The sequence below is a fragment of the Peromyscus eremicus genome, chromosome 5 (genome assembly GCF_949786415.1).
Source record: "Peromyscus eremicus chromosome 5, PerEre_H2_v1, whole genome shotgun sequence".
Classification (NCBI taxonomy): Eukaryota; Metazoa; Chordata; class Mammalia; order Rodentia; family Cricetidae; genus Peromyscus; species Peromyscus eremicus.
The window spans coordinates 135,576,973-135,647,096 of record NC_081420.1 but is presented as its reverse complement, the minus strand read 5'-3'; the positions used below and the strand labels follow the sequence as shown (position 1 = coordinate 135,647,096).

General features: G+C 51.4%; 2 protein-coding genes across 4 annotated transcripts in view; both read right to left on the bottom strand.

Annotated features, from left to right (window-relative positions):
- The window catches only part of Herpud1 (homocysteine inducible ER protein with ubiquitin like domain 1), a 12,620-nt gene extending 5,586 nt beyond the window's left edge, over positions 1-7,034 (bottom strand). Inside the window, exons 1-5 of one of the 2 annotated variants that reach the window (XM_059264570.1) lie at positions 6,454-7,034; positions 3,537-3,614; positions 3,375-3,449; positions 1,958-2,088; positions 314-436 (exon numbers count right to left, since the gene is read on the bottom strand). In XM_059264570.1, the coding sequence (XP_059120553.1) occupies positions 314-436; positions 1,958-2,088; positions 3,375-3,449; positions 3,537-3,614; positions 6,454-6,612 (566 nt within the window). In that variant the 5' untranslated portion in view covers positions 6,613-7,034. The remainder of the gene's footprint in view (positions 1-313; positions 437-1,957; positions 2,089-3,374; positions 3,450-3,536; positions 3,615-6,453) is intronic. The other variant, XM_059264571.1, reaches the window with a different exon arrangement.
- A 17,567-nt stretch (positions 7,035-24,601) lies between these two features.
- On the bottom strand, positions 24,602-60,848 carry Slc12a3 (solute carrier family 12 member 3). 2 transcript variants are annotated; one of them, XM_059262698.1, is made up of 25 exons: positions 60,573-60,848; positions 59,560-59,706; positions 58,214-58,289; positions 56,307-56,402; positions 55,955-56,094; positions 55,497-55,607; positions 54,522-54,633; positions 54,186-54,316; positions 49,636-49,720; positions 48,699-48,853; positions 48,360-48,467; positions 47,917-48,040; positions 45,998-46,099; positions 44,971-45,126; positions 44,292-44,391; positions 43,317-43,428; positions 42,791-42,931; positions 40,943-41,049; positions 39,700-39,782; positions 37,806-37,907; positions 36,392-36,503; positions 33,089-33,175; positions 32,316-32,451; positions 31,146-31,213; positions 24,602-24,902 (listed from the first exon to the last, which is right to left on the bottom strand). In XM_059262698.1, the coding sequence occupies exons 1-25, from the start codon at positions 60,846-60,848 to the stop codon at positions 24,761-24,763; spliced, it is 3,009 nt and encodes a 1,002-aa protein (XP_059118681.1). In that variant the 3' UTR covers positions 24,602-24,760. The 2 variants fall into 2 exon arrangements, with proteins under 2 accessions (XP_059118681.1, XP_059118682.1); XM_059262699.1 differs by having other exon boundaries at positions 59,560-59,703.
- Positions 60,849-70,124: the final 9,276 nt, after the last annotated feature.

Genomic DNA, 70,124 nt, shown 5'->3' with positions numbered 1-70,124 from the left:
CCAATATAAGTCTCTGTGTTTACTTGGTCGGGTCTGAGTGGCTGTGGGACTGGCAGGTGAGAGAGATTTGTCCTGACTGTGGGCCAGGCAGGAAAACTCTAGCTACAAAATGTCTTCAGAATGTCTGAGAAGAGCTTATCTGGAACTAATTCTGCATCAATACACAAACCCAGGAAGCTGTTGGTTCCACTCTACTACACCAAGAACCACAAAGAACAGAAAAACACAGCCCTCTCTCCCTTCTGCACTTAGAGCACAGTTGGGATTTCTCCATTCCCAGGAGCCATGGCCCACCCAGCACAGTGGGACTTACTATTGCATATAGTACTGTCTTGCATAGATCTGCTGGAACCAGGAGAGCTGCAGCCACCCATAGGTTGTATAGCCAGAGAAGCCAGGCCCGAGGCCTTGGAATGCCTGCTGGACAGCTTCAGGCCTGTATGCAGATTCAAACAAAAGCATATTTTGAGTGGGTTGGGGATGAAGAGCTTAATACTAAGATATAATCAGCAATTAAAGTCAAAGAGACCGGACAGGCTTCACCATGTCAACTGTATGATGCACCCTGTCCCTGGAGCACAGTAGCTTGATGACAGCTTCCCACTGTGGCTCATCAGATCCCATGGGAACAAGAGTCCTGTCGGCCCAGGTTCTCCTCGTCTCAGTAGGGAGATGCTACATGCTTTCTGCACAGCTGTGCAGACAGGCTGATGCTTTTCCTCACAAGTCTCACCCAGGATTAAATCCACTGATCATGTTTTAGAGGGGAGTACCCAAGCTACATCCCCAAGCCCTTCCTGAAAGAAACCTCTCGTCCTCCCGGACCCCAGGTCAGGATCTATCTACACTGTGGCATCAAGCAAGTGCAGGTAACACCCTCCCTGCGTGCTTACTGGTCACCTGGTATCCCATGCAGCTTGATGGCTACCCAACAACCTTGTAGAGGGGTTCCACCCGAATTACAGAAAGCTCATGTGCAGCTCAGAAAATTAGGGACTCGCACAAGCTCCTGAGCTAAAGGATCAGACCTGCACTTTCAGACACAGTTTGGGCCGTGCCAGACTCGCTTCCTCGGGCAGGCAACAGCCTTCCCTTGGCCAAAGCAAGCGCATGAGAGGCTTAGGGCTGTGCACCACTTCTACAACTAAGACAGGACAGAAAAGGTCATGAGAGGGAAAGAAGCCCCACACTCCTGTTACACTCCTTGTAGGGTACGAGTCAAGAAACCTCATAAAAAACTGATAAAATAAAAATTGCGTAGAGATAAATGTTTCTGTCCCAAACCAGAACGTCTAGAAGAATAAACCGTCTTGCTTAGAGCCAGAATGTTCCTGACCTGGTGTTTAGCCTATTAGTAGTCCCCTCTTACCCTAAATCTAACAATGTATCTCAAAAAAACGTATTTATCCAGGAAAGTAAATTCTCCAAGAGAAAAAAATAAAACAACGTGTGTATTTTCATTTAATTTTTTTTTTTGAGACAGGATTTCTCTGTGTAGTTTTGGAGCCTGTCCTGGATCTCACTCTGTAGACCAGGCTGGCCTCGAACTCACAGAGATCTGCTTGCCTCTGCCTCCCGAGTGCTGGGATTTAAGGTGTGAGCCACCACCGCCCTGCTTCATTTAATTTTTAAACTTTGCTTCCCCTTTATCTTTTAATCTTGGCACAAATTCTGTCCTTTGAGGGGTGTAACTTAAGAAGCCACAGAACAGGGCTGCGGGCAGGCGGCAGCCACCGGGAAGCATACCCATCTAGGGGCTAAAAGGCCTGCACTTTCATATCATGCAGCTACTTTTAAAGATATATCCCGAGAGACTAACATTAAGAAGCATAAACCCATGAGGTCTTTAACATGAAGCCATTATGTAATCCTGGAGCTCTGACTGTACCTATGTAAACACACCTTCTCCTTAAACTGACACAAATGAAGCACACTTGTGGTCCTCATGAACACTCACCTTGAGATGTTCTCCCATCCGGAGGGAGAAAGGTTCCGAAGAACTTCCCGTTGCCTTAAACCATCGCTCGAGGAATCCCCAGGATGCTGTGCCTGATTAGTGTTAGCCAGCTGCTCTGTGGATTCAGCACCCTAAGTTAAGTAACACAAATGTCAGGACGAAGGGCGGGCGGGCGGGCCTGATGCAACGGTCTGCAATCAAGCCAAAAGAACTGTCTTGCTACAGGTGGCTTATATGCTTATCCTCACCCCTCAGCTTGACAACACTCAGTACAATGTTATTTAAAAAAGAAATCTACATTTGTTCATTGCAACACTTTTGAACATACAGATACTAGGGCTGAGGAATGTAGCTCAGTGGTAGAGTTCTTGCCTTGCGCACATGAGGCCCTGGGTTCAAGCCTGAGCAAAAACTCTCTATGTAGATACCAGCATCTAATGTCTAGACACACACACACACAAACACACACACACACACACACACACACACACACACACACACACACACACACGAATAAAAACTAAAAAAGATTATCCACGGTTTTGTTTCCCCAAGAATAATCACTGTAGTCTCATCTTTCAAATGCCACTATCGTTAGTGAGAGAGCTTCCTGCCGATGTTAAAATGTATAGTGCTAAACCATAAAGTCTAGAAATTAAATGTGACCAACAAGATGACACACACAACTAGGCAGCAATGTAAAGGGAAGAGGATTTCCTATGTGATATTCAGATGTTGCAGGAAATCCAAATTTAAGTCCATTGCCACACTAGAATATTTTGGTGTCCACTTAAGCAAACATTGTGGAATGGAAAAGCAGATGAGTTTAACTGTCAGATGAAAGTCTTTAGAGATCATATAATGAAGACTACGGCCTTTTTCTACCCAAATAACCATGGCAGAAATTTCTACAGGAAATATATTTACTTCTTTACTCTTTATAAAAAGGAATGTTTCCAGTCTGGCAGTGGGGTGCCTGCCTTTAATCCCAGTATTTAGGAGGCAAAGGCAGGTAGATCACTGTGAGTTCCAGGACAGCCTGGTCGACAGAGTAAGTTCCAGGTCAGCCAGGGCTACACAGAGAAACCCTGTCTCAAAAAACAAAAGCAAACAAAAATGTTCCTTAGAGAAATGTATTCGTTTCTGTAAACACCACTTTCAGGGGCCATTCTGGTGCTGCATTCTGGACAGACAGTGACCTCGAGTCAGGGGCGTGACTTGGCCTTTGCACACGGCAGGCATTCTGCAGTCTGCTACCACTACACCACCCTTCGCCACACTGAGAACACAGCCTCTATGTCCTGGTATGATGGGGCGGGGAACACTATAAAATCTCTCCTAAGTTTCACTCAGCTTCCTTTCTCCTTCTTTTGAGTATCTGAGACACAAATAGGTTTATCGTAAGAGGGCAACATACCTTTGTGCTGGCTTCTGGCATTTTTGAGGGGTTCTTCACACTGCACACGAGGTGCAGAACGTGTCGCTTTTCCTGCTGAGTATAATAAGAGATACCTCAGGACCCAGATTCAACCTGCGAGCGTCTGACAACACCCCAAAGATTCTAAGTGCCACAAAGTACCTTTGGAAGCAAGTCTCGGAGACACTGGTGATCCAGCAGCATCTTCCCAGAATATATTAACCTCTGGTCCTCCGGGCGCTGACCAAAAACAGAAGGAAAAGCACAGATGAGCACAGATCCCAAGTGTTTTCCCCAGCACCGCCCAAGACTTTCAAGTTCTCACATGCAAAACTTTTATTTAAAAAGTGAATGACTTTAATCTTAAATATATATGCAAATGATCCCCTAGTCTATAAGAACTGGGGTCACACACCTTACTTCTTACTCAGAAGGAAACTGCTTCCTGCTACTAAAAACACAAACTGTATTTAGGGTCTCAGCAGCAACAAACTTTAAAACCTGGTTTGGCCCCAGAGAAAACTCTTGGTCAGTCTTTGCCCATAGCACCTGAGGTCACCTGCTGCTAGGATCAAGATTCCAACCCATGTTATCCTCCATACCAGTAATTTTAAACACAGACTCCACACACTTTCATAGAATTCTCATTTCTAAAATCTATTTTTAAATTTCTCTTAAGCCATTTTTTTGTTTGTTTGTTTTTTGAGACAGGGTTTCTCTACGTAGTTTTGGTGCCTGTCCTGGATCTCGCTCTGTAGACCAGGCTGGCCTTGAACTCACAGAGGCTCTGCCTCCCAAGTGGGGAGATTTAAAGGTGTGCACCACCACCACCTGGCTTAAATCATATTTTTAAAAGTATGTACTTAAAAGAAATGGACTCCAGGATAGCACCCCACAGGTTACCAGCTGCCTACCAGAATAACCCATTAAGCAAAACTTGGCATGGAACTGCTCTTTCCAAACAACCTGAGACAGAAGACACCAAACAGCCCAGCTCTAGAATCCCAGCATGAGGGTAGCTTAGGCAGTAGTTCAAGGCCAGACTGGGATATGAATGAGCTGCAGACCAGCTTCTGCTAGAGAGATCCTATCTCCAAATACTGCCCCCCAAAAGACCAGAAAAACTGCACCCAACTAGGCCTGGTGGCATATGCCTACAAGCCCAGTACTTGAGAGCTAGAGGCAGAAAGCTCAAGATGAGGCCAGCCTCGGATACATAACAAGCTCAGGCTAGCCTGGGCTAAGAAGTCCGGCCTCAAAACCAAACGAAAACAAAACCTGCATCTACTTATCCACATCCATAAGGACTTTTTGACCCTATACCTGAAACAAACACCATATTGGATGTTGTATTCACTGTTGTTCTGTCTGGCTTTGCTGGTAAATGCTATCTATATCAATTTGCAAAATACTATTCTAAATGTGAAGTCAACCACCAGCAAATGCTGGGAAAAAACAAAAACAAACAAACAAAAGAACACAGTTGCCTGTGGATTTAAATTGCTTTTCTCCTTTAAAGGCTCAAACTGGCACTCTGTCCTCAGGGCCAATTTGAAAATTAAATGTTAGGAAAATAACTATTATAAAGGCAGGGTTCTCACGCAATGGCAGGTACTACTACAGAAAAATATGAGCATGCTTTCTTCCTTAATTTCTGAGAGAAGCTCTCACTATGTGTAGCCCAGGAGGACACGACCCTCCTGTGTTGGTCTTTCCAGTACTGGGTTACCGAAGTGCACCACTGCACCCATTCCCGGTCATTTTTAAGGCACAGGTTTGTATACCCAGGAGACCTGTATTTACCATCTTAGGTCTTCAAATCCAAGAGGCCCAATGTTCCTTGCCTGAGGAAAACAGGCCTCAAAGCACAGCCTTCTTCAAATGATGCAACCAGAGATCACAGGAGCATCATTCGTGTGCCTAACTGCCAACAAGGACAACTGGTTTCGTGGGAACGGCCATGGAGATATTACAGACCGCCCAGACGTTCCAGAGGGCACTGGATTGGAAGCTTACACCCAAAGAAAGAAAGTTCCTAACGACTCAAAAGGGAAAAGTCTGGTCTACATTCCCGACAATGCGGAACAAAAACAGACCGAAACCCACGCGCCGCGGCCGGTAGGAGCTCTCAGGCAAATGCTCGCTGTCCCCATCTGTAGCCACCCGATTGCCCTCTCCCGTTTGATCCAGAACTGCACTCGTGGACACTTACATAACCTCAGAGTACAAAGTAAACACAGGAAGGTCCAGCACAGCCTCCGTCACGTGGCAGGGACCCGGAGGGGTGGGCGGGGCTAAGGGAACTGTTGACAGATGTGTCAACTAAAAAAGAAAGACTCCTAACTGACCCACGGAAGTCGTCCAACCAGACTCGGGGCGACTCCAGCTGCGGCTTCCTTTCTCAATCACCCTTTGCTAAAAAGTTAAGGGGGCTCCTCCCCGGGCTAAGTAATGCCGCTGGAGCGCTGAGCGACAGACAGGGAGGGGCAGCCAACGGGAGGTGGCCGGAGAAGAACCACGTCTAGCTTCTGGGCGTAGGACCTTCAGAAGTTAGTGACTGGGCACGCACCCCCGCCCTCCAGCCACTGGCCCAAGCTGGCATATTCACTCTTCCGTCCTCGCTGCACTCAGAAGTCTCGTTCGGCAGCATCCACATTTCTTATTTCTACCCACTGGATGCAAGCCGAATTGGGACCACCTAATCACCTAGTTGGTTTGTTTTTTTGGGGGGGGGGTCCCACTAAGGTTTAGATGGGGAAATGACTTATCCAAGGTCAAATTACTGTTTCCCTGGCTTGGCGGAGGCTGTATGCCACCTGGGAGGACGAGGAAGGAGTATAGGGACGTGGGGCTGATGTGTGACAGCCTTGGGAGTAAGAAGAAACAGGGAAGCAAAGTGACAAGGAGCTAGCAGGAGGCAGGCACGGAGGGGTGGAGGCCCAGAAGAGATGACAGACGCTGGGGCAAGCAGAGCGGCACCGGGGACAGTCGGGCAGTTAGGGGACCCGTGCCTTGCGATGCCTGACAGTTGAGTGCAGGCAGCCCTGCCGGGTGTGGCACCCCGGGATCCCCCACTCACCGGGCGCTCGGGGTAGACTCGGCTCAGGTGGGCCTTAAGGTGGCTCACACTCCAACTGCGGTCGCCGCTCAGCTCCAAGTCGCGGTGGCGCTGGTTGGGGCTCTTCACCAGCAGCGTGACCTGCTCGGGCTGCGGCTCTGGCTGCGGCTCGGGCTCCATGTCTGCGGCGTTGGCGGCTCGGCTGCGCTCAAGGATGCCGAGCGGGCGGCGGCGCGGCCGTCTGAGACTCCACAACGACACTTGGCGTCTTTGGGACGCGCGCCCCCCGTCTCGGGTACCTTTTATGGGCGCCCCGCGCCAGGGCGCCACAGACTGCGCTCTCTGTGGCTGCCGCCCATTGGCTGAGACGGAGGTCAGTGCCCAACGTGGCCCAATCAGCGCCCGGGGCAGGGCGGCGATGGGGCGGGCTGAGCGCGAGGGTGCGGGCTGATGCAACCCGCCGCCGTTGCGTCATCCCGAGTCTCGGCTGCGGCGCGGGAGCCCGGCTTCGGCGGCCATGTCGGGGTGCGCTCCGGGGCGCTGGTCCTGTTCAGGGGCGCTAGCGCGGGGTGCCTGCGGTGCCTGAGCCCGGGTGGCCCGCCTGACTCCCACCTTAGCCGGCTCTGCAAATTGTTTCCTCACAAAGCGGCCCTCCTCCCTTTCTGACCCCGGGCGCTGGGCACGCGTCCTCTTGCATTTCCCCCGGTAGCTGCGCAGCCTGGTATCCAGGGACGCCTTTCCTCCGGACTAGCCTGGCTGAGCTGGCGGCTCCTTAGAGGCCAAGAGAAAGCAGACCCGTGCCGCCCTGAGCTGAGAGGAGGATTTGCCTGCACCTTTGGGCTTTTAACATTGCACCAAGTGTGGAACTTGAACTTGCCCCTTAATTACGAACGGCACCAAGTGTGGGGCTTCTGCCTAATGATTGACAAGCACTCTAGGAGACACTGGAAAGCGGCATCATTTATAGACTAAACATCTGCTGTTTTAAATTGGGGTTGAGACGAGGACAGCAGTGATCTCAGATTCCTGAAACCTGACCAGGCGCCTCTAGTGTTATCAGCGCTCCACTGTTCCCTCCAAACTTGAAAAACAGAACTGGCATGCCCTGACCCCATCTTTGTTCCAATCCTGTTGGGACACCTGGGCTTTCAGCCTTGTCGGGAGCTTGCAGAGTTCAGGAGGGTAACAGCAGGAGGAACCTATTTAGGGATGGTGATGTGAGTTTGCAACATAACCAGAAGGAAGTGCCGTAAACTGGGGGCTCAAGAAACTGAAATTTCTTTCGCAGCTGGACAGGCTGGAAGTCTGAGACCAGAGTGTAGGGCAGTATTGCTTCTTTTGGGGAGAGAATCTGGAACGTCTGCAGGTTTGCCAGCTGTCCTTGGCACTTCTTGGCTTCCGGGTGTATTGTTCCAACTTCGACCTTTCTATTCACATGGCATTCACACGTGTGTGGATGTATCTGTATCATCTTCATGCATATATCTGTCCAATTTCCCCCCTTTTATAAGGATACCAGTCATATTGTTGTGGAAAATGACCTCATCTTAACAATTATCTTCCACAAAGACTGTAGTCCTACATGTCATCACATTCCTGGGACTGAGACCACAGGATCTACCTGGAGGATGCACTGTATCTCACCACAGCGAGGCATCTGCCAGGGATCCACCAGGAACATGCCACAGAACACTAGACGCTTTCCTTCTCCATTTTTGTGTTAAGAAGGATCATTGAGGCCAGTGTGGTGGTGCAACATTAATCCCAGCACTCAGGAGGCTGAGGCACACAGATCTCTGCTAGTTCGAGGGCAGCCTGGTCTACAGAGTGAGATCCAGTACAGCCAGGCTGCACAACACAGTGAAACCCTGTCTTGAAAAAGAAGAAGGAGAAGGAGGAGCAGGAGGAGAAAAGAAGAAAGAAAGAAAGAAAGAAAGAAAGAAAGAAAGAAAGAAAGAAAGAAAGAAAGAAAGAGAAGGAAGGAAGGAAGGAAGGAAGGAAGGAAGGAAGGAAGGAAGGAAGGAAGGAAGGAAGAAAGATCACTGAGGCCAGTGGTGGTGCAATGTTAATCCCCCACCACCCAGCTTGAAGAAGTGATCTTAATCTCTGCCCCATCTCTCCGGGCTCACCTTCTTAGAGTTCTTCATAAGCATTATATTTTTATTCTGCACTAAGCCCACAAATTATGGAGCTTTTCCTACCTCTTCTGGATGGGAAAATATAACTGATTATGAGGTAGCAGGCTTGCTAGCTAGAAACTACCAGTGGGATAAGAGCAAATAAGACAAGCCTTGGGGAGACAGAGAGCCAGGCAAGAGATAAAGGGCCTCATTGGCAAAGGAAGGCTCTTGTCTTCAGGGACAAACCTCAGGGTCCATTTCCAATCCATACTACACAAGGAAAGGGTGGGCTTGGGATGCCGTTTCATGGTAGTAACATGCTTGCCTAACATGCATGAGGTTCTTGGTTTGATCCTCAGTAGTGTGTGTTTGGGGGGAGGGGAGATATCCGTGTTGTTGACTTCACATCCTCACTCTAAGGAGAAAAACACATCCAGTTTCTTTCTGTCTTGAATTATCTCCCTCTGAAGGAGCCCCACTGAAGGACACTGGTGATTCTGCTTACAGTGTGTTTAGAAAAACACTGAGTTTAGCTCAATAAATTGCCAAGGATAGAAAGATAAACACAATGTGACCCTGCTCTTCCTGGCCTTCCATATCTAAGGGGCAGCAGCCGTGGGACAGTGGTAACAGAAACACAAAAGAGAATGCAAAAGCCTCATACTTTTTGTTTTGGATGCAGGGACTTGCCATGTAGCTCAGGATGGTTTTGTGATCCTTGAGCCTTGGCTTCTTAGGGTTTACAAGTATATGCCACCATTATTATCAGTGTGTGTGTGTGTGTGTGTGTGTGTGTGTGTGTGTGTGTGTGTGTATGCGTGCTCTCTCTCTCGAGAGTGAACTCATGTGTGTGAACGTGGACATGTGCATGTCATGGCACTTCTGTGGAGGCCAGAGGCCAACCTTGGATGGTGGTCCTCAACTTCCATCTCCTTTGAGACAGTGCCTCTTGGTTTTTTGTTGTTGTTGTTGTTTGTTTTGTTTTGTTTTGTTTTTTGTCTGATGCATATGCCAGGCTTGCTGGCGGGAGAGCTTCTAGAGATTCTTCTGTCTCCACTTTCCCACCTCCACAGGAGCACTGGGGTCACAGAGACTAAGCTACAGCATCTGGCTCTGTGTACACTCTAAGCATTCACACTCAGGTCCCTGTGTTTGAGGGACAAATGCTGCCCCCACTGATCATCTCCAGCCCCCAGCTCATTTTTGGAGGGGGTATGATTCCACTGAGATGAGGGCAGGAGAGAGAAGGACGCATGTATCTGAATGGAAATAACGATGATAACATTAATGATTAACAACAGGACCAGTGAACTTTGTATATAGAATTTGTGTATGTGTGTGTGTGTGGGGGGGGTGGCTCTGTGGTTAAACAAATGAGCCAAACTGCCTGTCTTCAACCCCAGCTTTTGACACCTCTTAAGTGAATGACCTTAAAGTTACCTAACCTCTCTGTACCTAGTTTTTCTTAGCTATATTCATTTTAATTGTTAAAATATAATGCATTAATATTTTATGGCATTATTGTGAGGCTCGAGCAGGTTGACATTATTAAAGCTCTCTAGCCAGACATTTAGTGAATGCTCAATAAATAATAGCCATCAACGCTTGGAGACCAGCAGCGACTCCAGCCCACAGGCTCTGAAACCAAAGTCACCCAATGGACTCCTCTTCAAAGCCAAGTGCCAGGATCTGAAAGTTTGTCTCCTCCAAACTCACCTTGAAACTTAATTGCCATTGGAGAATATTGAGAGGCGGGGCCTTTAAGAGCTGGTTATGCTGTGATGTGAAGAACTGGCCAACGCGATGATCACAGGAGTAGGATCTCGTGGTGGGCTCCCACCGTCCCATGCCCATGCTCCCACCGTCCCATGCCCATGCTCCCACCGTCCCATGCCCATGCTCCCACCGTCCCATGCCCATGCTCCCACCGTCCCATGCCCATGCTCCCACCGTCCCATGCCCATGCTCCCACCGTCCCATGCCCATGCTCCCACCGTCCCATGCCCATGCTCCCACCATTGTTCTCTCTCCTCTTATATCACATGACTCTAGCCAGATACCATCATGCTGTGGGATGGTCTTTCTGTATGCTGTGAATATGTGTTGCTCTCATTCGTAACACAAATTGCTAAACAGTCTTATTAAGAAAAAACCTGGAGCCAAATAATGGGGTGAATGCTGAAAGATCAGAGAAACAGAACAAGCCACAACCAACCTCACCTCGCCAACTCCTCAGCCTCCAGAGCTTGAGTTCCTGTTTCCTCACACCTTATATACCTTTCTGTGTCCTGCCATATTATATCCTGGGATTAAAGGCATGTGTCCTTCCCAAGCAAAGACATGGTATCTCAAGTGCTGGGATTCAAGGTGTGTGCCACCACTGCCTGACTTCTACGTCTAATTTAGTGGCTAGCTCTGTCCTCTGATCCCCAGATAAGTTTATTTGTTAAAGCACAAATAAAATATCACCACACTCATTGGTTGATAAATAAAGCTGTTTGGCCAATGGCGAGGCAGAATAAGATTAGGCAATACATTCAAACTGAAGAGAGAGATGAAGAAGGGTAGAGTCAGAGTGGACACCAGCCCGCCACCCAAGGAGCAACATGCCAGCAGATTGGTAACACCGTGGCCATGTGACAATACACAGATTAATAGAAATGGGTTAATTCAAGATGAAAGACCTAGCTAGAAAAAAGCCTGAGCTATGGACCAAACAGTTTGTAATTAATATAAGCCTCTGTGTGTTTGCTTGGGACCCAACAGCTTCTGGACCCGGCAGGACAGGAAAACTTCCGGCTACGCTGTCACCTTGATATTGGACTTGCTAGCTCTGAGAACTGTGAGCCAAGAAACTTCTGTTCATTATAAATTGATCTAACTGTGATGCATTTGTTATAGTGGCAGCTTAAAATGGACAACGACATGGAGATCCTGCAAGGGATGTGGAGCAAACGAGTCCTCATCTGCAGCTAGTAAAAGTACAAAATAGTACAGATCTGTGGAATTTGGCCTAGCAATTTTCTTATAAAGACACACACACACACACACACACACACACACACACACACACACTCACCCCTCAGACCTAGCCATTATAGTAGCAGGAACTGACCCAGGGGGAAGAAAAACTTCATGTCTGTGCTGAAACTTGCCCAAGAATGTTTTGACAGTTTGTTTTACAGCACTGGGAATAGTTCCAAGAAGCCACATAAATTATAATATTTTTATAAGTGTGATATTATTCAGTAACAAAAAGGAATGGATGACAGTCAACATCAGCAACATGAACAAATCTTGAAACCATGTTGAGTGAGTGAATCAGACACAATGAATCCGGTCAGCCCTTAGATTTTATGAATTTTGCATTCATGGATCCAATCAACTTCGGCAAAAACCTTTCTATGCCTTTTTGCATGCTACGTTGTTTTGTATGCTACACCAGTGTAATAAAATAGTTAAATCTAGTGAGCCAGAAATCCATGAAAATTCCAAGAGGCTAAAGACTGACAGAAGATTGTATTTCATGCCGCGTATGTTATAGGGAAACTTTTGTACAGGCGTCAAATTCAGTTCTCTTGAATATTCACTGGTTCATGAAAAGTGATTTGAGAAACCTCTGAAAGATGTGACTACAAAAATGAGCAGCCTTCCTGGGATCTGGGGACTTGTACTTGAAGACACCCCAGTCAGCGGAGTGTCATGCTGAGCGTTCCGAAGACAGGGCTGTTTCAAGCCTGCAGGTACATAGGAAGCCTCCAGCAGGAGCTGCCAAAGTACCCTTTCCGTGGCGAGACACTTTGACGCCGGGGCAACCACAGATGGCCCAAGCACCGGCCAGACCGGACTGGTCTGTCTTAGTGTGGGGACAGCAGGTCACTGGACAGAGGGACCAGGAGTGACCAGCAAAAAACATCTCTTTAAAAAGTTGTGTCTGGAGCCAAGCATAGTAGTACACGCCTGTAATCCCAGCATTTGAGAAGCCGAAGGAAGAAGATCACACATCCAAGGCCAATTTGGCTACAAAATATACCTTGTTTCCAAAATAAAAACAAAACCAAAATATCTTGTGTCTGTACTGAACTGTATGGAACTTTTTTGTCATCATTCCCTGAACAATTGCTGTGACCTCACATTGTTAACTATTCTAGAGATGGCTGCCGCTCAGGAGGATGTGCGCAGGTCCTGTGCAGGTGTTTGTCTGTTTGTGTGAAGGACTTGAACATCTACACATGTCAGTACAGAGGACCCTGGAACAAATTCCCCACGGGTACCGATGGATAACATAGGGGCCCCATGTATGCTACCTCATTCCATTCAGAAGAAACACTAGGTGACAGGAAATGGTAGCTGCTTGGGGAGGGAATGGGACATCAGAGATGGACTTGGGTGGGGCACAGTATGGTTCCAGTTGTCCTGGTGTGCAAAGACTCACTGTGGGTCTCTCTGCCCAGTTTCTGACTCAGTAATTCCACATTGGTAGCTGGAGATTGACCATGGCAGAGTGTGAGTACAAGTAAGGTAGGTCAACCAGCACTGAAGATCGCTGTGGTCAGATCGTCGTGGTATTTCTCCAAGAAGCCTGTGCTGGGATTCTGCCAGCATACTACAGGGCACCAGGGACACGTCTAGGGGAGAACATACATTCTGCCTTGATCAGAATTCGGCGTACACTGGCATATAGGTCTGTCAAAACTGATCAAATTGGGGCTGGGGGGTGTGGCTCAGTGGTAGAGCAAACAAATAAAAAAATACCAATCAAATTGTGTGTGTAAGATTTGTGTATTTTAATTGAAAGCTAGCCCCATGGCCACGGAGGGCTGCTGTGCCTCAGAGCAGGAGGCCACAGGGAGCCTCCTCGGCCTGCACCTGGCGACTGGACATTGAAAGAAATGCTTCCACATCTCTAAGGTTTACCAGGAACACTGACTTGAAGAGGATCAGTGGATTTTGCACCAAGCCCCCGGAAAGTCCCAAAGCTCCTACCCACTCTTAGACACAGAGTGCCATTGCACACACCCGTGGACTTCAAGAAAATGCTGTCATGGTCAAGGTGCCTCAAGAAGGAGGAAGAAATCCTGGAGACAATCTCTTCCGAGATGCTTGATGCTGCAAAATCCAGGGTCTGGATGAAGGCCAGCAATTTAAGGGTTGTCCTGGCAGTGGCGGAAGGGGGGGGGGGGGGCAAGAAGGCTACGAAAACACGTGCGTCTTTAACAAGCCTGAACCTAGAAAGGAAAGCCTGCCTGAGACAGGAGGCAGCCATAAAGGCCAAAACGGAAGTATTTGTGCTGGATTTGGAAAGCCTGAGAGTAAGGTTGTAAGACAAGCCTGCGTTAGAAAGGATGTGATATGAGATCCCTTCGGAGACATCCGCTTTGCACAGACTTATCCCACTTCCCTGTTGCGGCTGCAGAGGAACAAATACATTTTCTTTAAACAAATTGTGGATTTTACTTCATTTATACGCAACTTCAATTTAAAAAGTGTGCATACTTTACCAAGGACAGATGAGTGAGGTATAGTGGCACACTGAACACAGGATGATCTTAAGTCTAGGTCAGCCTGGGCTACAAAATGTGACCCTGTGCACTGCCCCCGCTAAAGGGCAAGTGTTTGTGAAGCATCTCAGACCTGCCAGGTAGGGCCTGATATGCTCAACTGCATAGACATTCAAAGGCCCTACTGGTCAATTGAGACGAGCACAGGGTTTGTTTTTAGATACTAATAATAACAGTCATGTTAACATCAGTGAGATTAGGAATGGAAAGACGTCTTGGGACCAGCTCAGCAAAGATTTTAGTCTTTCTAGGAAGGTGAGCAGTGGGGAGTTTGGGGGGCAGACTTGAGGTTTGAATGCCCCTACTTGTCAATGTAAGACGATATACAGATCTACAATAAGGTGGATTAACACCATGGGGCAGGCGGGGGCGGGGGGGGGAGGTCAGGGGGGGGAAGTCGGGGAGGTTGGGGAGGGGTGGCTGCAAAGCTGAGGCAGGAGGAACAAGGGCTTGACCGTTGAAGTCATTTGCATAGAGATCGCAAAGGTAAGAGCTGCCATGCACAAGGCTCCACAGCACAGCCTCAGGGACCACGCATGACCTCACCATGCACTCTCCCAAAACTGCCTCAGAGAGTATGGTACTACCATTTCCACCCTGCAGCTAGGCACACCGAAGCACCGAGAACGCCAGAAGCTCTTTTAAACTTGGTATGTAACTAGGTCTGAGGTGTGATTGACGGTCGTGGCAAGCAGATTTGCCTAGGTACCCCATGCTGCTCTCACAACACAGAACATTCCGATCACATCAAACTCCCGCTGTCCCTTCCCAGCCAGCCTCCCGGTTCCTGCCACTCCTCCCCTCAGCCATTATTACTGGTTTCTGGCTACTCCAGTTGGTCATGTACAAATGAAATCATACTGTCTGTATTCCTTTGCGCCCCTCAGAGACGGCAGTTCAAGTGGAGCAAGGAAAGAAAGGCAGCGAGCTGAGGAGAAATCTATTTTTTTTTTTTTTTATGGTATCTGTGCAAATGAAAGGTCTGTGTGACCTGTTAGAATTCGACCGTGGGGCTCTGCGATGATGATGCTCTCTCTGTTCTGAGACCTAGTTCTGGTTTATATTCTAAATATACATGGAAAGCACTAAGGAACCTAGGGCTGTCTCACTCACAGTCAGGTCGGAGACTGAGAAGAGAGCTTCACAAACCAGAGCTGGAAGAAAATGGCTGAGCATGCGCGTGTTGTATTTCAAACCATCTGGTGTCACAGGCCTGGTTCAACTTCTGCATTTCATTTTTGGAACTCTTATTTTTATTTGGTTTCTAGAAATCCCCTAAACAATCCAAACACCAAGAACTTTGCCTTTTATGGTCATTTCTGAGGTCAGCAGAGCCATATGCAAAAGCCATCTTCATAGCCCAGAAAGAGGGTGTCGAGTTCCCTGCTCTCGAAATCTGTCTTTCTGCAGCCCGCCTGCCCACGCTCAGCCAGAGAGGCTTTCTTGTCTTACCAGAAGCTGCCCTGGAGTCAGATCCACTTCCCCCCTCCCGCCAACAACTGTGGCCAGTGCTAAGCAACTGTTCCTCTTGAGAGAGAGGAAGGGTGGCTTGGTGGTTAAGGGCACTTGCTGCTTTATCATGAGAACCAGAGTTCAGACCCCAGGACCCACATGAGGCAGCTCACAAATGCCTGTTCCTCTAGCTCCAAAGATCTGACTCCTCTGAACTCCTACACACACACACACACACACACACACACACACACACACACACACACACACCAATAATAATAACAACAATAATAAAGTCTTTTTTTAAGGGGAAATCTCAACCTCAGAGGACTTGTGATACCCATGTTCCTGTCATTTCACATCAGTACTGCTCATCTCTTAAAAGTGATTGTTTTACACCTTTTATAAACTAAAGAAAACTTTCATTAAATTGGCTTTTGGAAACCATTAAGTATATGGGGGAGCCCCCCAGCTAAGGGCCTGACTGTTAATGCACTTTAAACCTCACCCTAGGAGCTGAGGGTGTAACTCAGGAGTAGTGATTGCCTTAGGATGTGCAAGGCTCTGGGGTTGGAACTCCAGCACTGAAAAAAATTAAATAAGCCAGCATAGCCTGTTTGGAGAGGCCCGGACCCCAGCGAGAGAGCTTGCCTCAAAAAGGAAGATGTGCAGCTCCTGAGGAATGATTCTGAAGTTGACCTCTGGCTTATATGCACACACAAATACCTACACATAAATGAGTACACACATGCTAAGCCCCACCCAAAGACCCTCCACCCTTACATTGTTTTAAAAGGTACCCAGTATTCCCTTTAAGTCAAGCATAACATTACCATCTGACCTAACAATTTCACTTTTAGGTTTACATCCAAAAAAGAAAAAGAAAAACAAAAAACAAAACAAAATAAAAAACCTGAAAACGGTTTAAGAAAAAAGAAATTTGCTTTTGAATATTCATTACAGCATGATTTCCAATAGCTCTCAAAGTGGTTGTTTCCACAAATTTGTTTATTCGTGTATTTCTCAACCTATGAATGGGTAAAACGTGATCGGTTCACACATGACAACACTAACCAGCCATCATCAGGAGTAAAGTGAATGTATGCTGTGATGTGGGTGACCCTGGGAACAGTGGAGTAAGAAAGAGGCAAGACACAAAAAGGCACATGTTGTGTCTATTTATATGAAATATTCAGAATAGGCAAATCCACAGAGACAGAACAATTAGTGGTTTCCAGGGAGTGGTTTGGGAATGAGTGCCTCACCCATCCAGAACTTCTTTTTAAGGGTGATGAAACCCTTGAGTCCACTGGGATGTAGTGGAAACGGGGAATTTTTCTTTTTCTTTTTTACCACAGTGGAAAAATAAAACAAAACTCCTCAGACTGTTCTGTTGGGTGTGAGTTCCCAACCTAAGACAAATAAAATAATAGCTTCCACATAGCCAATGTTTATGGATTCCCCCTGCAGGAGACTCGACCGTGGGGGGGGGGGGGTGTAGTGGAAGTCTGCCTGATCAGACTGTCTGTCCCTCAGAGTAGCCGCTGGCCCAGCTCAGGCTGCAGGAATGTCCAGGTCCAGGTTTATGGTTCTCCCTGGCTGCCTAAGTTTGGCTCTGGGACACGTAAGAATCATGTGGGCACGGCCTTCCAGCCAGTACTCAGGGAAGGGTCACAGCTGAACACCAACCCCAGGTGACCACAGAAGTTCACGCTATCACAACCTCCCATCCATCCCTTGTCTAAATATTCGATTGCCGTCCTCATTTTACTTTAAAGAGATAGGAACAAAAGCTGTTTGCAATACCGTGAGTCTTTTCCAGTGCCGTCTTTTCTGTACCCCAAATAGAAGTTTGCACATTGGTTTCCTTCCCCCTGACCCACCTCTACCCCAGTGAGATCCCATTTCCAGCTGGGGCTGGAGCCCAGTGACAGGACACACGCTTAGCATGTGTGGTGTGTGCACAAACAAGGCGGAGACCCTACCTTCCTGAAATCAGTTTCACACTAGACCCAGCATTTCAGCAAAGACTAGAGAGCACAGATGTGGCTTAAACACCATCCTCGTTAAAATGGCACGACGCTTCAGAACGCTCCCTGGGTCTACTTCTGCTTGCTCGACTCTCGCTCTTAACTCCCGGCTGCAGTCATCCTGGCCCACGAAAAGGCCTCTGCCTGATTCTCCATCTTTTACTACTGGTCTGGTCAGGGCAGGTTTGTTACTTCTCAGGCCCATGCTAGCTACTCGGTCCTTAGGATTTAACCCTGGGTCTGATTCTTTGTGAATAGGCTCGGCTCCCCTCTCTCTATACCTTGCTGTTATGGTTTGGGTAGTAAATGTCCCTCAAAGGCCATGTACAAAAAACTTGGTCATGGCCTATTGTGCTCTTATGGGTGGTGCATCCTTCAGGAGGTGGGACCTAGAGAGAGGAAGCAGGGTCACTGGAGGTGTGACCCTCTAGTCCGTCTTCTCAGCTTCCCAGCTCCGCTGTACCACACTCTTGCCGTGTTTCTAGTTCACCGTAGGCCCAGAAGCAGTGGAGCCACGTGGTCATGGACTGGGACCTCTGAAACCATGAGTCAAGTTCATTTATAAGTTCGTGGTCTCAGGTGTTTGGTCACAGAGATGAAAAGCTGGATAGTACATTTGAGCTATTATGCCAAATCTTCCCATCTTAAGCAACCATGCTTTCCTTCAAGAAAAGACCCTTGAGCGTTCCCCAGTAAAGGAGGCTCCACACACCCACACACACTCACGCCTCTCGGCTGGTGCCGTGTATCTTTCCCTGAAGGTTTACTGTTCTGCAGGCATGCTCTATTAACCTCCAGGACTCTTTTCCAGGCACCCACTTACGCATTTGCTCCCACAATGTACTGCTCTGTGGAACTTCATTCAGTTGACATCTATTCCGACCCCTACAAGTGTAATGCACTCATTGTTCACTCATTCATTCATTCATTCATTCATTCATTCACTGTACAAATGTTTATTGAAAGTCTACCTGTGTGGAGAAATGAAAGTGTGGAAAGAAAAGAAAAACAGAAGACATGGAACAACTTTACATTCATGTAAATCAGCAATGGAGAGATTAAAGAAACTGAGGTACAAAAACTCAAAGGAATTTCTCCCTTCCCGGGGAAGTATCTGGGTTGCTGTTGTCTTAGGGAGTATATTAGTTAGGATAATGGTAGGCTCTGCTGCAGTAACGAATGGACCACCAAGTGTCTGTGGTCTGCACAACATTTATTTCTATTTTCCAAATATTTGTATGTGGGTCAGGCAGCTTTTCGGGCCCCTTTATGCTCCACAATCAAAGCTGCTCTTATCTTTTAAGTACAACTTAATCAGCAGCTTCCTGCTCACTGGAAAAGGTGAGAGCTTAGGGAGCTGTGCCCTGCACTTTCCATACTGCACCGTGGTGTGCCTTTTCTCAAAGTCCATTAACGGAGTAGGCCACATGGCTCCGCCCAACGGCAAGGGGGCTGGGCAGTCTGGGGGTATACAGTCATTAAACCACAGGTCTCTGTTCCAGAGTGGAGGCGAGTAGAAGAGGCCAGAGGGTATTGAAGTCAGAGGGGAGAGAGAGTCAAGATACCAGGGAGCAACAGAGGAGATAAGAGGCTGAATGCAGGAAGAGGAGGGGAACGGTGAGCCAAAAACGGTGACTTTGGGAAAGGCAGAGGTGGTGCGTGTGTCGTTCAAAGTCACACACCAGCCAGGTCAGTCTTGAGAGACCTACCCTGGTAGGGTTCCTGAATGCCACATAAGGAGGTAAATGTGAAGACCACAGGGACATGCTTCCAGCCACAGAACTGGCATGGAAGACAGGCATTTCCATTCCTCAGTCCCTTCCCGGCCTGCCACCTGGCCAAACCATTCTCTGTAGGGCACCACAGGAGCCCAGAGGAGCAGCACTGTCTGGCCTCAGCTGGCGGCTGTGGGGTGGGCCTCCCTCCTCATCTCCTTCTTTGGAGCCTCCTGAAGCACCTGGCTCCCTCGCTCCACCAGTGTGCTCTTTGGGTTTTTAATTTTTCAAATTTCTTAACCATTTTAAGTATGTGTAACTGCCTGAATGTATGTATGTGTGTCATGTGCATGCCTTGTGTGTCAAATCTCCTGAAACTGGAGTTACAGGGAGTTGTGAGCCACCATGTGGGTGCTGGAAACCCAACTAGGCTCCTATGGAAGAGCGGTGAGTGCTCTTGACCACTGAGGCAGCTCTCCCAACAGCTACTGTCCCTTCCTCCTGCCTGCTGAGTGGAGCCCTTCCCAAGGTCTGGCCTCTGCTCTCGGTTCCCCGTGTTCTCTCTTAATCTCATTTAAGATGTGGCTTATACGCCTGGCTGTGCTTTCCGAATCCTGATCATGAGTGTGTCTCTCAGGTCTGTTTCTGCTCACTGTTTCCAAGAGGTTCCAGCCAATGATGAAATTCCCCCTGGGTCATAGTTCTGGCAGATTGGTTTGTGCTCACACATAAAATACCTGGGGTGGCTTATCTTGACCATCGATTTGACGTAATTCAGAATCACCTAAGACAAAGCTCTGGGCAGGTCCGTCTGGGAGGGTGTCTCCAGACACGTTTCACTGAAGCAGGAAGACCCACTTGGAACGTGCTCCCTTCCATGCTAGGCTGGGCTCCCAGACTGACTGAGAAGAATAAAGCAAGCCTGTCATTTATCTCTGCTTCCTGACCAGCTGCCTCAGGCTCCTGCTCACACACCTCCCTGGCCCAGATGGACTATCCACTCAGCCAGCATACACGTTTCCTTCCTCAGTCTCTCTATCAGCATTTTGTCATGTCGCCAAGAAAAGCATCCAATACAACAGCACAGCCAAATCTGTTCAGTCTCCTTCTACATTAAGCTGTCCCTGCCCAGTGTTCCCACTGTCCTTCATCCTTAGCTGCCCCGTGTTCCCACGGTCCTTCATCCTCAGCGTCTGGGGCCCTGTCTCTGTTCACGCCTGCATCCAGGCAATCCCTACTTCCATTTCTTCCCACCGTTGTCTGTGTCTTCCTCTTCTCTCTTCCATCTGCCTTGCTTAGAAGTTAACTCACCTCAGGATTCCACTCAGTTTCCCCGGGGTTCTCCTGGATTTTCTTCCCACCCTCACCATCTATCTGAAGCTTGGATCTGCCCCTCACCTTCAGTAGAGAGCTCCTCTGGGTTATCTGGAAGCTCACCCTCCCCAACCTGGAGAAGTTTAAGACAGGGGCTTTTCCATGTCACGGGCTGGTCTTGAACTCACAATCCTGCCTCAGCCTCTGTTGGTATTACAGGCATGCACCGACATGCCCAGTGTCAGCGTTATACCTGGGGCCTGTACATGCTGGCCTTCCCATTCTTACTCTCCCACGCGTACGGTTCTCATACTCTGGGAAAACTGGTTAATTCTGGTTCTCCCAGCATATCTAGAGCTGTTCTTTCGCTGGCCCTTGCTCAAGCTTTTTCTCCGGCTAGCATGCTCCTCCCAACCCAGCTCTCACTTCTCCTTCTGTTGAATCCCACCCATCTTTTCAGACTCTTTTTTGGGGGGTAGGGGGGCGGGTATTGAGACAAGGTCTCCTATAGTCCCTGGGCCTTAAAGTCTTGGCAATTCTCCTGCCTCAGCCTCCCAAGAGCTGGGCTTACAGCATGGGCCAACACACCGGGCTCTCCAAGTCTCTTCTCAATATCATATTGTTCCTTGCTTGGCTTTGTTACCAAAACGCCCCAGTATCTTTTGCTACCGGAACATTTTCTTTGCAACTCTTAGTCAGAAGCACTTGCTTTTTTTTTTTTAAACCGTGCGACACTGCCTTTACCCAGAGGACTTCCCTTTGGAGGCCGCCCAGCCAGGGGCTCTCCTCTGTGTTTTCAGAAAGTGAATTGCTGTGGTGTGTTTCAGGAAGCAGGTCCTTCCTTGGCATTTGTGTCTTCAGTCACAAGATTAAACATCCCACAAGTCGGGTTATTAGCAGTCCGGCCAGGGTCTGGGCTTCCATGTTCGGTGAACATTCCTGAAGCATTGTTTGCTGACTGCCTGAGCTGGGGGAGGTCAATCTGGCTGCTTTGCATCTGCATTAGGGGCTTCCCCAGGCAGATGGTTCTTCTGGAACATTCCATCAGGTCTCATTTCTGTGAAACCCACCTCAGCCTGGCCACAGTGGGGTGGTCAGGCAGATGCTTGGAAAGGAATTCAGTTCTGAGTGGGACTCCCTATGGGCTGATGAGGCGAAGCCTTGGACCGGGGAAGTGGCAGGACCACAGAGTGGAAAGTGAACTGTACTTACTTCAAAGCCACAAGAAATCTGTCTGGGAGCTGAAGGAAGGCACCACCACTCCGGAGGCTAAAATGCTGAGGGGGAGGGGGGGATTGAGAACTACTTAGTGGAGCAGTGACCTGCGGGATGGGGGAGGGGGAGTGAAAGCTTCTGCATCCTGAGGCTAGAGCTGGTGTCGCCCTGTGTTTTTCCTCCCCGTGGCAGCATCAAAACAAGAGCATCTTTAACAAAAGCCTTGATCAGGAGCAGCAGCTCCTGGCTCTAAAATGTAGTAACGGGCTCGTGGGATGGCTCCGTGATTAGGAGAATGCACTGCTCTTCCAGAAGACCCGCGTTTGGTTCCCAACAAACATATCAGGCAGCTAGTTTACAAGCGTCTGTAACTCCAGTTCCAGGGGACTCTTCACCTCTAGCCTCTGACGACACCTGCACTCCTTTGTACATACCCACACAGGGACACACATACACACACATAGTTAAAAACAAAAATTAAAATCTTTTTTTTTTTTTTTAAGTGTGAAGCATTTTGTTACCCAAAGGCAGAAAGAATAATGCAATGGACACTGGACTCCCTCTCCTGCCGCTGCCTCACAGGGGACTGAGACACTCTGGAGACCTGACCCAAAGCTCCACAGCAAGGAAGCAGGAAGAAGTGGGCGTGTGGGGGGGAGGTGGGGACTAAGGGATGTCCACCCGTCCCCACCTGCCCGTCCCCACCTGCGCGTCCCTGCTCTAGAAACTCTTTGGTAAACTGTTAGGTGAACTGTCTGGGGACACTACTGCGGCCCAATTCTTCCGCTTTGTAAACAGAGACCCGGAGAGATTAGGACGGCACATCTGACGTCACACAGTGGAGAGTATCAGAAACTCAGATCCAAGTTCTCAGGTGGCCGCCTCATGGGTCTTTGTACTCAGCCTCCTTTTCAGTGGAGGAGAGCTCCCACATGCTGGACAGCGTCCGCCCGGAGGCTGAGGCCTGTGTGCTCCCCGTGCACTGACTGCAGGTGGGGGTGGGAGAGGAGGCAGGTGAAAACAAACAGGGGTAAATATTCCTACGCCAACCGACCCTCTGACCTCACCAAACAACTCGACGACTTCTGCCTCTGCCTGCCAAGAGAGCAAAGGCCACGGTGTTTTGATTTGGTGTCTCAACACCTGTCCCTGTGCCCTGCGCTCAGTGTGTGCTCACGTTTGTCCCACACTTCCACCTCAGCAGCCACCATTTTCTCAGGGACCGAACCTGCAGCTGCTCCACACCTGCCCAGCTCCCGCCACTGCCCTACCTCACCTCGACGCACCTGGCCTTCTGCCAACCTGGGTCACCTGGGCAGGTGGACCCCTCAGCTCTGGGCCGGGTAGGATCTGTTCCTTCCTTTCTTCCTTGACCCATCTTGCCATCTCCGTTTACCCTCTGCTTCCCCTTTTAAACCACTAGGGCCCTTGAATCTTGGCCTTCTTGTCTGTCTTCTGGGCACTCCTGTCACTCAGGCAGGGACAGAAGCAGCATCCAGGCTGAGTCAGGGTTTCTGTCGCTGTGATAAACACCATGACCAAAAGCAACTTGGGGAGAAAAAGGTTTATTTCATCTTACAGCTTACAGTTCATCGTGAAGTGAAGTCAGGGCGGGAACTCAAGGCAGGAGCTGAAGCAGAGGCCAAGGAGGAGCACTTCTTGCTGGCTCTTTCCCCATGGCTTGCTCAGCCTGCTTCCTTATACAACCCAGGTCCACCTGCCCAGGGGTGATAATGCAACATGGAGAGCTAGGCCCTCCCACATCAGTCACTACAGGCCAGTCAGAGGGAGGCATTTCCTCAATTACAATTTCTTCTTAAATGGCCCTAGCTTGTGTCAAGTTGACAAACAAAACAAAACCTCAAACAAAAAAATTATCCAGCACAGGCCCTATGCACAACCTGCAGAAATGAAAACCATTTTTCAAATCATCGATCACTGCCCATGAGTGGGTTGGGAAATCATCTAGTAGATTACAACCAACCTTCAAAAGAAGCAGAAAAGAGACTGGGTGGGGCAGCGTAGTTGGTAGAGTACTTGCCTGGTAGCCATAAAGCTGTAGGTTTGAACCCTAGCACCACATAAAACTCCAGGCATGTGCCTGGAATCCCAGCACTCTGGAGTAGAGGCAGGAGAATCAGAAGTTCGAAGCTGTTCTTGGTTACAGAGCAAGTTCAAGTCCAACCTGGACTACATGAGACTCTGTCAGAAGGAAGGAAAGAAGGAGAGAGGGAGGGAGGGAGGGGGAGAGAGAGAGAGAGAGAGAGAGAGAGAGAGAGAGAGAGAGAGAGAGAATGAATGAATGAATCTGGAGGGTGCCCCCTAGAGTGAGTACTGCTTTGCAATTTGATGCTTCCGGTCAGTTGTTCCGGAGTCCCCAGAAAAACCATGGACTGTGTAATCAGAGAACCTTAGCGACCCTGGGCTAAATAACCAGTGAGAACACCTAGGTGCCATCACTGAAAAGCAACAGGAGTGAGGGCTGAAGAAACGTGCATTACTGCGCAGACTCAGAGGACCCTGTGGTCCTTGGAGCTCCGCACAGGTCCCCAGGGCGGGCTCCTGCTCTCCTCCTGGGGGAAGGAGATGGGTTTGGGCATGGTTGCCCAGATGGTCTGGAGAGACTGCTAAGATGTATACCCCGTGCTGGGACTCAATTTGCATACAAATCAAAGACTGCAGTTTACTACTTGGTCATCAAGAAAAAGCTTTTTAAAAAGAGATAGAATCTTCCAGAGACTTCCATGCAACTTCAAGGCCCAGAAGGTGTATCTGTCGGAGTTCAGCCAGTTTGGAAACACACCATCTTCTGCAGGGGACCAGCAGATGTGATGAATCAGTCTGAATCAGGACTCGGAGCTGGAGAGGGTGAGTTCTGACTCCACCCCCACACCCTCGGCTCTGGGCAGGAACACTGGGTATCACTGGCAATAAAAGGTGAGCACATTCTCCTGGTTGCCTCGTATAAGGATGACGGGAGGTCTGAGGTCCTGGGACAGGGTCTCCAGCCAGGCCATGTACAGCGAACTGGGGCACTTCCCCTTCCTTCCGATGGGCAAGGTGCTGTAGGAGGAAGAGTAGTGGCAGAGGAATTACCCAGGGCTTCTCCCACACAGCCCAGCCCAGGCCTTGTTCTCTGAACAGTCCATCAGCTTCTTGCTTGTTCATGGTTCCTTCCCACTCACTTTTTTTTCCCTTTTTTTTTTTTTTTTTTTTGGTTTTTCCAGACAGGGTTTCTCTGTGTAGCTTTTTTTGGAGCCTGTCCTGGAACTCACTTTGTAGACAGGCTGGCCTCGAACTCACAGAGATTTACCTGCCTCTGCCTCTTGAGTGCTGGGATTAAAGGCGTGCACCACCACCACCTGGCCTCCTTCCCGGCACTTTAAGACCTCGCTGCTGTCCTTCACAGAGTTCCTCGGAATACCTTGAGCCACAAAGTATTTCTAAGCAGACCCATGGCCCGCACATACTCTGTGATCCAGTCCCCTCTAACCCTTCCAACCTCACTTAGCCCTACTCACTACTGAAGAGCCACGGTGATAAATGCCAAGCCTGCTCCTGCCTCAGGACCTTTGCAGTTGATGCTCTTGACACTTGGGAAATGACCATGCCCAGCTCTGGGCGGCTCCTTTGAATCATCCAGGTTTTTGCTCCTCTAATTGACCACACCTTCCCATCCAATCCCCATCTGACTGTTTTCACAGCTCTTCCCAATCTTAAAGGCATCTTTTATTGCATTTCTTTGTCATCTATGTCCCCCATTAGAATGTGTCCCAATATATCCACCTGCAGGTTGGGTTTACCTGGCCTCTCCCTTCTGGGCCTAGAATACACTCTGCGAGAGGCAGGTTCAGAAGATGTTTGCTGAGTGGGAGAGGCCACCCCACGAGGTCACTAGCACTATGCCAGGCTTGCCTTTCCAGCGCCACAGTATGACATGCTTGTGTGATGGAGCTGCATGCCCTGGTCCTGCCCCCTGGCCAAGGGAGGGTGTCAGGGCAGACTCCAGCATGGCCTCTCGGGGGCCCCATTGTCCCAATTGCACAACACCATGTAAATAACAAGACGTCCTAGAATGCTGTTCAGTCATGTTTGGCTGTTTAGATCAGAAAGTGACTTTTCTACCATCTTAACGATTCTAACGATGCACTGGGACCGTGTACGAGTGAGTGCCTCGGGTTCAGCTTCTGGGAAATACAGCCTCCCACAGAACCAGCTGTGGTGCGTGAAGTCGGGATACCAGTGCTTACATGGGACTTGGAGATCTATCAGTCCTCCCCAGGCACTGTTTCGTCTGAGCTTTAGCCTAGCCCAGCGGTGGACAGTGCCCCAGTGGTAGGGCAGGCCAGCCGGAGCAGCCAGCCAGGCAGATTGGAACTGCGGTTCAGAGTTCGGAATCTGACCCCACAGAAGCTGCCTTGCCGTGTCCTCAGCCACGTGGCCTTGGCAAAGGGCCCAACTGGCTCTGAGCCTCAGGGTTCTCTAAAGTGAGAGATTCTACCCTCGTGGGCTGTCTGTGGGTACACACAGGGTGCAGGTGCTAGAGACCCAGCCAGGTCTCTAGACCTTTCTGCCAGCTGCGTCTGCTTGCTCCAACCTCACACGCCCACTGAGAGCCTGTGACCACTAACTAAAACGCAGGGTCATAACACCAGTGGGACAGCGAGTGCCCTGTGTTTAAAAAGTGAGGACCCCAGGAGCAGGAAAGGTGCGTGGGAACAAGGACGTCTATGTCACTAAGCAGCTGTCATCCTCATTAGAAAGCGTTCGGTGACAGTCCGTGGAAAGGGCACAGAAGAGGAGAAAGGCCAAGTTTAGACTTCACAGGCACTCCTGAGGCCGAGGACATTACCATCCACGAAATGCTACATTATCTTTGGGAACCCAATTCACCAACTTTAAAGGCCACAGGGCACAGGTGCCTGCCATTTCAGAGCCCGGAAACACTCAGGATTCCTACAGTATGCCTGGGCATCAAGTTCCCTCCCTCAGTGGAGCCTGTGGCTCTGTCCCAGGGACGGCAGCTTTAGCTCACTCAAGCACCAGCCAATGACATGCTTGCTCTTGCCAACAGGATGTGCTCTCCTTATCTTTAGAACAAAACCAGGAACAAAACAACTTCTGTTCGAAATTGCAAGGCAATGTTAGGTCAATGTTAGAGACAGAAGTTAAGGCCCTGAACAGAGCCAGTGGTGACAGGCTGAGCGCCCGTCCGCTCCCCACCTGGAAGGTCCTGAGCAGAGGACTCAGTTCCTATGGCAGTGTTCTTGTGTCAAGGAACAGTTAGTGATGATTCTTGGAAGCAGCAAGACCCATACCTACAGTATCCTCACACATCCACTGGTAGTGAGTACTCCTTAGTACTCTTTGTCATTGAGGAGGGAACCCCTACAAGGAAAGGGGGTATCTGGTCTCCACAGGAACAGAGGCTGTGGGGCTATGCAGGTGTAGCTGTGCTCACACATGGGTGGAGGTGTTGGGGTGCTTCATCAGATAACCCACTGATGAGTAGACAGACAGCCAAGTTCTGCCTGCAACCAACACTAGACTAGATGTCCATTGAACCTGGTCCCAGAGAGGATTGCTGCCTGTTTGTTGTCCTTAGAATATCTGGTGAGGGGGGTCCTGAACCACTTCCCAGCCCCCTTCTGGGAGAGACTGTACAATTTGCATTTCTAGGGTTCCCAGGTCTAAAGAGGCTGACCTCAACTACACCTTGAGGAATCTGGGCTGGTCTCCAGCTTGGAGAGTTGCGACACACACACACACACACACACACACACACACACACACACACACACAGCTGCTCTGTCTGACCCATGGAGTTGGTCCAAGAGCTGGGGCCCTGTTGACAGCTGCAGCTGCTGGCTAGGGTGGGGTTTGTACAGGTGTCGTCTCCAGGGTGACTGGATACACCATCGTTGCTTTCCTTGGCTAATCCTGCCGAGACTGGCTGGTGGGCGTTTGACTTCTGTAGTTTTGGGGTAGAAGGGAAAGGCAGGGAGAGGTGCCACTCAGGTAAACTTTCTCATCACGGGGCCCCCAAGAGATAGGTTCATTTTAATAGCAAATAAATGTGGGGTCACAGCACCATGGGAGGGAACCTTGAAGACTGCTTCAGTGGTCATTAGGGAAACCAAGGCTAGGGAGACATGGGCGTCCTTACCAAGGTTACACAGTGAGCTAACAGCCGGTCATAATTGCAAGCCTGCTTCTTAAAAGCCCTGGGGAAGCAGCTTCTGCCATCCTTGTACTCTGGAGAGTTCACACCTCAGGTCCTCACCTGGTTAGAGGTCTTGGAGCATCGGGGATAAAGCCACCTCCACCGCCTTGTACTCTGACTTGGGCCACACCCTGGGCCCAACATTGCCTTAGGAACATTCTCTGAGAGGTGTTGGTGATAAAGCAATCCTGTCCTCAGCGATTTCTCAGTAGGAGAACATGATCTCCTGTAGGCCCTGGAAAGTGCTCAGACACAATGGGGGTCACCTGACCGGAAGTGCTGTCACATAGGGCCCTACACTAGGAGGGTCCACACCTGGTCGACACTGGGTGTTACAGTCTGGACTCCTTTTCAATGCTGTGAGCCACATAGGAGGGCATTTCAAGGCAGAGCTCAGCTTGGTAACTTCCTGTGTAGGGCCCCACTCATTGGCTGGCTGAGGGCTGACTACAGGGAGCCAGCCCTTGAGGAAAAGCATGTGTGGGCTCTGGTGTCCTCTGGGGTGACCCAGGGAAGGACTGGCAGTTGCTTCAGCTCAGAGCTCTGTGCTTTGGTGCTAATCCGTCTGAGATCTTGCCACTCTACACAGGACACCACGAATCACTAAGGATTCTACATGCCTGTCTGTCCTTGGATAGATATGCAGTGATTCGCAGGAACGAAGTCAGTAAGCCATTTGCTGTGGTCTGAATAGGCATGACCAGCTAAAATTCACCCCGTTGAAATACTTCCCTCTGCACTTAGAGGACGATGGGCAAGAGGTTGAAGAGCTGGGGGTTTAGGGAGGTGATCAGGCTGAGAGGTTAGTGCTCTCTTTACAACACGGCTCTAGAGAGTCCCGTCATGTGAGGACAAGGGGTCTCACAGTGACTTGTGAGTCTATGACCAGAAGGCTGGCTTTACCAGATACTAAATTTGCTAATACTTTCATATTAGACCTCCATCCTTCAGAACTACAAGAAATGAGCTCCTGTTGCTTACAGGCGACCCGGTGTGTGGTATTTTGTTACGGTTCCGAGTGAATGAAAGACATGATTCCTGAACCTTGGTTGAGTTGAGTGCCTGGAACTACAGTTTGAGTACTGTCCAAGAAAACACACCCCTTGTCCCCACAGTCTAGCCTGGGACATACTCTAACCTTTAGCTGCTGCCCATACTCTGTGGTAGAGTTATAGCACCACTGCCTTTCACGCCGAGGAACTGGCTGGTGCCATTTGACCCCTTCGGGCCTGCAGACAAGGCTGAAGGGCCAGACCCTCGGGAATCAGGGTTCTGATGGCGTGCGTAATCACTGTCCCACAGTGTTTTTGCCCTCAGCCTTCACCTGTCACTCTTCTGTTTATCTGCTAGAAGGCTGGGGCATTTTTGGTCTTTGCCCGTTTGCCGTGTTGATCTTCTCAAAGAGGCACTTACACTGCCTTCAGGGAACAAGGCTGGTGTCTGAAGTAGAGACTCCATTTCCTCATGTCACCCTCAAGGGGCTCCTGGGTGGCAGTGTCTTCTTGTGGATCCAATGTCAGATATGGCCTATGGAGTCTAGGGGGCAACCAGGTTGGGAATGGACCATTCTCGAGTCTCATGCATTCTAAACCCAATAGAGTGCTAAGTCTGAGGCCTCTCTGCAGGAGGTAAACATTCTTTGCCACACCCTTACTGCTTGCCCTGGTTAGTCTCTGGTCAACTTGACACAAGGTAGAGTCAGTTTTTTGAGATGAGCACAATTGAGAAAATGTCCTCAGCAGACTGTCCTGTGGGCAGGCAGGGCATTTTCTTGATTAATAATTGAAGTGGGAGGGCCTACGCCATGTGGGCAGTGCCATCCCTGGGCTGGTAGTCATGGGTGCTATAAGAAAGCAGAGTGAGTAAGCCAGGAAGAGCAAGCCAGTAAGCAGCACCCCTCCACGGTCTCTGCATCAGCTCCTGCCTCTAGGTTCCTGCTTTTGAGTTCCTGCCCTGACTTCCCTGGATGACAGACTTACAAGCTGTGGGTTGAAATAAAGGTTTTCCTTTCCGACTTGCTTTGGTCATGGTTTCTCACAGCAATAGAAACCCTACTGTAGCGCTTGTATCAGCAGATACGGGCTTGCTCTCCAGAGCAGAGAACTCTTGGCAAGTCTGCCAGGATGTTTAGACTCATGCACACTGAAGAGGACACTGTTGAAAGCTCATGCCCCCCTGTCATCTGTGCATGACAGTGACCATCTCATTATCAAGTAAAACTGACCCTGGCCTTCCTCCTCAACACACCTCAGGGTTTTAAGAATAAGACCCCATATCAGAACATGCCTTGAAAAGAAGGCCACCTCTTGACAAGTCCATGGTTGCTGACTGCCAGGGAGGCAGAGGTAGAGGGATCCCTGCTGTGAGTCCCATCTGGGGTTTCAATGCAAGCGCCATATGTTAGGCTGGGGGCTTTATGTTCTCATGTGGTAGAAGCCCCTACAAATGAAATGTCCTGTCTGAGCAGAGTGCTTGGCCCCCAGCAAGCGTGGGAAAGCCTTATCAAAATCTGTGTTACCCTAAGCTACAGATGTGAAGGCCTTGGCTGGCCATGTTCTTATTACTGGCCTCAGAGAGATTAGAGCCACATGGAGACCCATCCTTGCCACTGTCCCTGTCCACTTGCTCAGCCCTGGTTAATATCAGAGGGCAGCGTGGGGTGAGTGTAGGTCCAGGGGGGACAGTGTGGCCAGAACAGCCTCCATTCCTGTTGTCCAGATTGGACACTCAAATCAGTAAGGAATGGCAGATAGCCAATAGGGGTTGGGCAATTTCCAAACTAGGAGACACACTCACTGGCATCTGGGATGAGCTGCCTCCATTTGCCAAGCCTGTTTGGCAGGAAAAGGAGTACACAGAGACAGCAAGGGAGATCAGCAATGCCTGGGACACACGCGGCCTGTGACCTGCCAGCTGACCCTCACGCCAGCGCCATGAGGCAGACACTGGACAGGCCATGTTTTCTGAGAATCCGCCAGGCTGAGTCTGCAGCGTTCTGGGCCCCTTTGAGCAGCTACCCTCATCCCAACAGGCCACCCCTCATCCCAACAGGCCACTCCTCCCGCCAGCCAGATGTGACTTACAGGATGATCAGAGCAGCATCCCGAGAGTAGTCCAGCAGAATCTCATTCAGCCTCACCTGCCGAAGGGACTGGGGCCAAGGAAAGCCAAGGTCACTGCCTAGGTCTTCAACAGCACCCCACCCCCAGATCAGCTGGGCGCAGAATTACTCCCCTAAACAATTCCTGACTCCCCAGCCCCAGGAGAGCCTCGCTGAGCTTCAGTGTGGCCCTCTGAAAAGTGGGTATGATCATGTGCACCCCAGGGGATGTGGAGGAGATCAAATGAGCTAACTTGACTCAGTAGCAGGCAAAGGGCATGTACCCAGAAGACCCACTGTATAAAGACCAGGGGACTTTATGGAGCAGGTGTAGGCTCCCAGTGACACACTTTAAGAGGACCAGCTTTAGACACCTTGCTTATTCAGTACTTTCTGGAGAGCCAGCTGGTGCCAGGCTGGGAAAGTCTCCAAAGTCCCTGGGTGTGTGGGGCTGGCTGGGGGACACACCTAAACCTAAGGCCATCTTGGGTCCCTCAGAAAGGAGGTCAGCGCCTGGGACCTGAAAGCGGATGGATACTCAGTGTAGAGAAAGGGACCCAAGGCAAGTGAGTTGGCCCGGTCTGGGCCTCTCACCGTCTCACCGTGGACATCACGGATGCCCAATTCTTTGTTGTGAGGACTGCCCTGTGCCTTGTAGGCATTTCTCAGGGCTCCTGGTTTCTATGGAATATGTAATAGCTGTAGCATGCATCCCTTGAGTTGTGACCTCCAAAAATATCTCTAGACAGTTGACAAATGTCCCTACCTGGGGGAGGGTGGCAAATGGCCCCTGATTCAGGGCCACTGATGTACTGAGAGGAAAAGTGAGATCTGCCCCTGGGTGCCTGGCCCTTCTGTTTGTTCATTTACCTAAAAATGCCACGGCAGCCACCGTCAAAAGAGCCTCCCCCGGCCGCATATACAGCTCTGGAAGAAGGACTCTAACCCAGCAGTGGCCAGCACCATTTAACGCCAGCAGGACCAGTCTCCCTACCAAGGACAGCAGGGGATCCGTGATGTTACGGTTCAGCCCTCGCATGTGACCCAAGGACATCTCAGACACTGGGGTGGGCCAAGTGGGGATTCCCGAAGCTCAGGATGGGACTCACAGCTGGGACCCCAGACCCTGGTGAGCCCCTTCCCTCTCTTGCACCTTAATTCTGTTCTTGTTAATCTCCTCATCTGAGATCTTCCAGGGACAGTCCCTCCTCATCTCAGCGACAGTGACCTCATCCTTGAAGCCGTCATTCAGGCGGAAGGGTGCAACCATGTCCTCAAACCGCTTGGTGCTAGAAAGGAAAGTCCAGGTGAGGCTGGGTGACATGGCCTTGTTTCCGGGGGAGCCAGGAACTTGGAGGAAGCTCAAGGTGGGGATACCCCCCACGGACATACTCCTCAGGCCGAAGCATCCAACTTTGTCATCTGTAGTGCATGGGCCTGTATGTGGCCTCAGCCCTTGACACTTAGGCCTGGCATTCAGCAAATTTTCACACATCGTCTGCTAACCTGGACCCTCCCCTCTCGAGCCTACTCAGCACCAAGTACTGCTACCCCACTGTCAGCAAGAAAGACTGAACCCCATCCTCACTGAACTCCTGCTCAGCTGGTGGTAGTAAGCAAATAAACACAAATAAGCAGGTGTTTTAGGAAGATATGCCCTGAGTCCTGCAACAGGGAATAACGGGTAAGAAAGGCCTCTCTGCTAGCTAAAGGAAATGTGTCCTTCTGAAGCCAGTTGTATACACAAGGCAGAAGGCGCTGCGTGGAAAAAGAGTTAGAAGTGCAAAGGTCCTGAAGCATGGTGTGTCCGGCCCATGTGAAGAGCAGCACAGGAACCAGCAGGGTTGGAAGAAGGGAGCAGCAAGCAGAGGGATCTAGAGGGCCAGAGCCGGCCCTTCTGTCTGGAACTCCCAACACAGAACTCACTGCTCAGCCTGAGGTTTCTGATTGATGTCCGGAAGGACGTGAACTTCATGAAATCCCAGTCTGAACTTGCTCAAAAGAGAAATGATCCTGGAAGAGAGATGCAGAATTTTAAAACAGCATCCACTCGTTCTGATGTTTATTACGCATCTGATGTACGTGTAGCGGTGAAACAGAACAGATGTGGCTCGCGCAGGAGGCCAGGTGGCCACACAGTGAGAAATGTGGGTGGAGTAGTAAGTCAGAGAGTGGTAAGCAATGTGAAAAATATTTGATCAGGATTTCCCAAGTGTCCTCTGGTCAGGAAAAGTCTAGGATGCTGCTAGGTCTCAGGCCACACTTTGAGAACTGAAGGTCAAAGGCAGGGGAAAATGAAGAGAGAAACTGAAGGGAGGTGGGAGAGACCAAGACAACAACACACAAGAGCTGAGAAGAAAACCAAGAGCTGCATGCTAGATGGCACCAAGGTGGCATCAGTGGAGACGCCCACTGTGGTCTATGCATTCAGGAAAGACTTCACATCTGGCTGCCTGGTGCATGGTGAAGGTTGGGATAGGCCCAAGGAGCTGGGACAGAGCAACGCCCACACTGGAATCACCGAGGATCTTGCAGAACACATCTGTGGACTCCAGCCCAGTTCTGGGTCAGAACCTCTAGGCAAAGCATAGACTGGGTGATGCCCCCAAGATGTGATGTGTCCACCAAGCTGAGGCCTACCAGACTCACTGGAGGGGGAAGCCAGTGAGCAAAGGCAGCGGATGAAGTGACTGGGAGAGCATGGAGCATCCTAGGAAGGGGGAGTCTAAAGGCCCAGGCTGGGAGCCCTACACCAAGATCCCCGCTGGCTCTTGAACTTAGGAGTGGGACTTTACATTTTTTTTCTAAGATTCATTTTTTATTGACACATCTATGTGTGTCTTTCTGTGTGTGTATGCCATGTGTGTAAGGGTGTCCGAGAAGGCCAGATGTCAGATCCCCTGGAGCTAAAGTTATAGGCAGTGTGAGTGGCCTGTGTGGGTGCTGGGACTCCAACTTAGGTACTGCATAAAGGCAGTGGGTACTATAAACTGGTGAACCATCTCTCCAGTCCCCTCAGCCCGCTAGGCCTTTTGTTTGTTTGTTTGTTTGTTTGTTGTTTGTTTTGTTTTTTGAGACAGGGTTTCTTTGTTAGCCCTGGCTGCTGTCCTAGAACTGGATCTGTAGACCAGGCTGGCCTCAAACTCAGAGGTCCATGTACCTCTGCTGGGATTAAAGGCATGTGTCACCACTGCCCAACTTGGTTTGGTTTTTGAGACTAAGTCTCCTGTTGCTCAGGCTGGCCTCCAACTCACTATAGCTAAGGATGACCTTGAACTTCTGACTCTTCCGCCTCCGCTTCCCCAGCACTTGGCAGCACACTTTCTGAGTGTTGCAGTCAAGGCTTTGCACACATTCAGCAAACGTAACCAGCTGCGCTACGTTCCCAGAAGTAGGGTTTTAAAAGCGGAGCTGTGTAGCCTCATCCTGGTACACGTCAGGGGCCCAGCAGGCCTGGGCTCACAGAGACAGCAGATCGCACAGCCCGCTAAGTGGCAGTTGAGACAGAAGGGTTTTCATAACCGCTGTGAGAGGGACATGCTGTTACCTGACAGGGCCACCTTGAGCTAAGCCAACCTCACGGAACCCAGCTGCCACCCAGAGCTGGGACAGGAAGCCAAGACTGCCGCAGAGCCTGCTGGTCTGTTTACTCTTCATAGGTCCTGAAAGCCAGGTGCTGCTGTCCTCAACACTGCTCTTGGCCTTGCCAAGGAAGGATATTTCATTGGTAAAGTTCTCACCGAGTAGGGGGGAGGAGGGAGGAGACAGGGACAGTACTGCTGGGCCCCCCCAAACGCAGAGGGGGACTAGAAGAAAGAATGAAGGTGGAGTCCTGGTATAGGAGTGGTGCCGGTCAGGGGTCGCCTCCCATCCTGTCCTTGGGGCATCGTGGGCCTGTGCTAGAGTCTGCACCAGGCTCTTCTCTTTGGGCAAACTGCCCCGATTTGCCTGAGCAGGTCTTGCGTATGATGTTCAATCTCAATTCCCCTCCCTGGAAAGTCAGCGTCGCCCAGCCCCTCCCCTACATCTCCTGCCAGCTGGACACCTCCGCGACCACACCTCTGTGTACTTCTGTGTCTATTTAAGACAAGTCACATTCTGCCTTAGTGCTGCGATTTGCATACTGTTTACCCCAGGAGCTCAGGTTAAGATTTAATCCTCAGTGTGTGGGGGTGAGATCATGAAACAGAATCCTGTTCTGGTGTTTAGGACATGTTTAGGATTGGACCAGGTCATTGGGTTTGCATCTCATGATTGAACTGAACTTTGGTGGCTTCTTGAGAAAAAGGGGAACACACACACACACACACACACACACACACACACACACACCCTGCCTGTATCTTGCCATGTGATGTCCTATGTCACCACAACCTCAGGTCGCTGCCAGCAAGAAGGCCATCACCAGATGCAGCCCTTTTTGACTGAGCCCCCAGAACCATGAACCAAGGGAACCTCTTTTCTTTATGAGACAGCCTGCTTCGGGTGTTTTGTTACAGTCATTAAAAAAGGGTGAAGTAAGATACATTTCAGAGGCAAATTTTATCTTAATTAAAACAGAAAACAACACTTGTTGCCAGAAAGAGGTAACACTGAAATAAAGGTGACAGTGTCACCAAATTCTGGCCATGTGATGGCATTGCCTGCCAGGCCAATGAGTCAGGCTTGCTCTGTTTGCTTAGACAGAGAAAATGAGTTCAAGGATAGGCCAGCTTTACACCAAGATCTCCTGCCAAATCAGCCAGAGACCTGCGAGGGAATTAAAAGTCCCTTCTCACCAACAGACTGAGTGTGATTTCCCCATTATTTGCTACTGCATCTCCTGGCTGCCTAGGCCACCCTATGTCTCTCTGTGGGCCTGCATCCCTCCATGGGGGTCAGTGTCAGAAAGGGTTCTAATCTTGCTTCACTTACCTCTGTCCTGACTTGCACACCCGTCTGTCTGTGAAAAGTCTCATGAGTTCAGCACTTACCACCTGCCCCTATCATAGCGAGTACCAGGGCACCAGGGTCGTCTCAAGGTGGGAGAGGAAGCCAACACTTTGGAAATGGAGAGAGCGCCTGCCTGAACCCCAGGCACCATAGCTGTGGGCTGGAGAGAGCTGGCCTGGGCTTTGGGACAATCTCAGGGCCACCCAGGGGCACAGGTGGAGGGCACAGGGATAGGGAGTCAGGCAGCCTCAGGGAGACTAGGTGGCGGGTCAGCACAGCCCCGTGGTTCCCACTTACGCCTTTCTCTCTTCGTCCATCCTGTTGATCTGGCCCCCAACAAACACCCGGATCTTGCATTTACCCCATCTCTTCTTGCGGTGCAGGAGATAGGGGATGAGGAGGGTGAGGCCTGTCAGGGACGATCCCCAGGAGCCAAGAGGAACAGACTCAGGACAGAGCTCTCAGTGCGTTTCCACCCCACACTGCCGCAGCGAAACCCTCCCCACTCTGGACCTTAGCTCCTCACAGCGGAGGAGCTCACCAGATTAAACCCACTGACCATCGCACTCAGTGGCGCTGTGGTTTATTTGGCTAATGTGGGAGGCTTTTTTTTTTTTTTTTTTTTTTTTTTTGAGATAGAGTTTCTTGGTGTAGGTAGTAGCTCTAGCTGTCCTGAAACTCACTCTGTAGACCAGGTTGGCCTTGAACTCAGAGATCTGCCTGCCTCTGCATCCTGGTTATTTGGCCTTTTTGAGACAAGGTTTTATAATGCAGCTGAGGCCGGCTTTGAACTCTTGACCTTCTGCCTCTACCTCCCAAGTGCTGGGATTGTAGGTATGTGACAGCACACCCAACCAATGAGGTGATTTTAAATAGCAAGCTGGCACAGAGTACTTGGTGCATGAGCTGAGGGTGGTGAGTTCGCCTGGAAACATCGGAATGGTCTTCATTTATTTCCTGAAATCTGACCAGTGAGTAGGAGCCATCCCTCCCTGTCATCTCTCCATACACGGCCAAGGCCCAGCCACCATGCGATCAGCGTATGCTACTCTGTGCCTCAGTTTCCCTGTTTCAGAGAAAAAGACTGCATTGGGCTAGCTCACAAGAACACTTGCAGCCGGGCATAGATTCATACATCCCAGCCTGCTTGGGTGTCATTCAGCAGTGAACTACACAGGTGCTCTCGGATATCCACAGGGGAACTGGCTCCAGGACCTGTCCTCAGACGCCCATACCTTCCACAGTGTGGCGCAGGATCTATGTGGGACCTGCACGTGGCCTTGCAAATCCCTTAGGTCACCTCCTATCACACCTGCCACAAACCCCGTAGCATGAAAATTGCTCCTGGGGTTTATTGTGGAGGAAATGGCGACAGGAAATTCATTTGTATATGTTTGATACAGACATGATTTTTTCCATTATTTTGGTCTACCTTAGAAGGGGGCTGATGTGGGACCCACAGACACAGATGGCTGATATGTTCAGTTGAGGTAAGGCTGTGGTCTCTTGCTGACTCTATCAAAGGCAGCATCATTAAAGCTGAGGGCTTTGTTTTAAAACCAGGACAAGCTAAGGCCTCTGTCCACGTTGTCGGCTTCTGGGTCCCACCAGAGGCCTCAGCAAGCCCAGCCTAGAAGGGCAGGTCAGAAGATGCAAAGACCCGGAAAACAGAAAGTCCCAGGGGACAGGGACGGGTCTGAGGGGACCTGACCTCCATCATCAAACAGCCAGTAAATGTCGATGGTCTTCTTGCCTTGCTCCGACTGGAAGATGGTGCTGGCCTGCTCCTCCTGTACCAGTGCCTCGGGGGCTGCTGAAGAAGGGGCACGTCTGAGCCAGCAGGGTCACTGCCAGGACCTCCCTGAAAACAGCCGGCTTTCCCAGTGAGGTGGGCGTGCAGTGGCCAGAGGCACTCTGCAGGCCTGGCCAGACACAGCTAATGTGCTTTTCCATGCTTCTTAGAGTGCTGCGTGAGCCCATTCCCAGCTCCCAGCTCCGCTCTCCCTGGATCCTGAGGACCCTGGGGGACTACTGTTCGGGAGAATGCTCTTCCTTCTTTACAGCATCCCTGTGCAGATGGAACCCGCCCTTCTTCCCCCCCCCCCTCCCCACAAATGCAGCAGGACATCCCTGCACCTGCTGCCAGTTCTCCCTCAGTGCAGGTGCCCCTGAAAGAAGGGGACAGCACGCAGTCCTCTCTGCAGACAGCATCTGAACATGACCGAGAGGGAGGTTTTCCAAGGGTGGACCTTGAGCCCACAGACCCAGATTCATCACTGGTTGTCTTCAACAGGAACTCAAAACCTACAGTAACCCAACCTCAGTTATTAGGACACCGCTGTCACAAGAGAAAGCCATTTACTCTTGGCCAAGTGCCCAGATGTTCTGACACTAGCATCCCCATAGGACAAGAGAACCCTGATCCTCTGAGTCGGGGAGCTGACCCGTGACACACACAGATGGCCTAACCCTGCTGCCCACTGGCTCCCATGCCTTCCTCCACTGGGTCAAATGTTTTGTTTTAACTGCAAATAGATGGGGATAGCTGGGCTACAGGCTCTCCTGCCTGGGATGCTGGGATCCTCACCTCCTGGAGCTCCCCTAATGCTAAAAGAAAGTCCCCCCACTCTTCTCCGGGGTAACTGGCCGCTGCTTGCTTCCCTTTGCCCTGGATCCCGCCTGCCCCCCACAAGCCAGCTGTTTTGACTTCCTCTTGCTCCTCCACAAGTCACACCACCTCAGGGTAGAGGGTGGCCCACCTGAGCCACTCTCTCTCCAGCTCCACCCTCCTCAGCAACAGGCAGGTCTTGTCCTCAGAGAGGCCTCTGAGCACCCTGCATCCATCTCAGGACACTTTCACGGCTAAGGTGACCTGTGTGCCCACCATGATAAGCATCGGCTTTGTCCCCAGAGGCAGCACCCTGGGTGGGGAGGGGCTTTGCTTGTTACCTGCCTAGAGCAGTCACAGTATCTTGGTTGCTGACTCTGTGGCAGTGGCTACATAAATATTTTACTCTTTAGATGCCATGGGAAGGCATGTCCTTGGCCCCTGGTGACAGTGTCCCTGCCAGCAAAGAACAGAGTCCTGCCTGCGTGTCTGCCGGTCGGGACCTCTCTTTGTCTTTCCCACATCTAACCATCACTAATTGAGACTCTCCACAGTCAGGTGCAGCTTCCAAATGCTGAAAACACGTTCCTCTTCGGAGCCCCAAGGACATCCTGGCGATCTCGAGAAGGTCCAGTGCCCATGGCCTTTACGTATTTTCCTTGTGGTGTCTCTATACGGGCGGCCTCCTCCTCTTCGCCTTTTCTCTCTCAGATCCTCTTCACCCACATGGCTATCCGACAGTGACATGGGGAGTTCCAGTTCCCTGTCTGCCCCTAGCTGGAAGCATGACTTTGACCAGGCCGCTTCCCTATTCTGGGTCTCCTCTCTGTTTGGAAACAAATGGGCTCCAAGGAACCATGAAGGACTGGCTATCTACAAGTTGGTGACTTCACTAATTTTTCCCTCTCTTCCTCGCACTGCTTAAAAGAGCCGTTGGTTTTTGACAGGGGCAGGTTGGTTTTTGACAGGGGACAGATTAGGGGCAGCGTGTACTCACTGTGCATCTGCGTCACCTCAGAGACGTTGAGCTCCTCACGCATCCTCATGACACACACGCCATAGTTGAAGTCAAAGGCATCACTGGAAAGGAGATGTGAGGTCAACCCGCTGGCCCTGTGACCTGGATCCCAGGAGACCCGACGTCTAGTGTTGGTCTGTGGGCCTCAGTTTCCCTATGTGTATCGTATACAGGCAGAACTGGAGAGTCATCTGTGACACTCATAGGGAAACCAAGTTAGGCCCTACTTCATGTCACACCCATTCCTTCTTATTAGTTGACTTTGTCAACCTCTCTGCCACTAGTGGAGCTTGGGGACTCTAACTTCCACTTACACAGGAAAACCTGTCCTGGGGTGAGAGCAACTTCCTCATGGTCAGACAGTGAGGAACTGAGAAGCTGGCCCTAGGATTATACGGCCGGAACTGTGAACTGATGAACAGGGGTGCACCTAGGAATGGCCTCCCTCACATGACAATCCAAGGCCTCCCTGAGGGTCTGGCCCACCGGGCCAAGCTCCCTCAACAGATTCCTTCAATCACACATCTCTGGACTGCCTTGGACACTGGAGCAGCAGGAAGCCTGGGGGCCAGATTTTCAACCCCATGTCACAATTGTGTTAAGCAGCTGGGGTGACAGCTGAGTCCCATAGGGGGTTAACAGCAGGCCCGGATGTAGGTCCCAGGGCCTCGAGGCTCAGCCTTGTGTTTTGATGGTACTTTCCCTCTGTGTGGTACAGCAGTGGAAAAGCAATCAAGACGGGCGTTCTCTACACACAAAGGAAAGAGCTGGAGGTGCTGAGGCTCAGAGTCAGGGTCTGAAGGCCCCGAGGACTCTCCGTGGGCCAGTTTCCCACTTCTGCTCGAATCCCACCCGGGAGCTTGCCAGTCGGGGAACTGTGAGCCTCCAGGATTTTTGCTTAACCACCACTGTTCTCAGCTACTCTAGAAAGCGGAACATTCCGGCAACGCTGGGCCTGCACTCTGAGGGGCACGCTTGTCCTGAGCTTTCTCCAGCTCGCCACAGTCTCCACTGCTCCCTGGAGTCCCACACCCAGCCCACCCCACACTTTGTGTTACCTGCTGACTTCAGTGTCTGTGAAGGCCGAGGTGAGACACCCTCTGTCGGTTCCACCTCAGCCTTCACCAGGGGCCTACACTGCCTCTGCTTGGCTTCCCCAGGCCCAGGGAGCCCCAGTGGCCCAAACCAACAGCCCACAGGCTGCACCTTCCAGCTCACTCACTGCAGGATGCCAATGTAGTCCTCCACTGTGGCCGGGTGAGCAGACTGCCAATTTTTCTTGAATCCGACCACCAAAATGTTGGGTTTCATTCTCCCCAGCCCCGAGGCCTGCCGGGGTAGAGGTGGAGAGTCAGTCAGAAGATGACCTGGTCCTCAGGCCCTGGGATCAGCAAGGGCTCTGTTCTGTGACAGTTCATCAGTGTGGGGCTATTGCTCATCCCAGCCACCTTTACCTCCCATGCTTTAGGAGCTCAGGGTTCTGTCCATCCAGAAAGTGTGTCAAGTCAGAGGACTCTTGGGCTACCTAGTCTATATATCCTCTCTCCCTCCCTTTCCATACCTCTCTCTTTTGTCAGTCCTCCTGTGTCTGTCTCCAATGTGCGGGGATTACAGGAGTTCATATCCTAACAGGCTCTGTCTCCCCTTCTCTCCTTGCCCCCCGGAACAAGATTCTTTAAAAGATTTGGAGTGAAATCAATATAACAAACTGACCATTTTAGAGTAGGGTACAGTGGTGCACACCTTTAACCCCAACACCAGAGAGGCAGAGACAGGCAGATCTCTGTGAGTTTGAGGCTAGCCTGGAGGTCTACATAGACAGTTCCAGTTAGCCAGGACTGCACAGTGAGACCCTGTCTCCAAAAGAAATTAATCATTTAAAAGTATACACTTCAAAATAAATAAATGCAAATTCATATATACATACATATGCATATATACACATATATACACGTGTATATATACATATACATATATATGGAGAGAGCTGGGCATGCCTTTAGTCACAGCTACCAAGAGTCTGAGGCAGACAAGGGGTCTGCTCAATGGTAGAGCACTTGCCTAGCACTCAGGAGGCCCTGTACCTGATCCCCAAGTACCACTCTCCCCATCCCCCTACTCCCAACCCCCAAAAGCTAAGGCAAGAGGATCTTTGCGTGAGCGCACAGACTCTGGGGCACACCAGGCAACCTGAGTCAGATGCTGCACGCTCTGCATAGTAGTTACTTGTCTCAAACAAAACAAAACAAAGAAACCCACAAAGCAACCAAACAGAAAGATAGAAAACCAAGTGCACACTCGTCCTCTCTACCTGCTTCTAAAATCTAAGTTTTCTGAACTCCTCCCCAAAAGAGACCTCACACATTTTTTTCATGTTGAGAAACAGTTAAAACCTTTGAAAAAGGTTCTCGGATGCTTCACATGAAAATGTGGAGCTGTAAACTCATTGCCTGGTGGAACATTCTAGATGTTAATCTGAGGGATGGTTACAGACCACTGTGTGGTGTCCACATACGCAAACACTTGTCACCCTATGGTTTTCACTTTACTAAATGTAAACTGTACCTGAAGAAATGGAAGGGAGGAAGGCTTCAAGTCACACAGGCCTAGACTTCCAGCTACCTGGGAGGGTGAGGCAGGAGGATTGCAAGTCCCAGCCCGCCTGGACTGCAGAGTGGGTTCAAGGCCAGCCTGGACAATTTAGTGAGACTCAGTCTCAAACACTATTTTTTAAAGTAAAAAGGGGTCTGTGGATGCAACTCAATGGTAGAGCTGCTACCTAACATACACTGAAGCCCTCAGCCCAATCCCAGTACTGAAAAAAGAAAACAAAAAAACCCTAAAACTAAACTAAATTTAACTAAAATAAAATAACACAGAAACAGGATCTGGGCAAAGCCGCGGAGTCCCCACAGGTGCCCAGGGGTTCTGGGCATCCTTGAACCAGCACAGTTTGAGACAAGCAAGTAGGGGACTCCCACTGCAGCCACTGAAGCTTAAACTGGACCAGGACATTGGGCCTTGCAAGCCGCCGCACTGAGTCAGTCCCGTGGGAAGCCTGCCAGGGCACCTGCATGAGAATCTGGACACCACTTCGGAGGTCCTCAGCAAGGACGTCTGAGTAGAAGGCCTTGATCTTGCGCTTGTTCAGCCACTTGGTGTGCCCACTGGCCATGTGCTGGAGCTCGGGCACTCTCTGCTTTCGGGGTCCCTGTGGGTGAGGGGCAGGTGGTGTCAGGGTTGTCCCCACCACGCCGCCTGACTCAGCCTTCTTCCTGCCCTAGAGGCTCCCCTGAGACTCAGAAGCACTTAGAGGTGTTCTTGATTAGAGGAAGGACAGAAAAAGAGGAAGCGAAGCTAAGCGCTGTGGCATTGGGTGGCAGAGGTAGGGTCAGCCTCAGCTACATGGTGAACTTGAGCCAGCCTGGGCTTCACTCAGGACCTGGCTCTGCTGGCTCCACTTTCCCTGCCCTTCCTATCCCCTGGCAGACATTACATCCAGGTCCCCTGTCTCCTCCATCCCCCGTCTCCCCCGCCCCAATTCCCAGCAAGGTACAGATGTCCCTCCCACCCCCCACTCCCCCAGGAGCACTCACAATGAGCACATGGCCACAGATCATCAGGCTTAGGTTCTGGGTAAATGTGCTCACAAAGTCCACCAGCGCTGGGCGGAAGTTGGGGGGTCCCGTAAGCACCAGGCACTGGGGCCTAGGAAAAGAAGGGTGTGTCAGGAGAGCGCCCTCAGGGCTCTCATGCTCAAGGTGGGTGCCCCTGGACTCCTGACTCCTGATGGCCCTGGGTGAGGCTGTGCACTGGGACACATTTTTCCAGCTGTGACTCCAGGGGTCTTTCAGGTATTTTTGAGGTCAAGATACTAAGTCTCCCTGTTCTTCTTGCTCAGACCATCAGACTCACCAGCCTACCAACTTCCTTTGCCCTGCCAAGCCCAGCGTGGCGAAAGCGGAGTAAAGGTCAGTCATGAGGAAGCCATTGTTTACAAACTCCCTGTACCTTGGCCGGGTGCCTGAACCTTTGTGTTGAGAGGCAGCACAGGACTGTCTTTAAGCACCCCTGCCAGTCAGAGCCAGACTCACTGGTTCATTTCCCAGCTGGGCAAACAGGGGTAGTTAACATCTCCAAGCCTCATCTGTCCTTGCCTGTGTCTGAGGTTAGTGCTGCTGTAGGTCTCAGGAGTTTGTCATGAGTGTCTGAGTCACAGTGCATAGGGCATGAGTAAATCTTAGTGATTGCAGTACAGCCAGGTGTGAGGAGGATGGAAGCGAATGACCCCCCCTCACCGTTGGGAACCCGCTTTGAGGAGCACCCTGGTCAGGCTTGTCACTGCCAGCACCCCAGTATTGTGTCACGAGAACTGGACCAGGAGACCCTGACGACAGAACAGCTTCACGGTGGAAACTGAGGCATAAGGGACCCCTCCCTTGCTTTGTCCTTATTGGGCAATGCCAAGCCTAGCCCTCTGACGGTCAGCTGCTCTCTACCATCCTGGATCTACCAGAGCAGAGGACCACAGCGAGCTGCAGGCTCCCGGGTGGCCCAGACGCCTTGCTCACCGGTAGTTTTTGATGTGGTCTTCCACCTCATTGAGGCCCATGGAGTAGCTCAGGGCAAGGTTGTAGGAGTGGGCCTGCACTGAGGAGCCCCAGTTCACCTCTGAGGGCAGAAAGGAGAAAGCGAGACCAGTCATGTGGGGGAAGAGGGAATGTCTACCTTTCCTAGGCCCAGAGCACCTTGGGTGCAAGGCCACAGACAGACAGACAGCTGGCAGCTCTGTTCCTACCTAATATGTGCAGGTCTAGAGCCAAGTGCTACACATATAGTCACGTGATTAAAGGTTATGTAGTGAAGTCTTGAACTCCCACTCAAAGAGCAGACCTCCGAGACCACCTAGGAGGCCAGGCTCAGATGTAGAGTTCTAGGGTTGCCTCCCTCAGACTGAAGTCCGTCTAGGGCCCTGCTACACGCAGGTAGACCATCTTGCTGAGTGTCCACCTTCACACAGCCACCCTTGGCCACCCTGGCCTGCATGCACACACTAGCAGGTAGCCCCACTAGGAATCTGACAGGAGTCTGGCCCCGAGTGGGCATGTTCCTTTGAGCCTCTGGCTCAGGAAGGCTGAGGTGGAGGCTAGTCTGAGTCTCATTTAAGGCTCCAGCTGGGATGAGGGGCTGGCCTGACTGCATGGCTGCCCGGGAAGGGAGTTGAGCCCTAGGGGGACCAGGGCCACACACCTGGCTTCTTGTAGATCACATAGAGCAGGAGGAACAGGACAACTCCAACGGCAATGAGAGCCGCCCACCAGGTAAGCAGGAACATGATGACCACCGAGATCACTGCCCCAAACAGCGCTGCCCACTTGCTGTAGTATTGGAAGGAGGGTCTCCACCCTGGGTGGGGCCAGGTCAGTGCACATGCCCATGTTCAGGAGACTTCTCCTTCCCAGAGCTGCAGCAATGCCCATGTCTCCATACCCAGGGCTGTAATCCTGGCCTGAACCCACCAGCCAGGGATCCCTAGCGCCCCACCAGCCTTAACTCCAGGGGTGGGTTAAGGAGGTCCTAAGGCATACATCCCACAACCTTGCCTGTTGGGCCCTTATGTCACCATGGTAACAAGCTACACCAGAAAGGGAACTTCCAGCCCTGGCCAAGCATAGCCCCAACATCAGCAACAGTGCCCGATCCCCAGGGCTCTGAGGGAGCCCAGGGGATTAAAAGGATGGTGGGAAACTTGAGTCTGCCTGGCTTTGTGCCAGGTTAGGGCCACCCCTAGTGACCACTGTACCATGGCACATCTCTGAGAGTGCCGGGCACATTGTGGCCTGTATGGAAAGTGCTGGGATAACAGGCCCATTGACGATCTGGGATTCAGTAGCAAAACTCTTCCTCTACGTTCCTTACTGCCCTCTGCTAGAAGGCTTTCAGCAGCAGCCCAGAGATCTGTGAAATTGAATTGCTGCAGTCTGAACGGCTCCCCCTAGAGGTGAGCTGTGCACCACCTTCTGTGCCTGGGAAACTCATCCCTTGCTGGGCGATCAGCCTTCTGACTCCTGAGAAATGGGTGGAACTAGAACAACCTCCAGGACCTGTCAAGGATGCGCTGTGCTCGGTAGAGGATGGCTGGCTTTGTTAGGGTACAGACTGCCCTAACAAATGTGGTTTTTAATTAAGGTTGCTTTGGACTGTCCGCCTCCACCCGCCCAGGCCCTCTGCCCCTCTGCCCCTCTTCCTGGGGTTGGGGGGGGGCAGTTCCGCTTACCGGGTGAGTTGGTGATGGAGGCGTGGAAGCAGCTGAAGTTGATGAGGGCGTAGGAGCAGAGGAAGAAGTTGGAAATGATAGGGGCAATGGTGTTGAGCTCAGCTTCAAAGGAGAAAGGGGCAGCACGTTGGCTCCACCAGAGGCTGCCTGGCACCTAGAGCAGCCCCTGGCACAGCCAGGCCTTGCTACTCAGTCAGCTCAGCCTCCTCATCCGGAAGTGAGTCCTTTGCTCCACAAAGTTCAAAGGGTCGGTGTCTTAGGAAACTGAGGGCACCAGCAAGATCACTCAGCTGGTAAAGACACTTGCCCCAAGCTTGCTGGCCTGAGTTAGAGCTTTGAAACTCACGTGGTGGAAGGAGGGAACTCCTATAAGTGGTCCTCTGCTCCTCACATGTGCCCCTTCCCCAAGATAACAAATGTAACAAAAAAAAATATTTAGAAGAAGGTCAAAGACAGTGGGGATGGACTCCATCAGGCTACTGGGTGACCAAGGGCAGTGGTTATGACACTTTGGGGACACAAATTAATATAAGGAATGCATTTGGCAATGTGACCCAGGACCCCTGAGAGTGGTTCTCAACCTTCCTAATGCTACGACCCTTTAATACAGCCCCTCATGCTGTGCTGACCCCCAACCATAAAATTATTCCCGTTTCTACTTCATAACTGTAATTCTGCTACTGCTATGAATTGTAATGTAAGTATCTGATATGCAGGATATCTGATACGCGACCCCTGTGAAAGGGTCTTTCCAAGGGGTCACAACCCACAGAGTGAGAACCACTGCCTGAGACCATTTTGCAATCCTGCCCACAATGGCTCTTTCTCTTCCTTGTCTCGCCCATCCCAGTATACCCAGATAATCTTGTGTGTGTTCTTAGGGTCTCCCAGGGGGCCCAAAGAAAGACAAGCAGCTCTTTTGGACCAGGTACTTCTGTACATAGCCCCATTGGGTCCCTTTGAGTATCTAAGGTTACAGTCCTCAGTTTGGCCAAGTCAGAGGTACCAGCCTAAAGGTACCACCCATAAGCCTGCAGTTACAAGAAACAGGTCTGGACCTGGGCAGCAGGAGATAGGGGTGGATCTTGAGGCCAGCTGACTAGACTTCTCTGTCCCCTAGGTGAGACACCTCTTCATACAATGCAGGATCTAGTGTCTAGAATCTTCCCTTGGGTGACAGCAACCAGACTGTTAGGGCAAGTCTCATGAGTGGTTGACTACTGGGGCCAGCCTGAGCAGCAGACATCCGGTTGTAACAGGAAGGTGCCTCTCAGTGGGATCTCCACAGCTTCTATGCCCCAGCTTCTGCATAGGGAGCAGGGCAGGGGATGCCCCCTACTCTGCAGATAAGCAAACTGTGACTCAGAGAAATGATTTATCCATAGCCACACAGCAGGAACAGGGTAAAGCCAGCAGAAGCCAGTCAACCTGTTAGGTTGCCCTGTTCTCTGGACACTTTCTCCTTGGGTGGGTCCTGACTGGGTGAGAAGCTGGCTTTCTCAGTGCATCTGCAAAGGTACTGATTGAGCTAGGCATTTGTATCAGCTTGGCCCATCCCCACAGGTGTCCCAGCTGTCAGGACACTGGAATGCAGACGCAGGAGAGGCAGAGACGTTCCCTCCTAACAGCAGAATGGCCAGCTACCTGGAGTGGCTTCATGGCCACCCTGCCTGGAGGCGGGAAAGGATCAGGAGGCCTTTCCAAAGGCCCTTCCTGCAGGCCTTCACCCACTCAAGAGATACTCAAGTGGTGTTTGGAGTTGGCCTTAGCGGCAAAGCAACTGTTCAGTACGTGCCTGGCCCTGGTTAGTTCCATCCCCGACACCAAACAAGTGCTAGTCACAGAGTACCCGGTGACAGCTGGGCTAAGAGGAGCGGGTCCTAGGACCTTCACAGAAGGCTGGGGAAGGAGCCTCTTACCAACGATGATGAAGGCCACCGCGATGGCGTAGGCCAGCAGGTAGCCACGCACAGGCTCCTTGTTCTTGCCATAGCCTTTGCCGAAGAAGCCAATCAGTGGGTACAGCTGGTCTTCGCAAAGGCACTGTGGACAGCGTACCCCACTCTCAAGCTCTGGCTGGGACCTCCCCCTTCCCAGGGCCACCTGCGCTCTTGACCCTGTGTGGTCCCCTCTCTGACCTCACCAGGTTTCTATTCTGGGAACCTTTCTTCACCTGGAGACAGGGCTGTTGCCTTTAAGAGTTTGCTGGCCTGGTCCCTTTCCCTCCACCCAGACCCATATCACATGACCCATATCACATGACACCCTGGCGCTTCGCCGGCCGCCTGGGGAGTCTTTCTACTCCATGCTCCCCAGCCACAACCCACAGCCCGCTCACAGTGGCCCCTTCCTGCACCCTTACCTGGAAGACCTTGGCGGCAGAGACAAGACAGGCCAAGGCAGAGGACAGCGTGGCTCCGAAGATACCCGCTGTGATCAGGGGTGCAAAGGCGGACACCATGCTCATGGTCTGTGGGAAGGGTAGGGGGCCAAGCTAGAAACCCTACTGCGCAATCCCTTCTCCACTGTGGTCCTGACATCTCAACCCCCAGTGGGGACCCAAGGCCTACTCATAGGCAGCGGGTAGGGACGAGAGCCCTACCTGGGCAGGAAGCCCTGCCCCAGGCTTGGGCAGTAACTTCCCACAGTCTCCTCTACCTCCCCGGCTTGGGGGTCCCGTAGCCAGGCCCACCGCTTGTACCTGGTAGTAGTTGATGAGGCCGTAGCGGCAGCTGTGCTGCTGGGAGCATTCTGTGAAGTTCCAGCCGTAGCCACAGGCCAGCCCTTCGCAGGGGCCTGAGCCGGGAGTCACTGTGTCGTTCAGGTCCCCAGAGGCATCTCTCACCACACAGGAGCCTGAGAGGAGGAAGGTGTGTGCTGAGGGCGTGGGGTGTGTGTGTGTGTGTGTGTGTGTGTGTGTGTGTGTGTGTGTGTGTGTGTGTGTGTTGAGGGTGTGTTGAGGGTGTGTGTGTGTTGAGGGCGTGTGTGTGTGTGTGTGTGTGTGTGTGTTGAGGGTGTGTGTGTGTGTGTGTGTGTGTGTGTATGTGTGTCTGTCTGTCTGTCTGTCTCTTTTCTTCCCTTCTGTCCTTTGCTTTACCCTCCTCCTCCTCCATCCCCAAAGGCTGGCCACCTCCGCAGAGGGCGAGTCACTGCGGATGACAGGCTGGCTCCTCCTTTATACCCCGACAGTATTAATGACAGCAGCAGGTATGGGACTGTTTTGGGTCTACCTGACAGTCTGGGCAAGGCAGTACTCTTATTTTTGTTATTGCCCCCTTTTAACCAAACAGGAAGAGCTGAAGTGACCTGCCCGACGTCCTTAAAGCAGAGATCTGGCTCTTAAGCCCCGCGTGCCTATAAAACAGTTCAAGTCCCCTGGCCACTTGTGAACAGCTTGCCTCCAAGGTGAACACTGCAAGCAAGAGTACCCAGAGATGCAAGGAAGATGTTAACCTGGTCTGGCCTCCCTCACCATGAAGACGCTCTCTCACTGTGGAGGTGACAGAGGCCCCAGAATCAGGGCTCAAGGGCCTCCCTGCCTAGTTAGAAGCCGGCCCTACATAGCAGCTTCCTCCAGCCTCACTACAGAGCAGATCCATTTTTCTCTTTCCTGCCACCTATGCGGTCTGGCTACTCACCAATGGTGGCCGAGATGGCAAGGTAGGAGATGGTGGTCCAGAAAATGGCCATGAGTGTTCCTTTGGGGATGGCTACAGCAGGGTCCTGTGGGAGGGTATGGTGTTATCAGGCAGCCTGTGGGATTCCTTTGGGCCTCAGTACCTTGGCAGAGGCTGGGCAGGGGTGGGCAGCAGACCCTGAGCTTGGACCCTCAGAACCTGTCCAGTCCTGGAAGAAGAGGGCCCATGACTGAGGACCTACGAGACAGCCATCACCTGTGGTCCCAGGGTTGAAACCGATGAAGGTGAGAAACCTCATCAGCTCCATAGCCCACCCGCAGGGGACCCTTAGCAGGGCTCACTTGGGCTTGGGGGTGAGGGGAAACCTATGCCTGGCTCTCTACCTCAGACTCATCTGTGAGCAGAGGCAGCAGCCAGCTACAGCTGGAGATTGATGAATCAATCAGTCACCCAGACCTGGACCCTGTTCACCTCACAAAGTGTCGCAGTAAATCACCGTTAACTGATTAATTTGTCTGGCTCTCCAGCAATAAAGTGACAGAAGACATTCCCTAAACATTCTCCTGCTCCAAGAAGGAGATTTTTCCCAACAACAATGACACTCCTTACTCCACACGCACCCTCCCGCGTGTGGGCCCTATCCCCCCCCCCCCCAATCCACCCACACACAGGTCATAACCTCCTCCTAGGCACTTTCTCAAATAGAACTTCCACCCAGCTAGTGAGGAACTGAGGGTGGCGGGGCCTGAGGAGGGCAGGGTTACAGAGCTCCTGGTGCCTGCAGTCCTGACCCACACACCCACAGCCTCAGACTCCAGGAGCTGGAACCAGAGCAGCCGCACTGGCTACTTTTCCACAGAAGACTGTAGAAAAGCCATAACTGCCCGACCCGGGAGGCACAGACTCCAACCCGGGGAGGGGGGCAGGCCAAGTCTGCCGTGAGATAACTGTCTGCAAACCTCCCAGGGCTCTGTGAGGCCCAGTAGACAGACAACATTGTGGAAAGGAGGTGGCAGGCGGCTGGTGAAAAGAGAACAGAGGTAACAAGTGGAAGGAGGCTGCAGTGTGGGGAGACTTGAATCAGCTGGGGTCTCTGTTAGGGGATCCTATGACTCTGGCCTTACAATAATCTGAGTTGTACACAGTAAAGCCCCGGTCCCAATTCCAACAGGCCATGGCCGCCTGAGTGTGGAGCTGTTGGGGTTTCTCACCCATAAGGATTTCCCAGGCCTCAGCTATAGTCTTAACCCAGTAACTATGGTGATGAGCATCCTCTGTCCCCCTCAATCCGTATCCACCCAGAAACTCAGAATGTGTCCTTATTAAGGAAGAGGTCCTTGGAGGTGTAAGGAATAGAGGTGAGGTCATTCTTGTAGGGAGTAGAGGAAGCCCTGAGTGAGTGGAGTCCTGAGTGAATGTGTCAAGGACTCGGATGCCTCAGCCCCACAGGGGTGGCAAAGCCTTCCGTGGGTGAGGCTCAAGAGCAATGGCAAAGTTCGTCTTGGGAGTCTAAGTGCAAGTGAGTGGCCAGTGTGTGCAAAGATAGCTCGCATCTGCAGCTTCTTCCTCCTCCGGGATGTTCACAGCCCGAGACTGCTCACCTTCAGAGACATCCTACCAAATCTAGTAAGCCCTCCCTCCCCTGTGCTGTACCTAATAAACACGCCGAGGTTCTGGGCTGCTGCTGACGGAAGGTGCGCTCCACTGGAGTGCAGACCCCCACCAGACCCCAGCTCTCCTGTACGTGTGTCTGTGTCCGTCCGTCCTTCACTGTCTCCCCGCCCCTAGTCAGGTATATGCTGGATTAGAGTCAGCCTCAAGTGAGGACCGGTGTCAGATTAGAAGAGGGAGGGACACAGATGTCACCCATCCTTAGAGCGACACAGATTAAAATAGCAAGCTGCAGTTCAGGGTGGCCTTGTCAGGACCCCACACAGCCAGGACAAAGCAGGAAGGACCCATTCTCATTGTCATGTTGTCAGCGCCTTTCACTGAGGTTTCCAGTCTCCAGAGCTGGGAGAGGGTGCTTGTCATTTTAAGGCTCCTGGTTTGTGGGACTTTGCTGCCGCAGGAAGAACACCTAGCCCTCAGCCTCCACCTGCTGTCCCTATCTTGGTCGGATATCTGGAGGCTGGCTCACAAGTCAGGCCCATCCCTTCCTAGCTGTGTGTTCTGGGAGAGACCCTTCAACATCTTGGAGACTCAGTTTCCCCATGTGGTGCAGCAAGTGCTCATGAATGAAAAGCGTAGATGGGGAACATGTCCTGCACCCACATGCCTGGCCAGCGCAACGATGGTGTATAGGCATGAGCAGCCGAGCTCAGGTCTCCAGAACCCACACACAGCTTGGTACAGCAGCCTGCATCTGTAATCCTAGGACTCCCAAGGCCAGATGGGAAGTAGGGACAGGAGAATGTCCAGGTTACGAGCCAGTTAGCCCAGTGTGGGCAAGGGTAGACAATGAATAAGCTGTCTCCAGCAAGGTAGAATGAAAGACCAACATACAAGGTCATCCCCTGAATACAATACGTGCACCTGAATACAATATGTATGCCTTCTATGTGCACGCTTAAGCTTACACATGAGTGTGCACACATACACACACACATGCACACACATCATATACACACAAAGTATGTGAAGGTCCGTAAAATGGGATCAGTGATACGGCTCGCTGGGTAGAAGCGCTTGTACAGACCTGACGACCCGGGTTTGATGCCTGGATCTCACGATGGAAAGGGAGAACAAAGTTTTGAAAGCTATCCTCTGACCTCTGCATGTGTGCTGTGGGATGTGCACACTTGCACTCACACACGCACACCTCCCACACACACGCACACACAGTGCTGTGGGACGGTCTGTATGTCAAATGCTCTGATTGGTCAATAAATAAAACACTGATTGGCCAGTGGCCAGGCAGGAAGTAGAGGTGGGACTAACAGAGAGGAGAATTGAGGGAACAGGAAGGTGGGAGGAGACACTGCCAGCCGCCGCCATGACAAGCAGCATGTGAAGACGCCGGTAAGCCACAAGCCACGTGGCAAGGTATAGATTTATAGAAATGGATTAATTGAAGATATAAGAACTAGATAGCTAGAAGCCTGAGCCATTAGGCCAAACAGTTTAAATAATAAAAGTGTCTGTGTGTTTATTTTATAAGTGGGCTTTCGGACTGCCGGGGTTTGGCGAGAGCTGGAGAGAAAACTCTCCAGCTACAACACAGTAATAATTTTTCAAGCCATAAGTAGCTGTTTAAGTGAGACCTCTCTAGTCTACAAGCTTCCGTAGCGTGGCCCCTCACTCTTGTGTGGCTATGGCCAGCCCCTGTCCCTCTCTACACTTGGCTTTACTAGTCTACATGATGGTAACCGGACAGAGATGACAACCAGCTCCCAGCTTGCACATTCTCTGCTCTAAGCACTTTACATGAATCAGCTCCCCAAGTCTATACCTGCCCTATCAGTCTTTACAGTTGGGGAAACTGAGGCTAGCAGAGAATGCCCAGAGTCTCACGGTGGGGGCTCTGCTGCTGAGCACAATCCCACAGGAAGGGCAGAGCTAAGTCCAAAAGCCAACTTAAGGCCTGAGGACCCAGGACACAGTGAAGGTGCCCCCACCCGGATCTCAGATACATGTTGGCCCTGACACTGAACACTGGGGACCGAAGCTTGGTGACAGTGACAGTTAATGGGGCTTGAAGAGTATTCAGGCTGTCTAAACACAACCTAACAATGACCTGAGGGTAGGCACCCCAGGCGTCTGCCAGCTGCTCTCTGAAGAGCAATAGGGTAAGCAAGCGTTCTGATCCCCGGGCCTCGCTGGGAGATCCAGGCCTAGCCAGCTGAGCGGGCTGCTTTCTGTGTTGTCCCCCAGGAACAACTGGGCTTGCTCTTGGTTTTGGTTTGGTTTTGCCCAGGCTGGCAAGAATGATCTTCAATTTTCCTGATCCTCCTGTCTCAGCTTTATGAGTGCTAGGATTCCAGGCCTGGGCCACCATGCCTAGCTTGCCCAATTCTTAATTCTGTGAGAAGCATGACTTGAGGAACACTCCCAAGGGGAAGGAGACCAAGGTCAGCTCCGAGTTCAATGCGATGCCAGGCACTGCATTGGCTCCCTGTCTGGCACACCACCATCTCTTTGGTTTCTGCTGGCCTTCCCATTGCCTCACTGCAGAGCGTACTGCACATTTGAGTCCACACTGCTGCTTTGAGTCCATTTCACTACCATTCAGTCAACAAACACACCCCGTACCTAGCTTGTGTCCGACTCTAAGCAGGAAATAGAGACAGAGACATTGGGCTGACACCCGACACTGGGAACCCACCATGGCGGGTGGAAGGCTAGGGAGAGGTGTTGCAGGAGGGATTTGAAAGAGGCTCAGAACTTTGCAAAGTAACAAGAACAGGGCATATTAGGTCTCTTAGTCAGGCCTGTCGTGAACAAATTAGTCAGTCTTCAGGGCAGAGCTGGGGTCCTGGCAATGGTATCAGGGTTCAGGCATGCCTGTCCTCTACAGTGTCAGACACTGAGGGCAGGTTCTACGTGCTCACCTTAAGGTCCCCAGAGATATTGGCTCCTGCCAGAATGCCCGTGGCCGAAGGGAAGAAGATGGAGAACATCCCAAAGAAGCTGCCATCGATGCCTCTCCAGTCAGGCACTAAGTTCTGAACAAAAATGTCCCCTGGAAAACCAATGCCTAAGTCAGAGTCACCCCAGGGGGGGTTGGCCACCTGGCTGGGCCCTGTCAAACCTGCAGTCAGCTCCCCGAGCGAAACCTCTGGCCATGGGAGAAGATCCCAGCCTCTTGTGCCCATTTAATGAGTCAAATACACAGACCAACTGTCGCCATCCACAGAACCACCGTCAGGGCTCCCGACCTCACGTACCATGGTAGCTGTAGAAGCCTTTGGAGGCCTTGTCTTCAGATGCCGGGATCAGTGTCCCCACCAGATAGTTGGCAAAGGACACCATGATGACAAGAAAGAATAGCACCTGGGCCTAGAGCAGAAGGCACCGGAGGTCAGATGGCAATGCCAGCCTTCAGGGGCCTGCCGTGGTCCCTCGCTCTAGCCATACAACTGTTTCCTCACCTCGGTCAGACAGTGAGGAGTCAGGGATATGACAGTGAAGGATGGCCTGAGATTAGAAACAGGGGCTGTGTTGGAGGGTACATTAGCAAGGTGACCCAGCAGCAGACACTTAAAAGAGGAGGATGAGTGAACCACAGAACCACCTGAGCCAGGAGGCCAGAGAGCAACCTGGAGAAGAGAGGCAACAAGGCCACACCCCTCCCAAACTGAAGGCGCCCTTCTGGTCCAGCCTGCTGGCTGCAGCCTAGCAATTCTTCTCTTGTTCCATGATATGAAACCTCTGATATTTGGCTGGATACATGGATACAGGAGTCAGCAGGATTGAAGAGCACATTTCCCTGCCTCCCTTGCAGCTATGTGCAGCTATAAGATCAGGTTCTGGCCAATGGGGTGTGAGCAGGAGTGATATGTTCAACTTCTGGCTTAACCTAAGAGTATGGGGTAGGGAATCCCCTCCTCTCCTCTCAGCCTTCTCCTTTCCCTCTGCCTGGATCACAGGCATGATGATGACAGCCACTGTGGACCAGGTGAACAAGGGCCACACTCGGATGGAAGGTCACAGGATGGAAGGAATCTGCACACCTCTCCACCCCCATGTAAACCACCATGCTAGCCTGAAACTACACTCTTTAGATGGTTACAGGAGACAGAACAAAGTCTGTCTTAGGGTCTATTTATCCTAGCAGCAGCACTCCAGTCCTGGTTGATACCTAAAGAAGAGGCAAAACCAGACCCAGGCCCACCCTCTCGCTCCCACCACATCCTCCTCACCTTGGACTCCCACTCCATTCCAGCCAGAGAGATGGCCAGCAGCACAGTGACAGTGACCACGCCGATGATCCGGATGTCATTGATGGGGTCTACAATGGGTGTGCCGTACTCCTGCGGGGAACAGGCCAGCTGCGTGTTCTGTATTCACCTGTTCTCCTCCAGACACCCCCCCCCCCCCGCTCCATTTACTTAGGGCATACCTTTCGATGATGCTCCACCCCCCACAAAGAGCTACTGCATGGGCCTGGACAACATGGCCCAAAGGTAACATGTACCCTAAAAGGGGTCTTGTGGGGATGGTCTGTACTTAATGAGAATTTTGTTTTCACCCAAAGTGACCAGACATAGCTTTGGTCAATAGTATGTAAGATTAGGCAGGAGAAGGAAGGCCTGGTCCAGTGTGAGGAGCAGTATGGGGAGGTTGCCCAGCTCTCTCTGCCCCAGGCCTGGCCCCTCACCTGAAGGAGGTCCCGTACGGTCTCTGCAAAGCCCACAGTGTGCATGGCCACACCCACAGCGTTGGCAAAGGCGAAGATGAGGCCAATGGAGCCCCCCAGCTCTGGACCCAGACTCCGGGAGATAAGGAAGTAGGTGCCACCTAGCAGGCCAGAGCAGGGAGCCAGAGAAAGAACAGTGTACTGCATGCAGGGCGGGTAGGACCAAGGGCCACAGAGCAGGCAACTGAGACCAACTTCAGAGGTAGAGAGCTCCCACAAGTCCGTGTCTGGACCACATGGGTGTCATGGGGTATGCCACGGGTGGGGTGGCAGCTCAGAGATCCAGGTGACGATGACTCCCGGGAGAACGCACCTGACTTGACCTTGCCATTGGTGGAGATGGCCGAGATGGAAAGGCCTGTGATGGATGTTACCATGACGGACAGCAGGATGATGAGCCAAGTCAGCACTGTGTGGGGGGTGAATGTGAACACCCCAAAACTCAGTCAACACATTTCCCAGGTGAGAATCCATGGAGAAACCTGAGTCAGCCCCCCAGGTCCCCATGTGACCTGAGCCCCCACAGGTCCCATGTGACCCGAGCCCCCCCAGTTCCCCATGTGACCCAAGTCCCCACAGGTCCCATGTGACCCGAGCCTCCCAGGTCCCCATGTGACCTTTGTCCCTTTCCTTCTCTGAGCCTGTTTTCCTCCTGAAAAACAATGGGTCTCAGCTAGAGGCCAAGGTGCAGACCTGTCGTCCCAGCATTTGGGGAGTGGAGAGTTCAAGGCCAGCCTGGGCAGCATAGAGAGAGGTCCTGTGTCAAGACAGACACAGGAGCTGAGCATGGTACACACCTTTAATCCCAGGACTCAGGAGGTAGAGGCAGGCAGATCTCTGGGAGATCAAGGCCAGCCTGGTCTTCAGAGAGAGTTCTAGAATAAGCCTAGTTTACATAGAGAAACCTTGCCTCAAACAACAACCCCCCCCCCTACAAAAACCCCAAAATAAAAAACAGTAATAAGAGCTGGGTATGGTGGCACAGGCCTTTAATCTCAGCACTCAGGAGGCAGAGGCAGGTGGATCTCTGAGTTCGAGGCCAGCCTGGTTTACAGAGCAAGTTCTAGGTCCAGGACAACCGGGATACACAGAGAAACCTTGTCTCGAAAAACAAACAAAAAACCAGTAATATGGATTGGAAGGTAGCTCAGTTGGGAGAGTGTCTGCCTAGCACAAGGCCTGAGTTTGAGCCCTGGTACCACATAATCCAGGCCTGATGGTACACACCTTTAATCTTAGCACTTGGGATGCAGCAGCCAGAAATCTAAGGTCATCCATGGTTACAGAGTGAGTTTGAGACCTGGGATATACAGGACTCTGTCTCAAAATGAAAACAAAAAGCCAGGATACCTAGGAGATAGCTAAGCACTTGGTAAAGTGCTTGGCTTACAAGCACAAATATCTGAGTTTGATCTCCACAATCCACACGAAGTCCGAGGCATGGTGGTACCTGTGAGCCCAGAACTGAGGAGGTAGAGACAGGAGGATGCCTGGGGCTTGCTGACTAATCAGTCTACCTAATTAGTGAGATCCGGACCTCAAAGGAGGTGGGTGGTTCCTGAGGCGGATAGCTGAGGTTATCCTCTGCCCTCTGCACATTCAAATACAAACGTGTGCATGAGTGTACACACATGCGCGCACACACACACACGCACACACACACTTCCCCAGATGAAGTTAAAGTGGGTCTATCTACCTCCTGCGGTGAGCTGCCAATGGGTGAATGGTTTCCAGGCGTGGGAGGGAAGGTACCCACCTATCTTTGACAATAAAATCAGAGCAATAGTTACCAGGTCCTCAGTACTGTCAGGTACCAAGGCCTGTGCTGTTTTCCTGAGCCTTGTAAACTTCGCAACGGCTCTGTGAGGCAGGTACCACTATTAGACCCATTTTACTCAGGAGGAAACCAAGGCTCAGAGAAGGTTAGGAACCTCCACAAGGCTACCCAGTTTGGTGCCAGGCCCAGCATCTGAGCCCTGCTCCTCTAGAGTCCCAGAGCACAAAGATTCTACAATAGAAGTTGGCTCAGTGGGACCGAGTGACTTTGAGGGGCCCTGAACCCTCTGACTCTACATCCGCCTCCTCAGCTGCACCCTCGCCTGGGCTGCTGCCATCTGAGGGTGTGCTGTGGGGAGGAGGCCTAGTCCAGTGTCTCTACGGCCCAAGGGGCCTTGGACCGGAACTCAAGCACGGGCTTTCCCCTCTCAGAGGCGCACTCACCGATGCCCGCCTGCGCCGTAATCCAGGGCAGCCGCAGGTAGAGGATCACACCCCAGATGTTGAGCATGCATCGGATCTGGGAGGAGGAGGGTGGTGTGAGAGGTTTCCTGAGGGTCACATGCCCAAGGACAAACCCTCAAGTGCTTGTTCCCAGGCCTGGGGAACACCTGATGCTTCATGTGCTCTCTCTCCCCTGGGCTCAGACTGCCTGACTTAGGGGAGGAAGGGGGAGGAGAGGACATCTTTTCATCCCACCTCCTCCCACCTTGCCATGGAGGCCTGGAATGGGCTTCAGCCTTCCCATCGTTCACCCTGTTCCAAGCCCAAGACTGTGTCTGCCAGGTCCCAGCCATTGCCTTGGGTAGCTACTGGCCCAGGGCATGGTACTCCGGGAGTGTCAGCAGCGCCCCACGCAGAGCAGAAACCAAAGCCCGGGTTGCTTCCACATTAAAGGCAAAGCCAGAGGCCATCACTGGGGCTGAAATTCCAAGCGGGAGGGCCTGCTGTGGACTTTGGCCCTGTCAAGTACTAGGGCCAGGTAAGGACATGTGTCCTTCACACCCATGAGATTTCTCTCATCTGCGGAGATGAAAACCAGGACGTGTCTGGTTCTGGACAACACAGATCAGGGCATGCTCCAACCCTGACTGTGAACCCCCAGGGGCGGGTGAAAGCTCTGGTTCTGAGAAGCAGTCATAACGGGTTTGCAGAATTAGGACCAGAAGCCAGCCTCCTGCCTCCCAGGGTAGGACTGAAGCTTTCTCCTACACCCCATCCCATCACCTTTGTAGAGACCTATAGCGTCTTTCAAAGTCAAGGTCACTTGATTCTTTACTGTCTGAAGGCTTATTTATGTTCCAAGTGATAGCAAACACCCCTTTTCCATTAGGATGCACTCTGGGAGTGGGAGTTGGGGGGGGGGGGAGGCCTGGCGGGGTGGTGGGGTGGTGGTGGTGGGGGTATTGCAGATTTGTGTGTTAGTGCTGCCCTCTGGTGGCTCTATGGGGAATTTCTTCTAATAACTCCCTAGCAGGCATTGATCCAAGAATTTTCACAGCTATAAACTAATTTAATGCTCAATTTTACAGGTAAGGAAACTGAGGCAGGAAGTGGCTAAGAAACTTTCCTAAGGCTACAAGATCAGTGAGTAGCTAAGCAGAGATCTTCCCAAGTTTGGGCCGCCTACACCAAGTACAATTGGAGGGTACCGTGCTGATGGGGAAATGGAGGCCCAAACTGAGCCCAAGGTCGAACCTGCGCACTAGGGTCTGAGAGTCAAAGCTGGGCTGAACGGGGCTCTACCTCCACCCTTTCTACACATCCAGCTCCAGTCCACACCCACTCACCATCACCCCCTTGACCCAGCCGAAGCGCACAGGCTCCCCAGGGCTCTTCTCACTGTTGGTGCCTGTTTCGTCCTCCACAAGTCCATCCGTCAGCTCACGGCCTGGCCGTCCATCGAAGGCCAGGGCATGCAGGTGGCTACCTTCCTGCTAGGGAGGAGCAGCAGGAGTCAGGAAATGGGAGTTGGGGGCTTGGTGTCTGTGTTCAGCCCTGCCGGCCCCCGGTTTGACACACAGGCAGCCCGTGGTCAGCTTCATGGGCACAACGCCACTGGAAGCTTGGAAAGCCACCGAGGAGAGCAAGCTGAGCATTCAGAGTGCTCCTCCCCGTCTCGGGCAGAGGGCTGGGAACCGACAAGCACTCCGTCAGAGAAGGGAGACAGGATTATCTGACCCTTGAGAGGTGAAGCGGTTTGCTCCAGGCCACGCACTGGGTCTCTGGTACAGATGGGGACTTGAACCCAGGCTTCTACCCCAGTACGACAGGTCTTCTGGTTCACATCCCTGGTCCCTGCAGCCCACTCTGGGGCTTTCTGCCCTTTCTTCCCAGCACCTCATCCCAGCATCCCTGTTTGTTGGCCCCTTCAGAGGGTTGTTTGGAAGCAGAGAAGAGAGCTGGGAGTCAGGTGAGTCCCAGCTCCTGAACCAAGAGTCTGTCCAACTGTCAGTGAGAAAGTGAGGTCGGTCGCAGGGATTGGGCTGTCCAGCTTCCCAGACAGCAAAGCCCGCAGGCTGATATCTGAGAGGGTCTACCCGGCTCCCTGCTCAGTCTCTCTCAGGGGTGTGCAACCTGCATTTATATGAGCAGACATGTTATCTTTGGGTTGCCAATGCCTGGGCATTGAGTATTAGCTGTGCCCTGAGCTTCAGGGCACCTCAGTCGGCTAGTTCACGTGGATATCTTGGTCCTTGAGGAAGATGCCATCTTCACAACACAGGTGACAGAACGTGTTGGGTAATCAAGGCCAATGTCGCAGGGCCGGGAAGTAGCCAGTCTTTGAACTGGTGGTGCTTACCTTGAGAAATGAATGCAGGTCAGCCAGGGTGGGCCGCACCTTCCGGGGCTCGCCGGGCAGAACACTGTTAGCGTAGTGTTCATAGGCGGGCACTACGTCGATAGTGTTGTAACCGAAGGTGCGCATGTACAAGGTGCTGCCGTGTGTCAAGTGGCTGGGGTGGCTGCTGTCACAGGTAGCTGGTGGGGGCTCGTCACCCCCCAGCAGTGTGCTGATGGTGAAGCGCCCGCTGCACAGAGCATCTCCAGGCATCTCTGTCACAGGGAGCTCCGCCATGATGACTCTGGGTATCAAGGGAGGGGGACAGAGTAGGCAAGGACACCGAGGGTGGCTTTATAGGCTGGGCAGCAGCTGGGAGAAGGCGGGAGCCTGGCCAAGACCGCCCAGGGCTAGCAAGCAGGGTCTCTGCCAGGGCTGGGAGGCGGAGCTTAGGGAGGCGGAGCTTATCAGCTGCTGACCTGCCTCCATTTCTTTCATCCTTGACATAGGGGCCACTTTGGAGCAGGAGGGCTGGGCCAGCCAGAGCCACACCGCTGAGTCCTGCATCAGCTCTTCTGAGTCTAGGGTTGCAGAGGTTCTGCAGCTAGGTCCCAGGAAGCAGCAGTCATGAGAGAGGACCCAGAGAAGGCCAACACTGCAGGTTAACAGCCCTCTCATTGGGCCACGGTGTATTTCTGTTTATTTACTAGTTTGAATGGATGCCATTTTAGGACATGCATATAAAAAAGGGAGTCTGTCTTCTGATCTCTGTTCCTCAGTGTCTTTCCTGATACATCTCAGTATATATAAGCCATTACGATTATGGCTTACATGAGTACATGTGTGGCTTCAAGCCAGACCTGCAGCCATCTCTTGACTTACAAATCTTGAGGGCTTGGTGCTGGCCACCGGCCTCGAGGGCAGGCTAATGTCACACCTGAGCTACACATCCATAGGCTTGGCCTACAGGGGCCAGAGCAACTGTACCTTCCCTCCCTGGTGCCCTGTAGTGTTTCCATGTGTAGAAGGTCTGATCACTGAAGGCTCCTAAGCCCTTGCAGGGATAGTGCCCTCACGTGTGAAAGGGACCCTGGGTTTTGAGACACGAATTAGTGGATACTCTATGTGTCCTGAATAAACAGTGGACATACGGCTGTGAAGGCTCTCGGCGTCAGCTCCTCCACCGATAGCCCCACCCACAGTTCTTTTCCCCAAGAGGTTGGGTGTTTAATGACTGATGGACGTGAGGCATAGAAGCTTGACATCCTGCCCTGCCTCAGGGTTTGCCTCCACCAAAGCCTGCTTCCCTCTGCCCTCCCAGACATATGCCCTGACTGCTCACTTCTCAGTCTGCTTCTGTGGTGAGGTGACCCAGCCCCTTACAAGAATTGAAAAAGACTGCGCATGTTTATTGTTGCTTTATTCATTATAACAAAGAATTGAAATCAACCTTGTCCATCAACAAATGAATGGATAACAAGAATTATATAGATATGCATATATGTGCATAAATTGTATGTGGGCGTGTGTGTGTGCATGTATGTGCATGCATGCTACTCAGCTCTAAAGAAAAAAAAATGAAGTTAAATTTTTTTAGGAAAATGAATGGTCTTAGAATATTAGGTGAGATTCACAGTCTCAGAAATAAATAACATATTCTACCTCATGTGGAACTTAGCCAAAAATATATGTACATGTATAGACAAAAGTACTTGTGGGTGCAGTATAACATGAAGAAAGAACAAGAAAAGCTAATATAAGGGGTGAGGAAGAACTGAATGCAGGTAAGGACATGGGATATGAAAGGCGGGGTTAGGGGGAGGTAGGATGGGGAGAAAGCTAGTGTTTTTCTAGTTCTAACTCTGTCACAGATTTTATTTTGGTTTTGGTGGTGGATAAGTGCAAAAAATATATTCAACACTAAAGGTGTAAAAGTTAATGTGACGTTCCACAGCTTCTGTTTCTATACCAATTCTAACTGTATAGACGTTCATTAGGTTGTATCAACTTCTGTTATGGTTAATTTTGGTGTGCAATGTTTTTTATTGACTTGCAAGAATTTATTTTGTTTTTTTTTTGTTTTGTTTTGTTTTGTTTTTTTTAGACAGTTTCACTGTGTAGCTCTGGCTGTCCTGGAACTCATTTAGTAGACCAGGCTGGCCTTGAACTCAGAGATCTGCCTGCCTCTGTTTCCCAAGTGCTGAGATTAAAGGCGTGTGCCACCACTGCCTGACTGCAAGATGTTTATAATAAAGTTTATAAAAATTAAAAATGAAAAGTAAGATTGGAGATCTCTTGTCTCTGTCCAACAGACCTTTACTAGCCCCACCCCCATCCCCTGCCCTATACTGTGTGGTAGTGGAGCCAGGGATTTAGAGAAACCCTGTCTCTACTCAGAGTGGGGCAGGGCTCTCAGAAAGCTAAACCTAGAAACAGAGCAGACCAGCTGCGATTCGAGCAGATAGCTATAGGAGTGGGCCCCTGGAGAAGGGTCAAGGCCTGGCCAGCCAGGGAGGGCTTCTTGGAGGAGGCCTTTTAACTGTTCCTCACGGTTAATGGGTTGGAAGCCAGAAGGCTGCTGTCTACTCTTGCACTGGGGCTCCACTTTGGTTCAGCTCAGGCTCCAGCATCTTCCAGAGGAAACTGGAAGGAAGTACTCCCACTCCCTCCCACTCGGCCCGGCCTCTCAGAGCCTACCCATGTCCCCTAGAGAATCTGTCCAAGACATCCAGACTCTGGTACCTCCAACAGGAAGTGAGCACTAGTTGGTGGGTGCTTTCAATAGGTCCAGCTGACTGCTGCTGCTCTAGGCCAGGGAGACCAGGACAGGTTTGCCCAGCTAGAGGGCCGGAAAGAGGTTGTTGAGGCCAGTTAGAGACGGCCACAGAGTCACCCTATGAGCTGGAGAAGTTTTCAGACTCCATGTTCTTTTTTGTGAAGGGGGCATGTGTTCCCTCCAATTTCTTGGAATGGAAGCCACAAAGGGACATTGCCCCGTGGTTCAGTGACTATCTCAAGCAACCAGAATAGCAGACAGGTGCTCAATAAATGCTTGTTGATTGTATAGTGAATGAACAAGGGTGACTGGAGCCTAGGGGGCTAATCCAGGAGGGCAGTCCTTGGCTGGCAGGATCACCTTGAGAGAGGCATGCAAGGGCTCTTTGGGGATTCCCACAGCACAGATCATGCCTCTATGGGACATTAACCGTGAGCAGAGGAGAGCGTACGAAGGCGAACACATGTGCCCTTTTTTCCTGCCAACTCCCAGCAGGGTTGAAGGCTTGAAGGAAGGATTCAGGCCAAGGACCCCTCCGGTCAGGGACTGTGAGATTTGTAAAACCTCCCACTCCCTTCCAACAGGTCCACCACCCTCGGGGCAGATCTTATCCTCTGGGTTTTAAACTGCCAGCTACTTGGCAAAAATCACAGCCACCCAACGTCCCCACATCATTCCAACACACTTGGCAGCTGTGGAAAGTTCCTGATAAAGATCTCAGGATTGAAAGGGCCAGGGCTAGTTTTCAGCCAGGAGCAAGAGGCTGTGAAATTGCCGAGTGACCTTGGCATATCACTCCTTCCTTTCTCCAAACACCTGTGCCAGCTGGAAGGGGTGTGAGGCTATTTCTAGAACCTTCTGCCCCACTGCGTTCTCTGGAGTAGGATGAGGTTGAGGCAGGATGAGCCCTTGAGGGGCTCAATTATCAGGGCAGCTAGTGAGTGTTTAGCACCTTGTGCCAAAGCACAGACCCTGAGAAGGGAAGGCTTGTGACTGATGGAGTGCAGTCCATCTGATCAACCCTCGGAGGGGCTCCTCCTGAGAGGGACACACGGTTCCTGCTCTCCCGGATTCAGCTTCTGAGAGGACACAGGACTCTGAGCACAGTCCTGGGACTGGGCCTTAAGGAGTTTCTATTCTGTTTGTTTTGGGGGGCCTTTAAGCAAGTCTCCCCACTGAGTGAGCCTTAGCTACCTCAGCAGCAAGGCGGGAGCTGCACCTGTACCAGGGCCAGCCAGCTCTCTCCTGCCTAGCCTCAGCCTGGCTCCCAGGAGGGATGGGGCAGTCAAGGACCAGAGAGGCTCAAGACATAAGAAAAAACTCCTCTTCTTAGGGGCTGAGCCACAAGGACAGGAGGGCAGGCTGCAGGTTCCTAACTCTGGGCCTGCTATCTTCAGGGCCACAGAGGGCCCTCCCGATCTCTATTAAGTCCTCCTGGAAGCCCAGAGCATGCAGCCATCAGCAGATGGGACCTCACAGGAGATGGGAGCTGAGAGGAAAGGCAGGTAGGGACAGGGGAAGACGTGGATGGGTTGGGAGACCAGGGAAGAAATGGTGGGAGTCCAGGCTGCAGGGGCATTTCTCCATTCCACCACATTTATTAGGTAACAACCACATACTCTTTCCTGTGCTGAGCAAGGCCCCCTTCCCCAAACAAGACAAAGTCCTGCCCTCTGGGAGCTCACATTCTCGAGGGAGAGAGAGACAATAAACACACAAGCAACTGTCAGAATATACCTCGTGAAGAATGTACTATGAAGATGTGTAAAGCTTTTTCTTAGGTCAGGCCATTAGGTCTCTCTGAGGACGCAAACCTGGAGCTTGGCCACCTGTATGCGAGCAGGATCTGCAAGAGGTGCGGAGCCAGGCAGAAAGAGAGCAAAGGCCCCAGAACAAAATGCAGCTTGGGCTTCCAACAGAGCAGGGAGGCCTGGGTGTTAGGACCAAGCAGACAGGGTGTGTACACAGAAGAGGGAACTCGGGCCTCATAGACCAGCTTACAAGTTGCAACGTGATGGTCAGATCTGGACTTTCTACAGATCACATTGTGTGAAGAATGGACTAAGGGAGACCAGACGGGGGTTGCTTCAATATGCAGTGATGGCGGCCAGGCCTGGGAGGAACATTAGGATAGTAAGATGGTAGGTGTCCTGAAGACAGATGACAGCATTAGCATTTATGTGGGACTGTATGAGGCCAGTTTGTGTGTGTGTGTGTGTGTGTGTGTGTGTGTGTGTGTGTGTGTGTGTGTAGGGGGGGAGGCAATGACGGGAGAGCTCCATGGGAGAATGTTCCTGGGTAGGAATCTTGGACAGGGAGGGCTTTGGGTGCCAGGATAAGGAGCTGATTTTGTCCTGGGCGTCTTGGTGCTGGGAGTAGCAGTTGTATGGTGCACATCAAATTTAAAGGATAGGGGCTGGGGAGGGCAAGCAGGTGCCACGGCATGGTCAGACAAGAACGGGGGAGGGGAGGGGGGCAGCTCGATTCTGAGCCTTAGGCCCACCTGGTTCCCTCCTGCTGCACATGGGTTAGAGCCTCTCAGGAATGCTGACTCTGAGGTCATGGGTTGGCAGAGTAGGGGCAGGGCAGCCACTGGCTTTGGCCTAAAGCTGCCCAGGTGACTATGAGGAGCTACAGGATAGAGATGCTATGGGCTATTGAAAATCACCTTTCACAGACGGTTACCCCCACCCACCCTGTCCCCAAGTTCCTGTGTCCTGTGGTCCCACGAGGCTTGCCTGGAGAGGATGGGTAGGATGCAACCCTGGTGTCGTGAAATAGCCGGGTAAGAAGATGCGCTGCTCGTCGGCCTGATTCACAACACCAGCTGCAGCAACCGTACCAGAACTGTGAGGCTTCCTCCTGGGGGCGTGGCTCCTCCAGTTCGGAGACAGTAGAAAACCCAGGCAAACATCTTCCCTGGCCAGGAGCCGCCAGAACCCAGCAGAAATCTAGGGCTGCCAAACACAGAGCTGGATCCCTGCCCACAAGGGGCTCACAGACTTGTTGACTCCACTGAGGGAGACAGATTGAAACCCTACAGTGTAGGAGCAGAGAAGGTACAACAGGGTCAGGACCATGGCAGCCCTGAATCCAGAAACAGGGCCGAAGCATTGGGATCCCTATGGAGCCTTGCACAGCACACGGATGTGCCTGCTGTAATCCTGGTCCTTCTTCCCAGACAGCATTAGAATAGCTGGACACTAACATGCCTTGAAGCTATGGCCAGCTGATGCAAAAGGGAAGCACATAGACATTAAGACATCTGCATGCTTAAAAAAGAACTCCTGATTGTTTCTTGGCCTCTTGGCTAAGGCCAAGGGTAGGAAGGACTCCTGGCTTTTCTCCCTTCATGGACAGATTAAAAAAAAAAAAATTGAACTTTTTAGCCACCATTCCCCCCATAGGTCTCCTTAGGCATGAGCAATGCACTAGACTTAATGTGACTATTTTGGAGAAAAGGCAGGACGAAGTATGGCTGGTGCCCTCAGATGCATGCAGTTCAGGACCCAAAGCCACAACTTAGGCATAAAAGCTTAAATCCTTGGATAAAATACTACATGGGTTCAGAAAGGGGGGCTGGAAGGATGCTATAAGGTGTTTGTAATATCTCAAATAAAGAAAAGAAATAAACAATCATTTCAGCTTGGAGCTTCTTGGCAGCCAAGACAAAAAGTAGACTCCTGGGGCTGGAGAGATGGCTCAGAGGTTAAGAGCACTGGCTGTTCTTCCAAAGGTCCTGAGTTCAATTCCCAGCAACCACATGGTGGCTGAAAACCATCTGTAATGAGATCTGGTGCCCTCTTCTGGCCTGCAGTCATACATGCTGTGTACATAATAAATAAATAAATCTTTATAAAAAAAAAAAAAAGTAGACTCCTGACTAGCAATCCCGGTCTGCTGAGACTGAGATTTCATTTTTCTATCTGTCCTCTCACGTCCTTTAGCCCTACATGCAGGATTAATTGCACTTTTTAATGCAGGGCTGGTCTGAGCTCAGTCCTGCTGAAGCTGCACAAACTGAAGCAGCAATCCTAGTAAGAACTCAGGTTTCCAGTAACAGGTAAATTCCTCCAACCCAGTGACTGCCAGGAAACCAATGAATCAGCGCTGTTTGCTTCTCTTGCGTCTCAACTTTCATTATAAAAACATCTTTAGCCTTCTAACTTTCTGGGAACCCGGCCCCCCAAACCCAGAAGGGGAGACATGGTCATTCTGTCTCAATTTGAATTCCAAAGGTACATTTCTACACAACAGTTTCTGTTGTTAGCACTGTCTCAAACTGGGTGTGGTAGCTTGTGCCTGTAATCTCAGGAGGTAGAAGCCAGAGATCAGCAACTCCAGCCTATCCTCAACCACGCAGCGAGTTCAGGCCAGCCTAGATCACATCCCCACAAAACAACAAAAAGCCACAGAGTTTTCTGTTTTCTGGCTCAGGATGGCCTTTCTGTTTTTAAGATAGGGCAGTTTTGAACTCGTGGACCTCCTGCCTCCACCTTCCAAGTGCTGGAATTACAGGTGTGCACCACCAGGTTCAACTTAATTTTTTTTAATTTTTGGGACAGTCTTGCAGTATAACCATTGCTGGTCTGGTAATTGCTATGTAGCCAAAGCTAGCCTCAAATTTGCAGCCATTCTCCTGCCTCAGCCTTCCAAGTACTGGGATTGCAGACGTGTCACTACACCTAGCTTCACGGTCTCCAGATTTTGGAACCCAGACGCCCATGACCTGCTCCTGCAACAGGGACCATGGGAACAATCTGAGAGCTTCTTTTAAAAGCCTAGTATTCCTTTAGCTGTGGCCAAGTCTGGTCCTGGAGCCACAGGGTAACAGGAAGGATGAGAGAAGGGAGTCTGGTCCCGTGCCACATACACATACTTGGAGACTTGGTGTCTGTTTCACCATCTGACAAATGGAGAGAACCTTCCATCTGTGGGCGGACCATCAAGAGTGGAGACTCTGGAGGCACTCACCGTGCTCTGCAAACAGAAAGGTTTTGCGTTTTTCTGGATTCAGCTCCTCAGTTACCATGAAAAACAGGTATGGGAAAATCAACTCCCTGACTAATCTGATTAGCTGAAGGCCTGCTTTCTGGTGAGCAGCTGCTTCCATGGTAGGCTGTGGGCAAGGGCAGGAAAAGGCGGCCCAGACCCCGAGTACAGTCAGCTGTGTTTGCTTGCAGGCGGGAGGCTGGATGCAAACAGAAAACACTGAGAATTCTAGGAGTGCCGTGCATGGTGCTCACGTGACACCGGGTGACCTCCCCGTCTCCTAGAGTTCTCCAAGTAGAGTTCCTAAAGCTCTCCTCTGCTGGTGGCGTCCACCACCCAGGGGTAGTGCTGAGGACATCTGAGCTCAGGCTGCAGAGCCAGGCGCCAGATCCACACTGGGTCCCTGATGGCTGGGGCAAGTCCCACAGTGTTTGGAAGCTGTTTAAGACTGCAGGGAACAAGCCTTGGCTCTTGCCCCAGAGAGCTTGGACTTCATAAAGGAACCACTGAAGGGCCCCAGTCAGGGCACAAGAAGGCAGGAGCAGGTGGACAGCAGGAAGGGCTACCTTGGGTTTGGGCGTAGGGATTCAGCCCAAGTTGGCAAATGTCCTTCACCTGTGATATCCTGAAAACAGGATCTCAACTCCTCCACTCCCCACACGACTTTTTACATCTGATGCCATTTTAAAAGCCATGTGGATTGTACCATGGTGGGGACACCAAGCAAGGTGACCAGATGGGCCTAGGCCTGATGAACTTTTTCCTAGCCAGGCTCAATTTTCACCTCGTTGCAGCTCAGAGATTCTTTGAACAAACTGCTGCGCTGTGGAGTAGCAGAAGGGGCTGTGTGGCCGGCCTACTTTCCCGTGCCCTATCATCAGTCAGAACGGTGCTTCCTGACCCTGCTAGGGGAGGAAAATTACCTCAGGAGCTTCTGAAAACCAGCAGCCAGTGTCTGGCCCCTCCCCAGGCCACTGGAGCCAGACTGCATCAAGGCCCTGAGACGGGCAGTTTAGCTCTGCAGAGCTCAGGAAGTCACCAGGGCTGGGAGCTGCTGGGCAGGAGCTGAAAGGTGTGGCTACAGCCCAGAATCTGGCTCTTTGGGCTAAAGGAAGGCCGATTTAGAAGTCTGTGAATATCCCTCACGCTGTAGGTGGCTTTGAAGATCTCTTTTCTTCTGGTTAGGCATTCAAGACACATGCTGGCCACTGGCCTTTGTGCTAGACCTTCTGCCTCAGCAGTTGTGTGGCCTCAAATCACACAGCCCAACTTCTCTCTCTGCCTCATGGGCCACCCTCCCTGGTACCTCCCGGTCCCCACATACCTCTTGAACAAGGCAGGAACCCTGTGACCTCTGGCAGGTTCTCAACTCACCTGAGCCCCTCGGTTTCTGCTGCTTCAAGTCGCAGGAAACGTTACATGGACCACACCACCGGAGCATGAGAGGTGGGAGCAGGCCCGGAGAGACCTGGTGCTTAGTGCCTAAGCTGCCAAGATGGTCCCACTCATCCTGTTTGCCTCTGTAGGGCTGAATCCATGTCATATACAGAGAGGTCCTCCCTCCCCAGCCTCTGGGAGTCTTGCCTTCCATTTCCCCCTTTTTTGGAGGGCAATGCTGGGATTGAACCCATGACCTTATAGGTGGCAGGCAGGGACTTACCACTGTGATATCCAACCCAGTCCTTTTATGTTTTGAGACAGGGTTTCATGACTTAGTTGTCCAGGATGGCCTTCGTCCTGCAATCCTCCTGCCTTAACCAAGTAGCTGAGATTATACGGATGCACCACCATGCCAATCCCCATCC

Coding starts and splice junctions, on each gene's coding strand:
- Slc12a3 (XM_059262698.1), bottom strand. CDS start 60,848: ATGGCGGAGCTCCCTGTGACAGAGATGCCTGGAGATGCTCTGTGCAGC. Junction 48,041..48,359: donor CTGCCGCCAAGGTCTTCCAG/GTAAGGGTGCAG, acceptor CGCTGTCCACAG/TGCCTTTGCGAAGACCAGCT. Junction 45,127..45,997: donor CTCCATCACCAACTCACCCG/GTAAGCGGAACT, acceptor GGCCCCACCCAG/GGTGGAGACCCTCCTTCCAA.